This window comes from Adiantum capillus-veneris, chromosome 27 (genome assembly GCF_014529385.1).
Source record: "Adiantum capillus-veneris isolate H3 chromosome 27, ASM1452938v2, whole genome shotgun sequence".
NCBI classification, from domain to species: domain Eukaryota; kingdom Viridiplantae; phylum Streptophyta; class Polypodiopsida; order Polypodiales; family Pteridaceae; genus Adiantum; species Adiantum capillus-veneris.
Genome location: NC_140957.1, coordinates 83,931,508 through 84,003,596, shown reverse-complemented (window position 1 = coordinate 84,003,596; position 72,089 = coordinate 83,931,508). Strand labels below are relative to the sequence as shown.

Genomic DNA, 72,089 nt, shown 5'->3' with positions numbered 1-72,089 from the left:
TACGCGGGTGGATTTTTGACATCCAACCCCGACGCTAGCATTCTCGCGGACTACCATCTTTCCGCGGATGGTTGTGCTTGCCACGCACACGGGTGAGGTGCCTCTACCAAAGAGGAGTGACACCCAGCATTGGCACCGAGCACACCGATCACGCTCTACGGCACTTTTTTGACTCCGAGCAACTTTGACGGCTATTCGACTAGCACATTTTTGTTCAGCGGCAGAAATTGGTACATACCAACACTGACACACAGGTTACACGGGGCTTTTGAACCTGTTTATACACAATTTATTCAGGTTTCTAAACACATATAGACACAGCGCCTTTCAGGTGATTTTGTCAGTCATTTTGATAGCAGTTTCTCTGCAAACAGATACGTTAATAGATGCATGTTCTTTTGTGCACACCTAGCGTTATTGAGCTCTTTTGAAAGCAGATATCCCCGCAAGGATACTTTTTTAATGCATGCAGCAGTACTTGGCGCATGTTTGAGCGCGGTCACTCATGTATGTTGAGTTGCAAAGACTACCCATTGTACTTCATGTGGAGCAATTTATTTGGATATTTTGGCAGTTTTCTCAGCCGTTACTGAGACCCGAACCGGAAGAGCCGTTTATGAGACTGTGGCTAGTCGTTTTGTGTCTGCTTTAGCCTTTGGAGGTGTTAACCCTCACGGCTCACGGACACCCCATCACCTACGATGGACGCGTATTATGTATTTGGTAGAGTCAGGTACCGGGCTTGTCGGTCCAATAGGAAAAGGGTAAGAGTGATCGCCGATGAGAGGAGCACTCTAACTGGGACATTCAAGGGATTAGTTGGCTAAGCATGGGCGCCCAAGTGTGAATGGGGTGGGCTCATATAAAAGCCAACTAAACCTAATTTTTACTCATTCTCTCATTTGTGCAATAGAAGAGTGCTCTTGCTCCATCTCCATCTCCATCTTCTTCTTCTTCACCTCCTTGTGTGTGTGTGTGTGTGTGTGTGAGAGAGAGAGAGAGAGAGGGAGAGTGTGTGTGCGATCGAGCATTACGAAGGCACGACGGCGGCGAGGCGATTGAGCATGGCACGACTGCAGCTTCTTCTTCATCGTGGCGAGGAATCCACCACGAAGGCGAGCGTAGAGCGGTGAGTGACACACCCTTTGCTCTCTTGAGCTTGCTAGTTTAGGCTTGTTGTGTGCTTGGAGCCATTTGTGGCTCGCACACGGTGTATCGGCAAGTCCCTTGCTTCGACAGTGCGGCAAGGAGCGCACATTTTTGGCGCCGCTACCGGGGATATGCCCTACACTAAGCTCGGTTAGCACTTTACGCTTTCTTGTGGTGCAATCTCTATCATAGGAAAGGCAGGGAATGAGTGTGTGTAGTTGTGTGGAGATTTTTGTTTTTTGCGTTTTCTACGTTTTCTGGTTTGCACTGCACAGTTAGCATTTCTTGCGTTTTTGCATTTTCTGGGTCTGTCAAGTTTCAATTTCTGCATTTTCTGCGTTTAATTTTTTGTCAAGTTCCAATTTCTGCATTTTTTGTGCTTTTTCAATTTTCTGCATTTCTTGCGTTTTTTCAATTTCTGCAATTTTTGCATTTCTGCATTTTCAATTTTTGTATTTTCTGCATAAAAGGAAAAAAAACCTTTTTTTTGGGAAAAAAAAAATTCTGAAAAATCGGAAAATAAAAACGCGAGTGAGCGGGCGGTTAAATTTTTCGAAAATAAAAAACGTGACTCTTAAAACGGACGGGTTGGTTTGTATAAAAGATAGATCGGGATCAGGATCATTTCCCCAAGCCCAAGCCCAAGCTCAAGCCTCAGTCCTATGATATATACTAGACTCACTCTTATATATATACCCTACTCTCTCAAGAGAGAATGAGAACATGTGGGACAAGTCCTCCACTCTCCTCCCTTCTCTTCCCACTTGCACCCTTAGACTTTCTAGTTTGGGCCTAGTTCCCTACTGGAAATTGACAGTTTTAGGGATTCCGAGAGCATAGAGTGACCAAACGGAGGGCGGTAAAGCACGGCATGACCCTCTGACCGAGACGCTCGTTTTGAGCTATCATACGCTCTATTCTATAGCCGGGTCAGAAAAAAAGGACCAAAAAGTCAAATTAAGGAAAGACTTGGGTTGCAAAACACCCAAAAATACTAGGTGAGCAGCCTTCACGGGCACTCACTGACACTTCTAGGGGATCAAGTCATATGAACCTACGCTCTGGACGAGTGTTAGAGCACGATCACATTGGTAGTGCCTCTGTTCATACGGACACCCATTACCCATCCACGATAAGCTCTAGACCCTCAGCGGGGACACAAGGTAGCACCACCCAAGACCCTAAAATAGCCGCTAGTGATTCCTCCTCCGACTCAGAAATCATGGAAGCATACCCTACCCAAAACACTGAGAGAGAAGGCCATGCACCTCCCGAAGCTCCACAGCCTAGTACTAGTATGTTTAGCCGTTTCATGGAAACATTAGGTAGAGCTACTCGCTCGGAACCTGATGCAAATGAAGCACACGAAGGGGGTGGGGAAGTGGACTCTCCTTTCACATCGCACGTGGACCCCACACCCCCAAAGAGTGTCCATGTGGATATCCTGCCAACTTCTTACCAAGAAGGCCCTGTTGAGCTGCCTCCTTCAGAAGTTCCCTCTAGAGTACCACTGGTGACAAGTAAAACCAGGGGGAGCAACATTGCTTCTACCTCACAAGAAACCGTTAACATGTCGACTCTAGAAGGATTGTTCATTAATGATCATTGGACACACGACCTCCACACTGAGTGTTGACAGATCTACACTCTGGCCACGCCTACCATGTAGGATGGATAGAGATTGTACAATCACCTCTAGTGCCACGAACATCAAAGATCAACAGAAAAATGATCTGTAATGTTATCCATGGCATTATTCAATCAGAAAGGCAAAACCGAGGGGTAAATATACTCTCAACTGGCCCCATGAGATTTCTGGATATATGCAAGGCTCAACAGCCTACTCTATCACAAATGGAGACTCCTCTAATGAGTCCCATGGACCCATCTTACGTCATTTCACCTGGGGTCTCTATGCAATCTGAGCCTCCGAGCGACAACTTTAGCTTCCCTAACTTGGCTCAACCCTCTATTAAGGAAAACACAGTGCTCACTCCAGGGATAGGCCTGACAGAGAATGTACCGATGACATCTACGGTTAGCGCAGTGCCACTACCTAGTGTCGTAGTACCTAATATGGGGCCTCGACCGTATGTGCCTCTAGCCCCTTATGCACACATGGAAATCGAAGAGGATGGGTTGGACTCGTATGTGGAAATCGAAGAGGATGGGTTGGACTCTGACACACCTCTACGATACCCTATTGAGTTAAATAGTGCCTATGGAAAAGTGCTATATAACGCCTTATTGGACACGGGTGCTAAATATAATCTGCTATCCTATGGGGTGTGGTGTCAGTTAGGAAGCCACCTCTATCTGAGAGTATTATCCAAGTCAAGGGTGTCAACAAGAAAAAAACTACGGTTTTTGGAATCTGGCACACTTCTGTCAGTTATGACAATGGAATTGTAGCTCAAGACTTTTTGGTCATGCCTACTGGAACTATGGAGGGTAATATAAACCTAGGCCGCACGTGGATGATAGCCACCAAATGCACTATTGATTGGGGACTGGGGGTGTTACAACGCAAAAGCCAACTCTTAGCCCTACCACTCAAGCCATAGTCCCTGAGATATTGCCTAAGGAAATAAAACCCAAGACATTGCATGTCCAGGAGGTTGAACCATACGTCCCCATAGCCCAACTCTCTAGAGCTTCAACTGATGTAGTTGAAAGAAAGCTTGAGACACACAAGACTCATCCTAATGTCACGAAGAAAACATACAAGTGGGTCCCTAAAGCTTCTTTAGTAACCATAGCTAGTGCTAAAAAACAGAAGCCTTGTAAGAAATGTACCACTCGCTCCAAGAAAAGTAAGAAAATGTTGCGATGGATCCCTAAACGACTATTGGAAGCCCAAGCTACTATCAAGGAAATGATCAAATCTGGGTGCCAAAACGTAGATTGTGCTCTTACCTATCACCTGACCCAAGTGAGCCCAATCCCGTAGCTCCAAAACGAATCAATGATCGTGGAAAGAAAAAAATCACAGAATGCTACACACCCGCTCCCGAGCTAGTTTGGGTACCAAAGAAAGAACGTTTGTTCCACCTAGCTCAGGAAGGGGGAGTTCCATGAAGATTCTAGCTCATCATGTAATACACTCCATAGAGGTAAAAGCCTCTACACAGCCTCCATCTAAGTAGTGGACCTCCATGAAGCTACAAAAGAATCCACACCTCCCAGTGTTCAAGATCACGATGAACCACTTCAAGTTCAATTCCTGGAGAGTACCTTACCACCCTTGCAACTTGACGAGGCACCTAGGGTAATAGAAAAACTACTGGCAAAAATCCTCACCTATTACCAACTGGAACAATTGGTTTCAAAGGGTGACAAGCTCATTTCAAATGGTATGATCACCCCAAGGAAGGGGGGAGTGTTTGCTGACAGTCATCATTCACTTGCTTCCCTCTCAACCTTTCTCCCTGACCTCTTAATCTCCGATCTTAGGGAATGTACATATAAAGCTTTATACTCACCAAAAAAAAAAAAAAAGAGCAAGAGCAATTAGCAAACGAGTATGCACCTTAAAAGTCAAAACATTGACTCAGACCTACACATGTCACATCTGGTACAGTGAAACAGAAACCTATGCCATAAAACACCTTCGATCCTCATCACTTGAGTGATGGAGGGTAGGTAAGATTAGTACGATAGGAGTGTTTCTGTTTTAGAGTTGAGTGATTAGCGAAGTTCTCTTTTGCCACTAATGTGCCTCCTGGAGGTATTCCTTTTGTTTCCTAGTGTGTACAGGAGCGTGTTGCTATTGATAGGATTTGGACCTTCATGGAACCTTTCTCTCGTTCACACTTCAAATCAAGCGCAACCATCAACACAAACATGTGTTTTATGTCCATTAGCATTGCCCTTATCTTTTGGCATCTATGATTGTCTGCTTTGATTGTGATTGGTAGCATAATATTCAGCGCATTGGCTTAGTATCAAACATTTAATTCAATGTAATGTTTTGTCATAATCACTCGTCTAGGTTTAAAACTCAATCAGTCCAACTAAGCTAGTTTGACCAAGCTAGGTATTAGAAATCTTCTCTTAATACCATGGGGAATGCCTTCCTAATAAGCAATGGTTACTTAGGTTCTTAATCTGATTTAGGCAGCATTGTATGAAATGTACTAGGGCTTTCTAGTGGGCTTAACCCTATTGACCTTTAGCTTAAGTATTATAAAGGGAGTTTACTAATGTGATGAGCCTGGGGAGGGTAACAGTGTTATATGACCCCCCAAAGTTACAAAATTAAAATGCTGAAAATGAACAAACAAAAAATCAAAGTGCCACAATGTAAAATTTTAAGCTGGAAGAGAAATCTCAGCTTCATTTGGTACTTCACTCACATGTATTGCCTATGGTACTAGAGCCCTAGAGGTTCCCAGTGTGGGCGCTTTTCCTTGAAAAGCAAAAAACCCAAGGCATACAAAATAAGCACACACATCATAATTGAATCAATGTGAAAAGACTTTGGGGGGTCAAAGAAAAAGTAATCAGCCAGGCGATGATTTCATGAGAAATTCCTTTTATGGTAGCTTAACTACAAAGTCTTCTAGATATAGCCTCTAGTCAGCCCTCGAACATGAATACTTGGCTCTCGCGATTAAACAACTTAATTGACCACAGAAAATTAAGAAGCTTATCCATGGTATTAATATTCGATCTCTAGTGCCTTTCGACCGTCAAATTAGCGACCCCAGACTTGTCTAATTTTTTACCTTTACATCTGTTTATGCATTTGATTACATTGCAATTTAATGTTCATTGCTGACAAATTGTTTGAAATTCTTTTACCAATCAATTTGTCTACCTAAAACTGCACATGCTTTTTAATCACTTATGAAAATGCAATTACTGTGCCAATGTTGTTTGATTTTGCAGTGACTGAAGAAGGCTAAGGACATTCATCTCAAATGCTCTTCCACCTCGACGAACCAGCTTCAACTCAATAGCTTCCGAGGACGGAATCTACATCAGGAAGGGGGGCATGTTAACCCTCACGGCTCACGGACACCCCATCACCTACGATGGACGCGTATTATGTATTTGGTAGAGTCAGGTACCGGGCTTGTCGGTCCAATAGGAAAATGGTAAGAGTGATCGCCGATGAGAGGCGCACTCTAACTGGGACATTCAAGGGATTAGTTGGCTAAGCATGGGCGCCCAAGTGTGAATGGGGTGGGCTCATATAAAAGCCAACTAAACCTAATTTTTACTCATTCTCTCATTTGTGCAATAGAAGAGTGCTCTTGCTCCATCTCCATCTCCATCTTCTTCTTCTTCACCTCCTTGTGTGTGTGTGTGTGAGAGAGAGAGAGAGAGGGAGAGTGTGTGTGCGATCGAGCATTACGAAGGCACGACGGCGGCGAGGCGGTTGAGCGCGGCACGACTGCAGCTTCTTCTTCATCGCGGCAAGGAATCCACCACGAAGGCGAGCGTAGAGCGGTGAGTGACACACCCTTTGCTCTCTTGAGCTTGCTAGTTTAGGCTTGTTGTGTGCTTGGAGCCATTTGTGGCTCGCACACGGTGTATCGGCAAGTCCCTTGCTTCGACAGTGCGGCAAGGAGCGCACAGGAGGGTCCTTGCGTGAGGTTTTCTTTGAGCTAAGGTATTATCGAATGTTGAGATACCTTCGGTGATATAGGTAGTTGGAGTTCCCCTCTTACGGTACCCTCGCCATAGGATATGTATCTGGGCGGTTTTTTGTGCTTTTGACGTCAAGTTGGCGATCACACAGCAGTGGTTTTGAGAAGTTTATGCCCAGTAGTTGTTCTCAGCAGTTTATGCGCTTCCTTTTGGTCTGTCGGGTTTGAGATTTTGTTCCCCGTGCAGAGGAGACTTTGCCAGATTTTTCTCGTGAGTCCATTTTATGCGCTCTTGGTCCTTCTAGCTGTTCTTACATAGTGATTTTACTACTTTTGGTTTGAGTTTTCACTCCTATTCTAGGGGAAACTTTGTCGAAATTATCCCAAGCAATTTGCCATGAAGTTTTTGGCTACATTCTCTCGAGTCGTGGATGCGAGTAGCGCTTCCGAAAGAGAAGAGTACTACATCAAAAAGTTTGATGGTCAAACTTTGCCATTTGGCTGGCGGCAACATATGCAAGATGTTTTGATCAACAAAGGTTTGATAGTACCCTTCTGTGAAAGAAGAGAGAATGCGTACATTGATGATCCGTGGGATGACTTGAATGAGTGTGCTATGGTGACCATTCGCCTGCACCTTGGTGAATCCATTTACTTTACCATAATGGATAAGACCGATGCCAAAGATTTATGGGATGCTCTATGTCAGGCATGGGATGACAACAACACCTCGAACAAGGTTTTGTTGATGAAGAAATTGATGCACATGACCATGAAAGAAGGCAGTGATGTTAATTCTCACTTGAATGAGTTCAACAACGTGTATTGACAGCTTACTTCAAAAGGTCTCAATCTTGATGATGAAATGAAGGCCATTTTCTTGCTATGTTCGCTACCATCGTCATGGAATACCTTTATCACAGCCATAAGCAATTCTGCACCCAATGGCAAGCTAATTTTCAGTGATGTTGCTGGTGCGTTTCTCACTGAGGAGATTCGACGTCAGTCTCTTTATGGGAGAGGGCATGGTGATGTGTATGTGGCTAGTGGAAATCGTGACAAGCAAAGGAAGCATGGTCGTAGCTGCGATTGTTCTTAGGATTGCAGGCAAGGTCGTAGCAAGAGTCGTGGCAAAGACATGCGAAATGTTGAATGCTACTATTGCCTTAAAAAGGGACACTTGAAGAAAGATTGCCACACAATGCAGAGTGACAAGGGCAAAGAGAAAGCGATGTTTGACAAACTTAAAAGAAGAGTGAAAATTGAAGAGATCAATGTGGTTGAGTATCCAGACATTGAGAAAATTTCTAACGTGCCAAATGATGTGTTGATTTTCACATCGGATTTGAGTCATGATGCATTGTTAGCTCTTGACGAGTGTTATGCACAAAATTGGATTGTGGACTCAGGTGCTAGCTTTCACTTGAACTCCTCACAAGGAGTGGTTTTCTACATACACTGCCACACATGACACAATGAAGCTAGGCAACTCTTATGAGCTTGATATATGCAGTGTGGGAAGCATCAAGTTTTCTATGCGTAATGGCATTGAGTTTATGCTACATAATGTCAGACATGTACCCAAATTGACAAAGAGTTTGATGTCAGTTGGATGGCTGGATGATTTGGGTTACACTACCATATTTTCTCATGGTTCTTGGATTATCAAGAAGGAAAATTTGGTCATGCTTAAAGACAATTTGGCTCATTATACTCACTTTATGTCTCTTTTGTGAAAGAGAATTCTATTTGTGTAATCGAGCTGCCGTCTACAGAGTTGTGGCATAGCCGGCTAGGACATATCAAAAGGGAATGAAAATCTTGCAGCATTCTGGTTGTATCCCAGTGTTAGATTACTCTAACTTCTCTTTATGTGAGCATTGTATATATGGCAAACAGACTAGGTTGACATCAACGCCTTTGGACAAGGAGTTAGGGAGTCCTCTAGATCTCGTTCTTAGCGACTTGTGCAAACCTATGCCAGTCGAGTCTCTAGGGGGAGCATTATACTTCCTAACATTCATAGATGGCTCTACTAGAAAGGTGTGGGTTTATCTCTTGAAGCAAAAGAGCGACGCCTTTAGTGTTTTAAAAAAGTTCTTAGCATTGGTAGAGAACCAATCGGGTAGAAATCTTAAAGCTTTGCGCAATGACAATGGAGGCGAGTACATCTAATATGAGCTCACGGACTTTTGCAGTAAACGAGGCATTAGAAGATAGTTTACCATGCCTTACACACCCGCCCAAAATGGTGTGGTTGAGAGAATGAATAGAACCATTCAGGAACAAATCACTTCTATGTTGTCTACGACCAACTTACCTCAAGAATTTTGGGGAGAAGCTGTTACGACAGCTGCTTATTTGATCAATTGGTCACCTAGTACACCAATAAAGTACAAGGTTCTGTAGGAGATGTGGATGTGCAAAGAGCCCAATTATGACAGATTACGTGTATTTGGGTATGAGGCATTCTCACATGTACCAAAAGAGCTTAAACAAAAGCTAGATCCCAAATCACACAAGTGCATCTTCATTGGATATGGTGTTGATGGAGAGATGGGATATCGTCTCTGGCACCCAGAATCTAAGAAGGTTATATGCAGCTCACAAGTGATATTCAATGAGTCTAAGAAGCGAGTGAAAGACATTGAGTATTATAGAGTACGGTTTGAGGATGTTGCCTCACCACAAGTTACACGGAATGTTGGACATGCTAGTGATGCACCTTCCACTAGTACATTCACACATGTTGCTCCAGAGAGAGAGAGAGAAATCCAGTAGTCACGCACTTCGGAGATCTACTTATACATCTCGTGCACCGAAGCGTTTTGAACCAAGATTGGACTCCTTGCTAGTCACTGACTGCAGTGAACCCACTTGCTACAAAGAGGCCATTCAAATGGACGATAGCGTGAAGTGGGAAGAGGCTATGCAATCTGAGTATAACTCAATCTTAGCAAATGAAACTTGGAATTGACAGAGTTATTTGCGGGAAAACAAGCATTGCCATGCAAATGGGTGTACAAGAAGAAGTATATCACAGTTGATCCCGAGCCTAAGTATAAGGCAAGATTGGTTGCTAAAGGGTTCAAGCAAACGAAATGCGTGTATGTCGATGAAATATTTTCTCCACTGGTCAAGATGACTACATTGCATCTTGTGTTGGTCTAGTAGCCATCGAGGACATGGAATTGGTCCAAATGGATGTGAAGACAATGTTTCTTCATGGGGATCTTGAAGAGGATATGTACATGAAACAACCAGAAGGTTTTGCGATAAAGCTTGAGAAGCCAACACGGGCAGAACTGGTGTGTAGACTCAAGAAATATTTGTATGGATTAAAGCAAGGATCAAGGCAATGGTACATCAAGTTTGATAAGTCCATGCAGAAAGCATTAGGGAGCAGTGAAGCACATCTTGAGATACGTCAAGGACTCAGCTAGCAAGTGCTTACTCTTTGGGAACAGTGATGCATCCATAGCTGGATACACTGATTTGGATTATGCGGGTTGTGTGGACACTAAGCTATCCACGTCTGGTTATGTTTTCTTGTTCACTAAAATGGAATTTTTTTGGAGATCATGTATCCAGAATTGCACTTTGTCTTCCACCATTGAGGTAGCGTATGTTGCAGTTTCTATTTCCAGTAAGGAAGTTGTGTGATTATCTCGTCTAGTGGGAGACCTTGGTATACACCAAACTCCAGTGCTACATTGTGTCAATCAGAGTGTGATTGTGTTAGCAAAGAACCCTGTGTTTCACTCCAAGTCCAAACACATAGAATTCAGGTATCATGTGGTACGGGATATTTTCGCTAGCAAACGCATTGAGTTACTTAAAGTTCACACGGATGAAAACCCAACGAATGCTCTAACAAAGAGCTTAGCCTTAAAGCGGTTCACACATTGCGTAGAGATGATAGGCATAGGGTGAAGCTACAATCATGCTTCGCATTTTGTACATTTGTACATAATAGCCTCTACATTGTTTAGCCATATGGGCAACGTTGGCCTTCAAGTGGGAGATTGTTGGGTTTTAGGCCAAGTGGCCGCCAACAGGCAATGGCTGGTCGCCCATCTACATTGTTTTCTTATATAGAACAATAAGGAGAATAGAGTGTTTCCACTCTCTATAGCTCTACCCACAAGACCGTGTATCCTCATCATCCCCTTCCCTTCTCTCCTTCCCTCTCTTGCACTCCGCATCTTGCATCCATCACTCCTTTGCAATGGCCTTTCTCTTTTAGATCTTTGGACATGGTGGCTCTGGGAGGGTCATTACGTTCACTTCTCTTTGGACATGGCTGAGAAAGTTGACCTTGCTCCCCACACTTGAAACACTTGTTATGTTTACCAAAACGCTCAACCTCTTCAGGTGAAAATTTCTTTTTACCTTTGTAGCCTTTTTCCTTCGCCTTTCCTTTATTGTTGTTGTTGTTGTTGTTAGCCTTGGGAGAATTTTACATCGCATTATTCTTCCCCTTTGGCTCAAGTGGTTCCTTAGCTTCCGTTGGTTTTGATTCCTTTTTAATCCCTTGTTGGAAATGGATCCTTGAGGCAACCATAGAGTGATGTATGAACGTCGAGAGATTTTTAAGTCTTTGCAAGTTAACATACTCACTCATCTCCTCAAATAAACTAACACAAAACTGTTGCTTTTGTTTTGCAAAGTATTTCCCTCTTGTAGACTATGGATTTGAGATGTAACTCCCAAAACTCATCCACATACTTTTGAATAGACTCTTATGGGGCCATCCTCAACCATAGTATTTCCTCTTGTAGACTATGGTTTTGAGATGTAACTCCCAAAACTTATCCACATACTTTTGATATAGACTCATATGGGGCCATCCTTCAAGCTTCTCTGTGTGCTTTGCCGCATGTGTCGAGACTCACCGCTCAATGCTTCCGTTGTGAAGTATCTTGGGTGCTGCGAAGAAGAAGAAGCTGCCATCAATGCGCGCTCAACCGCCTCGCTGCTATCGATGCAACCGCAATGCTCTCTCTCTCTCTCTCTCTCTCTCTCTCTCTCTCTCTCAAGCATGCACACACAAGACACACATGAGCACATGAAGGAGAAGGAGACATATATGGAGCAAGAGCACTTCTTAGCTTACACCTTTTAGAATGAGGATTTTTAAGTCAAATGGACCTTTTATAAGAGTTTATTTACAAATGCCACTTGAGCACCTGAATTTACAAAGGCCTGTAGGGGTGCATCTGGCAGCTGCGGATGAAATTGGGGCCGTGGATCTTGAGCCCTGAATTAAAAAACCCATCGTAAATTTACAAATGCCGCTTGAGTACTTGAATTTACAAAGGCTTGCATTTACAAAACCATGCTGATTTCCATTGTGTAAGAAACACGCATGGTTGAAGTGGTTAGGGCATTGTTTTGCCAAGGGGGATGTCACAGGTTCAAGTTTCGGGAGGGGGCTTGGACCCTAATTGACATTTTGCCCCACATTGCCCCACCCTTGACCCCTCAATATTTGTGGCGTGTCATTTAGTGTACTTTTACTTTTAAATTTCAAATTTTTGCGCAGGTATCGGGCTGTGAGGGCGCCATCTAGGTTCGCTCTCACATGAGCAAATCGGATCGTTCAAGCTGAGGCTCACTCGCTCTCTCGCGCTTGCATGGGGTAGCTCCAAATTCATGGGTCCTGCTCAGTCAATCAAGTTATTTTTTGGCTCTAAACGTCTCCTCTCCACGGCTTGTTCTCAGGTTTTTCCGGCACCTAATATAACACACACACACACACACACACACACACACACACACACACACACATACACGCACGCCAGGACCTCTTTCACTGACACATCGAGGATCCTACACGGGTGGGCTGGCAGATTTACACACATACATACTCATTTACCTGCCATTTTTGGGTCAAATCTGCATGTATGCTCACACAGTTTATCTGCTACAAACAAGTGACATACAATCTGTGTGTCAGCCCACTTACGCCTCCATCATCATGTGCATGTGCACATTTTGATACATAGGTGTCATAGGGGTGTGTGCTCTTGCAATTTTTTATTGATGCACATGCATACTACATGAAATTGAGAGCTTTGTTCAATATTTTCAGAGAACTATATCAAGGGCTGTTTCTAGGTCAGGTTTCGGTCTTCATACAGGTACAATAGCCCATCTTACGCTCTTGCCTGCTGCTGCGGGTGAGGGAAGGTATTTTGTTCACCTTTCCAAACGTGGGAACTTGAGGGAAGAGGAAGTTCGAGTTCCTGCTTCAATACAATGTCTAAAAGAGACCAATCTGAGCACCTGCATTAGCCAGGGCAATGTCAAGATCCGAACAATTGAACATCTTCTTTCGGCTTTGGAAGGCATAGGTGTCCATAATTGCAGAATTGAGGTTCAAGGTGGAGATGAGGTATTGATCAGCTAAAACTATTCATTTCTTATTGTCAATGCAACATTTCTGTATGGTTTCTTCAATCATGCTGTTCCGTTAACCCTCAACTATAAAAGCATTGTAGTGTGTTTTGGCACGAGTTTCTACCCTATTTCTATAATATTTGGTTCTTATTGGAAGTCCTCTTCATTCGACGATATTTTAAACCTTTTTTTACTAAACTTTTGTAAACCATTTTAACTACAAAACTAAACACATTCTCTTGTCAAGATCTGAATAATGGTTGCCCCACCTCCTTGGACACTACATTATGGGAGAGCTTAACCAAATCAAAACATGTTTAGGTATTAGCATGCTCACCTTCCTCTTCTAATCACCTCCTTTGGGTAATGCACACTTGTTTTAAAAGGGGAAAGATCTTCTTTTTGATTCGACGCTCTCAATTGCTTGTGTTGTTGGAGGCTCACATATGCAGCTTGCTGAGACTTTTATTTAAACTTGTGACAATTGTCTTGCTTTCTGTGGTATGCAAGCCATCTTTGAACTGTAGCCCCTCGGTGTGCTAGCAATGACAAGTACATATGAGTCTTGTTTCTAATGTCTACGATCAAGTAACCTTGTCGTAATGACATGCATGGTTTCTAATTATCCTAGTGTGCTGCAGGCTCTGTAACCTCTTGGCTACTACCTTGGTGAAATTTTCCGGCCCATATAGGTAGGCTTAGACCCAGAGAGAGGCAGCCTTTCTTGAGCGCCCTAGGACAGCCCTAGAGGTGAGACCTTGGTGCTCATTTTGAAGCCATAGAGGGGCAGCTTCCTTCCGTTTTTGGAGTAATCGGCCTAGTGTTTTTTGGCAGCTTTCTTATCACCTTTGGGCAGCACCCTCAGGACTTGGGAATGCACTCTAGATATGAGGGGCATTGGCAAACACTTCCCTTCTGTAGATTATTGTCATAGCGGCCCTCCATCATGGTGATCTAGTCCAGTGGAGGCAGCCCTTTTGATGGTGCAACTGGTGTAGATCAGTGGACTTTCAGGCCTTTAGGCATGTTTTCTCTACTCTTAGTGTCACCTTGTTGCTTGTCACTTGCACATCTAATCCTATCTGCATGTGGACAAGCGGAAACTCCTACTTCTAGGGTTTAGGATAGCTTAGGAAGTGTTCTGGCACCTTTGTGAGCCTGTACGCAGGACGTGCATGTCCAGGTGCTTTAGATTAGTTGCATACCCTTTGATTGCACATGAGCACCGCCAGTGTCTGCTAGGTGTAGGCATTAGGGAGTGTTCCCATCATAAAACTTTGCATTAGTATTTGGCCTAGGTAATTTAGCATGTGAAGTACCTCTTATCGGCGAGTTCTTAAACTTTAAACTTATTAATAAGTGACATTATACCAGCATTTCATAAGTCGTGGGCATCCTTGGAGCTACTGCTCAAACCACTTGCATAAACCTGTATAAGTGGCCTTGGGGGCCACCCATTAGCATCATAACATCAGTACCATCTACCCAATGGGCAGCAGTCGAGCTTGGCGTTTTTGCCTAGCAGCAGCCCCTCAGTGTTTTCATTGCCCTCAAGCATCAGATACACCAGCGTTTTGCAGATCTGCAGCTCCTGCATCAAATCAGCCTGGTGCTTCCATTTTCAGCCCTCAAGCAATCAGCCCCTTAGCGTGTTTGTAGCAGATCAGCCTGCAGCAGATTTCAGCCCTCAGATCAACCAGACTCTCAGATTTTAGCCCGTAACCTCGTCAAGTTTGCAAGTCCAAGTCAAGTTCACTAGCGTTTTCCATTTTCAGCCCTTAGGTTCGTAGATCCAAGCATCTACCGCGGTTTGGGATCCCATTTGGTGTTCCCCCCGCCGCCCCCCCCCCCCCCCCCCCCCCCCCCCCCCCCCTCTCTCTCTCTCACACACATTAAAGTAAAAGGAACCTCATCTTGAGCTATCACCATCAATCTCTTTCATTGCACTTGACATTGGTATCGGAGCTTTGGACATGCGACGCTAGTGGGGATGTCGTGGTATGTAGTCAATACTATGCATGATGGAGCTGATGGTTATATTGTCTTGTGGGTGACTACCATGGGCCTATACCTTGCACTTTCCTTTAAGGGTACTGACGACGTTAGTGGGGATGTCGTGGTATGTAGTCAATACTATGCATGATGGAGCTGATGGTTATTTAATTGTCTTGTGGGTGACTACCATGGGCCTATACCTTGCACTTTCCTTTAAGGGTGAATCTGGGCTTATCCTGGATTCATCTAGGTATATTTTTTTGTCGTATTGCGGACATGCAGACTTCACATTGTGAAGTTTTCGTCCGAGTTACGACTAGTTGATATTGTGCTAATTCTTTCTATCTTTTGTGGTGCGTATGCCCTATCAACTACCTCATTTTTGTGCTAATTTTTTCGATTTAATGCTTCTTTTAGTGCTAGGCTTCATTACGGCTGAGTCTGCCCTTGATCTCCGGAGTCATGACAGAAACTAAGTACGCTGAACTTTGTGTTGATGTATGCTCATGTGTGTGTGTGCGTGTGGTGTGTGTTGTGTTTGGGAGCATATGTTAGTACCTAGTTCTACACCCACTATTGGGCACTGACGACGTTAGTGGGGATGTCGTGGTATGTAGTCAATACTATGCATGATGGAGTTGATGGTTATATTGTCTTGTGGGTGACTACCATGGGCCTATACCTTGCACTTTCCTTTAAGTGTGAATCTGGGCTTATCCTGGATTCATCTAGGTGTGTGTGTGTGTGTATATATATATATATATGCTTTGGCTTTACGAACTCAAGGGAAGAGAAGAATCAAGCACCCAAGGAACCTCACTCGGATTTTTTCTCACTATAGCAAAGAAGTTTCATGTCCGTGCTCGGACTAATATCTGTTGCCTATGGATATTAGCCACTTCCACCCATAGTCCATTGCGCATCCCGTCATCGCTATGTCTTAGATATCAGAGCTCTTTAGCAATGTTTGTTATATCACTCAAAAAGAGAACGTAAAGAATCACATAATTTCTTTTGCTTGTTAAGTTTTGGTTTGTAACCCAAGAAAACTTGGGCGTGTCGATCTCCCTAATCTATGCTTTTGAAGAGTGTGAAAGAAATTGACATGGCCGAAACTATAGTGAGCCGTTCATAGTATAGCTAGTGTGTTAATGATGAGATTAGGGAGAGAGATTAATACTAAGGCAAGTAGCAAAACATAAAGGTAGTTTGATAACAAACCAAATGCAAATGGTGGTTACAAACTGATTGGATGCGAAGTGTGTGGATAGGGATTCTTTTATAGGGGTAGAGAGAGAGCATCTAGTGACATAAGTGATGATGTTAGATGTAGGCTTCCAATGTAGAGGGGGTTTCCACTAGTTGGTGGTGCATATGTGGCATACACCCCAACAAGCCTCCTGGTGTGTATCAAAGTAACACCCAAAAGTACAAAGGATCCTCCGCAAGAGAATTTAATAGTAGGATGGAGGAATCAAACGTCTATCCTAAAGAATTTAACAATAGGAGTAGACCAAACAAAACACCTCCCTTAGAGAGGAGAAGTCAACTAGGTGGTAGGTCAAAATGGTGCTTTCAAAAGGGTTCCTCCAATGTTAGAGGTCAAAGGTGAATGCCTACTTCAGATCTTTAAATATTTTGTCGTCAATGTCGACTATAAAGTGTTGGATGCTTCTCCTCCCCTTGAAATTATGGTCAAAATCATCAAAGTGAGTGAACGGCATGGCATACAAATCAAAATGCCTATCTGCTTTGTCTGTGTCGTAGCTTGAGTCTTCTTCTTCTTGTTTTTGATGAGCTCGTGTGTGTGGCAAACTGTCACGTATGGTATTACATACAAACCAAGTAGAGCAATTAAGCTCATGTTCACAATGTCTTTTTGCCTATACATGAGGAAGGTCTCACCATTTAGTGTCATAGTGGCAATGTCTAATCCTCCATGTATCAAGCACACAAGATCGTCTCCAAAATGAAGAGCATACATTGCTTTGTTTCGTGATGCACGAGTGAAGTTATATATTGCTTAAGGTGCACCAAGCTTGGGTGACGTGCAAAAAAGAGCTTTAGGTAGGGCCCATGTGAGTTCAATGCCTAAGGACTTGTGGGAACTCGGTTTTTGTGGAGATTTGGCTTTGATGTTCACAAGACAATGGTATGAGACGAGCTGCTAACGGATTTGAAGTGGGTATAGGGTGGATTTAACAACCGTAGGCGGGTCCGTGGCTTGGTTGGACGGAGAATGTTTGAGCAAAGTCGGCATTTAGTGGTCGGAGCGTGACGCGTGGGCGGAGGACTTTGCCAGTCGAAAGGATATAGTGGGCGGTAGCGGGCTGGCGAGGTCCGTCAAATGGACCTCGCCAGCCCTATCGCGTTCGTTCACGAACGCGATAGGGCTTAGGAAAGGATTGAACACCTTTCTAAAGTCCGCCAGTGGCGGCCAATGGACAAGATGGAGCGCCCTCCTTTCTTAATGTGTGGCCCCTCAAAAAGTAAAAAGAAAACCCCTTGAAAAGGGGTGTTCCCATGTGCTTGTTGACAGGCTTGGGGACTTTTTTCGCCACAAACATGCTTTGAGTAATAAATGCTCTACAGCACACCCTCACACTTGTTGAGCTGCTACAGAAAAACCAAGAGTTTGGGGTGTAATGATCTTCAAAAGATGTCAATTTGATTGAGCAATTGAAATGGCAATCCTTGGTTGATTTGAGCTTGGAGAGGTGCTATGGGAAGCTCTCAACAAGAACTATGCACACACACACACACAAAATTTGGGAAGAACAAAGGTCGATGAAGCTTCCTTTTCCTTGATTTTCAAAAACGCCACCAAGAACTCGTCTGGGTCCTTTGAACGCTTTTAGCAATCCTCTCCATAGATCCTCCTCTTCATGCGGAGCTTCTCCCATGATCAATGAGCCAAGTGCTTTGATACCATGTCAAAATTGACGATGTGGAAGCGATGAACCAAGGAGTGAAGCACGAGAGAGAGAGAAATGAAATGATATATTAATGTCTTCAAAAGGCCAAAATGACCTATGAGACCATCAGATACAAAGTGGTGAATCTAATACAATGTCTGAAGTACAGGTACAAAAAATACTGAATGTAAAGATGAAAACTGAAAATGAAGTGTGAAATGTGAAATGTGAAAATGTAGAATAGGCCCTCAATGACAATCAGGGTGTCGTGCTAGAATGCCTTTGATCCTCTGCTCCTCTGCTGGAGTCTCCGTCGATGGAGGGTGCTCCTGTGTCTCGATCGTGGTCGTCTCGATCTCCCGAGCTCAATCGCCCTGCCAATGAGGGTGCCTCTGGTATGAATGCGGGTACAACCCTGTGCTGGTGGTTGGTCTCTTGGCTCCCTCGATCCAAAGAAGTCTGTGATCTGTCTCTGTGACTGTCGTACTCCATGTCTCCTTAGTAGACTATCTCTATGTCGGTGTAGCTCAAGTAGATATAAGCCAAGGCATCTCTAATCCTGATACCTCATGACTCTATCTAGGGGTCCAAAACCCTCCCTGCATAAGCAATGGAAGCGTCCTCGTATCTCATAATACACAGTGCAGTGGCATATGTAGTGTAGCTCTGTCTCTGGCTCTCTATCGCATAGTTGGCATATCCTAGACTCCGGTAGTATCCCTTTGAATCTACCTGTCTCAATCTCTAGCTGGTGTGAGGATGTGTGAATCTGACCAATAGCACATGGCAGACCATGAGACAAATGAGTGTCCATGTAGCTCGGATGAGTCACAAACCCATCTCCCGAAAGTTGGAGAAGATGCTCTTTGTAGAAAGCCATCTTCGTGCCCAACTCCTACATCGGCTCTACCCATGTCCTCCTGGTGTCCAACTGTATAAGATCCTGACGAATGAGTCTAGTGATCTCCGTCCGTGTGACTGGCAGGGAGGGTGCGAAATACTGAAAAGGAGGCAATCTATCCATGCTGAGACTGTTGCTAATTGGACTATTTTCTTATTTTTAATGATTAATCTCTTTTTTTATTATATTTTATTATGTGCACTAAGAACTGTTAAAAGATTGTAGCTACAGGAACTGCCATCAAGAACGGACAAACTCTGATGTGTCATTTGATGGGTGACGGTAAACATCGCGAAGGAGTTTTCGTAAGTTCGGTGGAAAGGGCCGGGTTACGAGTGCCCCTGATGCGTCACATGATGGGTGACGGGTGCATCAGTAAGGAGGCATCTCGTAGGCTAAGGAGGAAATCCGAACTAAGTAAGAAAATATGCGTAAGAACGCAAGCACAAGAATAAAGATGGGTTCAATGAAGCTTTTTACGAAAAGCAAGAACATTCGCGGGAGGGCAGATGTTTTCCCGCAAGAAGTTTGTGTCTGCATTGCATCTGTGTCGTGTCCTGCACCCGGGGACGCCTGAAATGTGTTCGTGTAGCACTGTTTTCACTAACTGAGTAAGTTTTTAAAGTTTGAACAGGTTCACACTTTATTTTATAAAGTGGCCGGTCACTTAAAAGTGACCAGCCCTTTTATTAATAAAAAAAGCAAGCAAGGCTCTTAAAAAAAAGCCAACGCTAAAACCTACGCAGGGGGATGAAATTTGCGATCTCTCTCTCTCTCTCTCTCTCTCTCTCTCTCTCTCTCTCCTCTCTCTAGGGAGCGCCCAGCTCTGCTTTTTCGACTCTATTCCCGCCGGGTGTCATATCCTATAAAAGGGTAAGCCAGCGTTCCAGTTTTGAGAAGTCGGGAGCAGTAGAAAGTGCTAGCGCTGGGATTCTGGAGTAGAGACTGGCGACGGAAATTGCAAGTGTTCGCGTGACGACTGAGTACGGAGGTCGATTCTCCGAGCAAGGAGCGACAGGTATAAGGTGTTGATACGCATTGAGAATTGTTGCTTTGTGTGGTTTGTTTTGCAGGAATCTCCTGTCTTACGGGAAGGCCCTTCACGGAAAGTACGGCTTCACGCCTAAGTCCCTTACGGGAAAGTACGGCTTCGCGCCTAAGTCCCTTACGGGAAGGAACGGCCTTGTGCCCAAGCCCTTTTACGGGAAAGCACGACCTTCGGGTCTAAGATTACAGAACGGAGGGGTTTCCTCGGGTTCTCGTGCTTGTATAAGAATACTCCCTGAATAAAAGAATACTCTTAACGGGGGGGGAGACCAGCCCATCTTCTGGTCCCCAATATTGTGTCGATCTTCTCCCTTCTCTCCCTTTTGCAAAGTATTTTATTTTTCAGATTTCTAAGTGCTCGTGTACGCTCCCGTTTTGTGACAGTGGTATTAGAGCTCGGACTCCTCTCTTTCTTTGCAAAGAAGGACGATTCTGGGAAGAACGGGAAGAACCATGTCGGGCCAAGGGAGAAGCGTTGAAGAGGAGCTTCAACAAGTGCAAGCTCAACTTGTAGATTTGCAACAAATCTTACTGTTGCCAGACGTCCAAAAGCTCCTGGGCGGAATGAAGAAAACGAATGGAACTGATGCAGCCAAGCATCCAGACAACACTGTTGGTGTGAGACCACAGGAGGAAAGAGAAGAAGAACGTGCCGAGGTGCACAAAGGATCTTCGGATCGGAATGAACGGCCTACTGCAAGGAAAGGCCAGGAAAAAGCTCTCTCTTTGCTAGACGAGAGCAAGGACATCTCTATCTCATCTCCATCTTACTCTCCTGATTATACTTCTACTTCTCGATCATCTCGTCAGAAGAAGGAAGCCGCTACTACTGCCACTACCCTACATCAACCTAAAGATAAGCCTCGATTCAAGAAGCATGGTCGCAAGTCTCAACATCGCATGAGAGTCTTCAAATCAGGCGACAAGGACATCAAGTTCGAAACCTACAACGGACGGAGAGACATCTCCAAAGCACTGTCCTTCATCAGACAGTTTGAAGTCGCCTTTACCAATGGGCACTTCACAGAAAGATCCAAATTACGCCATGTGGGGATGCACCTCAAGGAAACGGCAAGTAATTGGTGGTTAGCCAAGATTCTGGAAGGTTCTTAGGCCAGAACTTGGGAGAGCTTCAAATCTGAATTTTATGAACAATTTCTTCCGCCTGACTTCGAGCACGATATACGGAAGGAATGGGACTGGCTTGCCCAAAAGGAACATGAAAGAGTAACGACCTATGTGGACAAGTATTGGTCGGTTCTTCTAAAGGTAACTCCCTTCATGAAGATTGCCGACGAGGAAAAGAAACGAAAGTTCGAAGCGGGTCTCCAACCGCAGCTTCGAAAGAGTATGAAAGTGTATCCGCATGACACTCTTCAGAGGATGATGGAGTCAGCAATCATTGCTGAGGATTTGCACTCAACTGGGACGCCCAAAAAAATGGAGCATAGCACTTACCGTGCAAGACAAAGAGGGGTCTACGATGACCAAGGAGGCCAAGGAAGAAAACGTCCTCCATCTAGGGACGATGATCACTCTAAGAAGCCAGAGGGCAATGGCAAGCGAACTAAGTATCTTTCTCCTACTCAACTCCAAACTTTCAGAGAGGAAGGAAGATGCTTCTACTGTGGCGAGAAAGGACATATGAAACCGGATTGCCTGTTAAAGCAACAACGGCAAGAACAAGCCTCTGCGAGGCAAGAGAAAGCAAGGAAGGAACCCGCACCACCAAGCTCGAACTCAATTCCAGATGTTCAAGGAAACAAAGAAACGGAGAAAGGGAAGCGTCAACTTCTGAAGGGCTGGAGGTCTTTGAACAACCAGCGAGTACTGATTCTTTATGATCCAGGATCCACGGATAAGTTCATCTCCCTGGATACTGCGGAACGTTTGTGCCTCAAACCGGCTCAGCTTGGCACACCGGTTACATCGAGATTGGCATTCGAGGGGTTGACAACCAATGCAACTCCCGTGCAAGGACAGCTCAATCTTCGGATTGGCGAGTACAAGGACGGCGAATCATTTTTGATGGCACCCATCGAGGGATGTGATATCATCTTGGGTATGCCATGGCACTTCCACATGACACCTATTTCAGATTATGTGGAAAAGACCCTCACTTTTGATCATGGGGGTAAGAACATAAAGATTCATGCTGATATAGGAGATTGGCAGTTCCCAATTGTAAGCCATATCTCCATTAAGAAAGAAATGAAGAAGTGTGTTTCTGCTTACTTGATTTTTGCACGTGAAGGGGATAAAACTAGTAGGGACTCTCTCTCTAGTCTGGAAATTAAGCGTCTTCAATTTATTGAAAAGTACAAAGATTGTTTCACGGAAACACTTCTTGATGAACTCCCTCCGGTACGCCCGGAAGATCACTGCATAGATCTCATACCGGGTAGCTCGCCTCCCAATCAACCCCCTTATCGGGTGAGTCTTGCTCAGCAAGAGGAAATTCTGAAGCAAGTCAACGAGCTTCTAGAGAAAGGGTTAGTACGGCCAAGTGCTTCACCCTACTGCTCTCCAGTTCTACTGGTGCAGAAGAAAGATGGCACGTTTCGAATGTGCATAGACTATAGGTCTTTAAACAAGATCACGATCAAGAATCGCTTTCCGATCCCTCGGATTGATGATATACTTGATAAGTTGCAGGGTGCAAGTGTCTTTAGTCGCATAGACTTAAAGAGTGGGTATCATCAGATACGGATCGCCCCTGAGGATGTCCATAAGACTGCTTTCCGCACAACCTTTGGACTATATGAATTTTTGGTAATGCCTTTCGGCTTGACCAATGCTCCTGCGAAGTTCAATCGCATGATGGACCGCATTTTCAGCCCGTACCGAGCTTTTACGGGAGTATTCTTTGACGACATACTTATCTTCTCTAAGTCAGAAGAGGAACATCGGAAGCACTTGGACTTAGTGTTTCAAGAATTACGAAAGCATGAGTTGCACGTGAATGCAAAGAAGAGCGAGTTCTTTCTCTCAGAGATACACTATCTCGGCCATATAGTCTCTCACAATCAAGTGAGTATGGATCCTGCCAAGATCAGAGTGGTAGAAGATTGGCCTATGCCCACTACGGTACATGATGTACGTAGCTTTTTGGGATTATGTTTATATTATCGAAGATTTGTCCGAGGATTTGCTCATGTAGCAGGACCACTTCATGACTTGACAAAGAAGAAGATTCCTTTCAGATGGGGATCGAGACAACAAGGAGCTTTTGATCGGCTCAAGTACTTGCTAAGCCATGGACCTATTTTGATAGTGCCTGACTTAAGGAAACCATTTGAGGTTCACTGCGATGCTTCAGGCGATTGCATCGGAGCAGTGTTAAACCAAGAAGGCCATGCAATGGCATACGAAAGCAGATGGCTTAAGGATGCAGAGTTGCATGCATCAATCTACGAAAAGGAACTCACGGCTGTGATTCACGCCTTATCCAATTGGAAGCACTATCTTCTAGGAGCGGATTTTGTGATCAAGACTGATCACCAGAGTTTGCGGTATTTTCTTCCGCAAAGGAAACTATCTGAGAAGCAGATGAGATGGGCAAACTTTTTGTCTATGTTTCACTTCCAGATCCTTCACACGGCTGGGAGCAAGAATGTGGTCGCAGACGCATTGTCTAGGCGGCCAAGGGTGAACGCTATCACTTCGGTGTATCACCAAGAATTAGAAGCACTACCGGATTTGTATCCGAATGATCCAGACTTCTCCCCCATTTGGGGAAAGCTACATCGTGGAGAGAATGAGTTTCCCTATTCCATTCGGGATGGTTATCTCTACCACCATCAGGCCATATGTGTGGCGGAACCATTAAGAAAGAAGATCATGGATGAAGCACACGCTTCGCCTTATGCGGGTCATCGGGGTATTCTCCCTACGACCTTAGCAATGGAAAGATATTTCTTTTGGCCTAGCCTTAAAGCAGACATTGATAAGTATGTCAGGGAATGCTTGGTTTGCCAAAAAGTGAAGTATGATCGGCATAAGACGCCTGGGTTGCTACAACCTTTGCCTGTGCCTAATGAACCTTGGGAAAGTATTGCCATGGACTTCATCATGGACCTCCCTAGAACTCAGACTGGAAACGACGCAATCTAGACCATTGTGGACAGGTTTAGCAAGCAAGCACACTTTATACAAGTCAAGAAAACGATCAAAGCATATCATATGGCTAGGGCCTTTCTAGCACAGATCTTTAAGCATCATGGAATGCCTAAGTCTATTGTGAGTGATCGAGATCCTCGCATGACAGGAAATTTTTGGCATGCCTTGATGGATAATCTTTATACGAAGCTGAATTTTTCATATGCCTACCATCCTCAAACGGACGGGCAAAGTGAGATAACCAATTCCACAATATTGGATATGTTAAAAGCTTATGTGTCAGACCGGCAATCTGACTGGGAGAAATATTTGCCTCGGGTCGAGTATGTGTATAACAATACCATACACTCATCGACGGGGAAAGCACCTTTTGAGATTCTCTATGGTAAGCCTTTGCTTCCACCCATCCTTTTAACTAAGGATAAGATCTTTGCAGCAGATGAATTTGTCCGGGATTTGGACACAGCCTACGGGCAAGTTAGGAGAGCTATTCTACGCTCTCAAGAAAAGCATAAGAAAGCTGCAGACAAGCACAGGAGGAATCTCGACTTAACAGTCGGACAGTTAGTCTTACTCAAGTTTGAGAAGGCAAGACTTAAGAAACAAGCGTCTCATAAGGGGAAAGTGGTAAAACTTTCTACCCGTTATTATGGGCCGTTTAAGATCACTGAGCAAGTGAATAATGTCACCTTCCGATTAGAGCTACCGCCTAATTGGAAGATCCATAATGCTTTCCATGTCAGTTTACTCCGGCCGTATGTGGGACCGCCTCCAAGCCAGCCTAGTGCTGAGAAACCTCCTGAGGTTGAGGAAACAGAAGAAATACTCCAATCGGAGCAAATAGTAAGTCATCAGGAGCGGCCTCTCAAATCCGGAAAGATAACACGGAAGTATTTGGTTAAGTTTAAGAACTATTCGAATTTAGATGCTCAGTGGATGACGCAGGAGGAATTAGCAGCTTATCCCGAGATACTGGAAGTATATGTCCAAGCACTACAATTGAGGTCAACTGTTTAGAAGCCAGAGGGATGTTGCTAATTGGACTATTTTCTTATTTTTAATGATTAATCTCTTTTTTTATGATATTTTATTATGTGCACTAAGAACTGTTAAAAGATTGTAGCTACAGGAACTGCCATCAAGAACGGACAAACTCTGATGTGTCATTTGATGGGTGACGGTAAACATCGCGAAGGAGTTTCCGTAAGTTCGGTGGAAAGGGCCGGGTTACGAGTGCCCCTGATGCGTCACATGATGGGTGACGGGTGCATCAGTAAGGAGGCATCCCGTAGGCTAAGGAGGAAATCCGAACTGAGTAAGAAAATACGCGTAAGAACGCAAGCACAAGAATAAAGATGGGTTCAATGAAGCTTTTTACGAAAAGCAAGAACATTCGCGGGAGGGCAGATGTTTTTCCGCAAGAAGTCTGTGTCTGCATTGCATTTGTGTCGTGTCCTGCACCCGGGGACGCCTGGAATGTGTTCGTGTAGCATTGTTTTCACTAACTGAGTAAGTTTTTAAAGTTTGAACAGGTTCACACTTTATTTTATAAAGTGGCCGGTCACTTTTAAGTGACCAGCCCTTTTATTAATAAAAAAAGCAAGCAAGGCTCTTAAAAAAAAGCCAGCGCTAAAACCTACGTAGGGGGCTGAAATTTGCAATCTCTCTCTCTCTCCTCTCTCTAGGGAGCGCCCAGCTCTGCTTTTTCGACTCTATTCCTGCCGGGTGCCAGACCCTATAAAAGGGTAAGCCAGCGTTCCAGTTTTGAGAAGTCGGGAGCAGCAGAAAGTGCTAGCGTTGGGATTCTGGAGTAGAGACTGGCGACGGAAATTGCAAGTGTTCGCGTGACGACTGAGTACGAAGGTCGATTCTCCGAGCAAGGAGCGACAAATATGTTGGGGTATAAAGTCCAATGTGGTCGCCCAAGTAAGTGGGCGGGCCGCCAGGTATGTACACATATTCTTTTGTAAAAACCTAATAAGAACTCACTATGCTCTACACATTACAGTAGAGCGAGTTCACCATATCGTCGTGCTCTTCTTCTCGCACTCTCTCTCGCGTCGCACTTCCGCTCGTACTCCTTCAACTGGTATCAGAGCTCAGATCGAGGCTCGGGGCAGCACTGCAGGAGGCTAGAGTCACCAACTCAGATTGGAGTGAAATTCGATAGGCAAAGACACGCCCCCAAATCTCGTGGGTGAGGCCGAAGGGCTTGGTGTTGTCAGAATTTCATTCTTAGGTCATCTCGGCCACCGTTCGGCTTCGACAAAGGTCTGCGCAGGCCATTTTCGACTACGTGGTCTCAGCGGGTGCAGATCCGACTCTGCAAATTTGGGGTTTTCGGCCTACGACTGCAAGTGTTGAGGATATCGACACTCCCAGAGTGTTGATTTGTGGCTGTCTACACATCGAAGGACGGCTCACAGTTCTTGGAGGCGTGTTACATACGACACGGGCGTATCTACACACAGACTGTAGGCGACATCCACTAGTTCATCAGGTAGCTTGTGTTTGTTGCTTGATATTCAAGATTTCATCCTGACATTGCAGGTACTTCCACATGGGATGTATTGTCAGAGATGATGTATGTCTGTTGAGGGTTTGCTGGCTGTGAGTCACGCAGCAAACAACCGCCGCAGCGGTTACAACATACAGTGGGAAATTTGTGGATGTATGACTTTGTGGGAAGTCTATGTACTGTCAGATTTACTGCAGCCTTTGTTGAGGGTCGAGTGAGGTTTTATTGAGCTGTGGGATTCTCGAATGTTGAGATCCTTTTGGTGATACAGGTCTTGGAGCGATCCCTCGAGCACCCTTAGATAGGCAGCTAGGATGTATTGACTGTGAGTTAGACAGTTGGGATTGCATCTTTGCTTTACTGCCGTTGAGGCATTGTTGCAGTCTATGCTTACAGGACAGTGACAGGACAGTCAGAGATAGTGCAGGTGCAGGACAGGTTTACCCAATGCTTACAGTGTTAGAGAGACAGTGTTTTTTGAGTTGTTTTTTGGTCTGTTTTTTAGTACACCAGAGCCATTTTACAAAGGAGATTCTGCCGAAATTTATGCAGAATCTGAAGCTTTCTTGGTTCATTTGACAGGTTGATATTGGTTCAGAGGTCAGTTTACAGGGGAAACTTTGCAGAATTTTTCCCAGGAAAGTAAACTACTGTGAAGCGTAGCTATGGCTGGATCACAGGACACTGCTCTTTACAATATCAAGAAGCTGGATGGAACCAATTTCCCATTGTGGAAGCAGCAGATTTGGCATGTGTTGGTACAAAAGAAGCAGATAAAACCTATAAAGCTCAAGGGGATAAAACCAGAAGATACGGACGAAGATGAATGGAGCGAAATGGATGAATTGGCACTTTCTACCATTATGCTGACTTTGGCAGAAAGCGTTTACTTCAATGTAGCAGACGAGATGTCGGCTTATCAAGCATGGTTAAAGCTGAGCGATCTTTATGAGAAGTAGAGTGCAGCTTCACAGGTATACTGGCTTAAGAAGCTTGTTGACTTGAAGATGAAAGAAGGGACACCTATGTCCAATCATCTGAATGAATTCAACACAATCTATAGTCAGTTGTCAGCTCAAGGTGTCAAGTTTGATGAACCTGTTAGAGCTATGTTCCTGTTGATCACATTGCTGGAAAGTTGGAACACTTTTCGCACAGCTTTGAGTAATTCTGCACCTCCAGATGGTTTGAACATAGCAGGTGTAGAAGGAAGTCTGTTTATTGAAGAAACCAATAGAAAGACAATGGACAAAGGCAATGGAACAGCCTTAGTTGTCAGGGGAACAACCAAAGAAAAGTACAAAGGTGGAAAGAGGAATCAGTCTCGTAGCAAGTCCCGCAGTGCTAAAGGCAAGAGTGACATAGAATGCTACCATTGTGGCAAGAAGGGTCACATGAAAAGAGACTGCAGGGAATGGAAAGCAGAAAAAGGCAAAGAGAAAGCTGAAGACTATGGTGAGAAGAACAAGTCCTCAGTGAAGATTCAAGAAATAAATGTGACAAACACTGTTGCAGAGGATGACAGTCTAGTGTCAGGAGACATCTACTTCTTGAAGAATACAATGGACTCAGCTCTTCTTACATCATCTGATGGAAATGCACTGAGTGACTGGATTATAGACTCAGGGGCATCACTTCATGTGTCTCCAAACAAGGAGTGGTTTACCTCTTATGTGACCACTAAAGATCATGTTCGGCTAGGCAATGGGCAGACATGTGAGATCTTAGGTGTTGGAGATGTTCAATTGAAGTTTCCGAATGGCTCTTCTTTCACGCTGAAGAATGTGAGACATGTTCCCGCAATTACAAAGAGCTTGATCAGCACAGGTTTACTTGATGATGCTGGCTACGTCACCACTTTTGGACAGAACATGTGGAAGATATCCAAGGGTTCTATGACAGTAGCACATGGAGTAAAGTCTGGAGGACTTTACATGATTTATGTATCAAATGTCTCTAAAAATGTAATCAATGTAACCGAGCAGCCGAACGTTTCTTTGTGGCATAGCCGGTTAGGACATATGTCCAAGAAGGGAATGGAAATCTTGTCTCGTTCTGGTTACTTGCTTGGCTTTTCATTTAATGATTTTGAATTCTGTGAACATTGTCTGTATGGTAAGCAAACACAGCAGCCACATAAGCATAGAAGCAGTAGAAGAGATACACAGTTGGCACTTGTTCATAGTGATTTGTGTGGACCTATGCCTAACCTATCTCTAGGGGGAGCTTCTTACTTTATGACATTTATAGATGATTACTCGAGGAAAGTATGGGTTTACTTTCTCAAGCACAAGGATGAAGCGTTTAGTGTTTTCAAAACGTTTGTGACACTTGTGGAGAATCAGAGTGGCAAGAAGCTTAAATGCTTGCACACTGACAATGGTGGAGAGTATGTTTCAAAGGCCTTTCAGGACTTTTGTGATTCAAAAGGTATAAAACGTGAACTTACTGCTCCTTACAATCCTCCTCAAAATGGTGTTGCTGAGAGGATGAATAGGACCATACAAGAGAAGGTCAGAAGTATGTTGTCTAATGCACAGCTGCTAAATGGGTTTTGGGCTGAAGCTGTATCAACAACTGTTCATCTTGTAAATAGATCTCCTAGCAAGGTTTTGCAGAAGGATTCAGTGCCAGAGATGGTATGGTCAGGCAAAATGCCCTCATACAAGCATCTCAGAGTCTTTGGTTGTGAGGCATATACTCACGTTCCAAAGGAATTTAGGAACAAACTTGAGCCAAAGAGTAGAAAGTGCATCTTTCTAGGCTATGGTAATTCTGGTGAGATGGGGTACAGACTTTGGGATCCCGAATCCAGAAAGGTTGTCCGCAGCAATGATGTTCACTTTAATGTATCCAAATATCATTCTAAACCAGAGAGGGTTGAGGAGATTAGAAGAGTTGTCTTCCAAGAAGATGGACCTGCATGTGCAAGACAAAATGTCAGGGCTGAAGAGGAGCAAGGGCAGGATAGAGTGGAACCACAGGTTGTGGCTGAGCCTGAGCCACCTATTGTGCGTAGATCTGGACGTGTCACGCAACCTCCTGATAGGTTTGTTCCATCTATGAACTATGTCATGTTGACTGATTGCAATGAGCCTTCATGTTACAAGGAAGCAGTGCAAATGAAGGACTCCGGGAATTGGCAATTGGCCATGCAGTCAGAGATGACAGCTCTGCATAAAAACCAGACATGGAAGCTAGTTAAATTACCACGGGGCAAAAAGGCTCTACCTTGTAAATGGGTTTACAGGTATAAGATCACCGCTCATGATAGTCAGCCAAAGTACAAAGCAAGACTTGTTGCCAAGGGCTTTAAGCAAGAACAAGGCATTGACTTTGAGGAAGTCTTCTCTCCGGTGGTCAAGATGACTACATTGAGATGCTTTCTTGCATTGGTTGCCATATTAGATTTGGTGTTGCACCAAATGGATGTCAAGACAGCGTTCTTGCATGGTGATTTAGATGTGGAAATTTACATGCAGCAGCCAGAAGGGTTTGTTGAGAAAGGCAAGGAAGATTGGGTATGCCAGTTGTTAAAGAGTCTTTATGGCTTAAAACAATCACCGAGGGCATGGTACCATAAATTCCACAAGTTTATGCTTTCTCAAGGCTACAAACGTAGTGAGTTCGATCACTGTCTATATACAAAGAAGGCTAAGGATGGTAGTTGGCTGATCTTTATTTTGTATGTGGATGACATGTTGATTGTTGGCAAGCACTTGGAAGAAATTTCAGCTTTGAAGTCAAAGATGGCAAAATCGTTTGACATGAAAGACATGGGTGAGGCAAGTCATATCCTTGGTATGCGCATTGAGAGAGACAGATCAAAGAAGTTGATTTGGTTATCTCAAACAGAGTATATTGACAAGGTTTTGCAACGTTTCAATATGGAGAAGGGAAAGGCACTGAGTGCTCCATTGCCACCATATGTGAAACTTAGCAAACAAGATTGTCCTGTGTCTGAGGAAGAGCAGGCTGAAATGGATAAGATTCCATATGCGTCTGCAGTGGGTAGTTTGATGTATGCAATGATTGCTACTCGTCCAGACATTGCATTTGCAGTGGGAGTAGTAAGTCGATACATGTCAAACCCAGGCAAGAAACATTGGGAGGCAGTGAAAGGAATATTGAGATACCTGAAAGCTACAAAGAGTATGCGTATATGCTATGGGAGTCAGGAGCTAAGTGTAAAGGGTTTTACAGACTTAGATTATGCAGGTGACTTAGACAACCGAAGGTCTACGTCAGGGTATGTCTTTCCATTGGCTGGTGGAGCAGTATCATGGCGTTCTAGATTACAAGATTGTGTTACTCAGTCTACTACAGAGGCTGAATATGTTGCAGCATCAGAGGCATGCAAAGAATCAATTTGGCTTAATCGACTAGTAACAGATTTGGGAATCAAAGAAGAGATGCCTGTGTTATATTGCGATAGTCAAAGTGCTATACAATTGGCTCGCAATCCAGTTTATCACTCAAAGACAAAGCATGTGGATGTGAAGTATCATTTCATCAGGGAAATGCTCGAGGATAAGCAACTTCAGCTTGTCAAAGTTCACACCACAGAAACTCCTGCTGATCTACTTACAAAAGGACTTCCCTCAGAGAGCTTTGCGCATTTTCGCAAGCAGTTAGGTGTAGGGTAGTACATCACTTCTCTACATCTCTTGTATATTAGCTTGTATAGTAGCTTCTCTCACACTTAAAGTACCACATTGGACTTTAAGTGGGAGGTTGTTGGGGTATAAAGCCCAATGTGGTCGCCCAGGTAAGTGGGCGGGCTGCCAGGTATGTACACATATTCTTTTATAAAAACCTAATAAGAACTCACTATGCTCTACACATTACAGTAGAGCGAGTTCATCATATCGTCGTGCTCTTCTTCTCGCACTCTTTCTCGCGTCGCACTTCCGCTCGTACTCCTTCAAGGTATAAGGTGTTGATACGCATTGAGAATTGTTGCTTTGTGTGGTTTGTTTTGCAGGAATCTCCTGTCTTACGAGAAGGCCCTTCACGGGAAGTACGACTTCACGCCTAAGTCCCTTACGGGAAAGTACGGCTTCGCGCCTAAGTCCCTTACGGGAAGGAACGGCCTTGTGTCCAAGCCCTTTTACGGGAAAGCACGACCTTCTGGTCTAAGATTACAGAACGGAGGGGTTTCCTCGGGTTCTCGTGCTTGTATAAGAATTCTCCCTGAATAAAAGAATACTCTTAACGGGGGGGGGGGGGGAGACCAGCCCATCTTCTGGTCCCCGATACTGTGTCGATCTTCTCCCTTCTCTCCCTTTTGCAAAGTATTTTATTTTTCAAATTTCTAAGTGCTCGTGTACGCTCCCGTTTTGTGACAGAGACCATGCCTCTGAAACCATGAGGCCATCCGTGCATACCATCATGATGCGTCTCCTTGCATTGCTAACTGTCTAGAGGACACAAGAGCCAGTCTAGTATATCTGCCTCTATGTGTATCCCATAGACTGTGCATAAAGGACACTGATCTGGTAAGAGCCTCAATCTCTATAGGAGGGCCGGCTATCTCTGCTCGAATAATCGCATGTGGTACGGAGGCCTTGGCTCTAATCATCCGGGGTATCATAAATACCAAGGGTCTCTCCATGTTCCTCCAACTGTCATGATTCACAGATGGTCCCCAAACCTGGACCCCATAAAGCATAGCTGAAGCAACCAAAGTATCAAAGAACCATAGCTTTGTTCGTGGTTCTTGAAATTGAACCTGCGAACACATCCTCTCTAGCCCTCCCAATGCCACATAGGCTCTGGACAGTCTAGTCTTTGCTGCTCTCCTCAGAGTAAACCTCGGTCCCGTGAATACCACCCCCAGATATGTATATTCATCTGTGTACTCCACAGTGTCCTGACCATATACGAGTGTAGGTACCGATCTCTTGACCCCTGTGGTGTGGTGTTAAACACCATAACCTTGGTTTTACCAAGGTTCACAGACAGTCCATTATCCTCTGCAAAGCTATGCAATGCATCCAACTGTCTTTGCATGCCCTCTGGCGACTCTGATATCAACACAATATCATCAGCATATAATAATAAAGGGATCCATGTCCTTGCTAGCTGAGCGCCTCTGTCACCCTCTCTGTCAATGTAGTCAGAGACCTCATCTACATACATACCAAAAAGTGTAGGGGACAAAGGACACCCCTGTTTCACTCCAATAGTGGAATGAACAATGTCAGAAATCCCCTCAAGAGTGCGTACCCGGCCAGTCATTGAGCTGTATAAAGCCATGATCCCCCATATGATCTCTGTGGGTACTCCCAACTTCAATAGCCTGTGCATCAATCTGGCCCTCGGCATTGTGTCAAATGATTTGCGGAAGTCCACAAAGCAACAATACATCCGTCTCCCATGTGCCCGACCCTCCTCAATAATGGCTCTGAGTGTAAGAATATGGTCCAAAGTGGAGAAACCCCTCCTGAATCCAGCCTGTCCTGTTGCTCGTATGCCCCACTTTTTGCCCTTTTACTCAGTTGCTGTTCAAGAATGGATGCATACAACCGTGCCAATGTGTGCCCTATCATAAGTATGGTAGTTCCCTGGCACCGTGGGGTTCCCTGCCTTGAAGAGAGGTACAATAGTAGATAATCTCCAGGACTCGGGTAGTCCCTCACACATGACACGGTTAAACAAAACGCCCCAGTCACTTCTCTCATGGCTGCAGCGAAGGAGGAGGAGCAACGTCTCCGACGGGGCGTTGCTTCCTTGCAAAGGATGCAGGAGCAACACCTAGGCAGTCCTTGGTTGGAGGAGCAATTGCAGCAGGCTCGCCACGAGCTTGCGAGCATAGAGGAGAGGTGCCATGAGTTTTCTTTCCATCGACAAGCGTCTCAGTAGACCCAGGTGGGTGACACCGTAGACTCTCGGAGAAAGAAGCAACTAAGCTGAGAAAGTCCAGAGGCCACTCTGTCAGTAGGGGAGTCCTGTGTGTCCAAGCCCTCTGTTGAAAGAGCCACCACTCGCTCTTTGAGCTCTGAGTCCAACAAGATCCTCTCATGGATGCGTAGCATCATGCTCCCCCTCCTCTGTCTATCTGTCATAGTGAGGATCACTCGTGCATGTTCCGAAAAAGATGTCCCAGCCAAAATGCAAACTGACCTACCCAAGTCACAGATGTGGTCACAGGCGTAGAATCGATCTATCCGAGATAGATTCACTCCTCCCACTCTGCGGTCCGAGCGAGAGAAGGCCAAGCTGTTTGGGAGCCTCACAAAGCTAGAGTGCTGCCAAACATCTGAAACCCTCGAAGTCATACATAGCCTCTCCCAAGCTGCCAACTCAGCCCCGTGCAGAGTTGCATGGCTATCTCCAATCTTGTCAGAGGGGTCCTCCGGCATGTTGAAGTCACCCCCAATGCACCATTACTTTGCATGTGGCAGAGACTCTACAATGTGAGACCAAAACTTTGCACGTGCACTTGCCACATTGGGCGCATAGATGTTCAGGAAGCCCAAGAGGCAGCCCTGAACCTGCATAGTAACCCACTGAGCCCTGCCAGACACAATAATACCTCTACCCGCAATGGCCTGCTCTGCCAAGAGTCCGCAATAGTCATACATACCCCTCCTTGAATACCACCAGGTCCAAATGCAGCTGACCAAAATGTCTCATATCGACCATGCAAAAGCTGATCACATCGTCTAATGCGGCTCTCACAAAGATGATGCTCCTGCAACATAAGAAGATCAATCTCTCCGCCCACAAGGCATCGTTGAAGCTCTTGACGCAATCGACCCCGCTGGCGTTGAAACTGGGGCCCACCTAATCTCTGCACGTTCCATGAGACAATCCTCATGGAGAACGAGAAAGAACCGATGCTGCAAGTGCAGCCAACCGCGCTATCTTTGAGGCTGGCTTGGATGGGGAATAATCTGCATCCGAGCATCCCCGAGATAGGCGTGACTGCAAAGAATGTCTAGCCCAGGCCCAAGAAGAGTGTGTCGTATGCAGGGCAACCTCCTCTGTCCAAGAGTCCTCATGTATGTATACATAGCATGGTGGGCTTTGCGTGTCAGCAAAGAAGTGTACCACAATGTGTCTACATCCTACCGAGTCTGGAGGTGTCACCGAGGACTTGGCAAACGGCCACAAAGTCTGTACCAGGTCTGTAACCCCCAGGTCTCTGGTGTGGTGAGAGAACTCGAGGACTTGTGCCTAAAGCCACTCCATCACTGAGTCCAGAGTCCACTCAGACTTGTTCCTGCCAGGGAAAAGAGAAGCTATGTCGAGGGCCTCTATCCCTCTAGCTGCAAGAAACAGTACATGAACTCTGAAACAGACTGCCTCAAAGTCTGGTGAAGGGTCACCGAGAAACCGTGTGAAGTTGTAGGCGAAGAAGTCCCACCTACGACGAATGTCGATAAAAGTCTGTTCAGTCTGTTCTTTTCTATTGGCACGTGGTGCCCGTCTTGTGACACTGTCTCGAAAGCTATCCTCAGGTGCCTGGGTTGGATGTGTGGGTATGCCTCTACTGCTGCATCATGTAAAGTCTGTCAATCTCTGGGTAAGCTCCTCTAATGGGCCTCCCGGCTCCTCTGTGGCGAGAAACTACTATCCATGTAGATAGAGTTAGTCTCCGATGTAGAAGTGTATCTAGTATGTGTAGATGCCTCGGCCAAAGAGGCTTACTAAACTGGAGTGAAACTGTAATGGTGAGGAGGGCGTGATCTACTGCTACCCCAACAGGCTTGGGGCCGATTATAAAATCCTGAATAGATGGTATAAAACTGGCCTGAGCCATAACGTAGTCCACCGGCTAGCCCCATGTCTGTGAGGAAAACAAGTGAATCCATTTGTTGCTGGAAATCTCTATAGGCCGTTCAGGGTGGCCAGTCCATGTGCAAGTCAATTACCTCGCATACTCACATCCTGTGAGCACCTGGCCAATCCCAGATCACTGACATCAAGCTCTCTTAACATCTCCTTTGATGTATCATAGATAGAAGGCTGTTTGAGAGTGGCATGTCCTGGCATTGAAGTCCCCTAGGAGGATGACATCCCCATCCCTAGAGAACTCCCATATGTCCTCATCTAAAATCATGTATGGTGACTGCCCCTTGGTGATGCATAGAGAGATGTGCTCGGGGGGGAATAGTATATTGCAATATAAAGTGGCCTCCCCATCTCTGCTCTCTCCCTGACCCACATATATCTAGCATGCTCATCTATCTGAACTATACAAATGAGAGGGTGCAACTCTTCCTTGAATAAAACTGCCACACCTCCTGACCCATGTCCTCTATGCTTTGATCTCACCTCTTGTCTACAAGTGGTCTCCTGTAGGCTGTCACTCTAGGAAGTGTGACACGGGGAGCTTGATGTGTCTCAGAGAAAATCCTCAAATGCATCAACATCTAGCTTCGTTGATCCATTACAGTTCCATATTGCCATTTAAAAACTGGCCCCATAGGTTTTGCACTGTCATGTAGTGCGTCTTTCCAAGGTCACTACTCTCTCCCCTCTATAGAAAAGCAATTTTCCCCTTCTCCCTTTTAGCCTTGATTTCTGGCATCAGCTCTTGCATGTGTGCAATTTGCGCAAAAGTGAGGTCATCGCCTAGAAATATCCCAGTTTGTTTAAGAGTTGGTTTCTTCTTCAAGAACTCTCCTAGTTTCCACAATAGGGAAACGTAAAATAAGTGCTCTTTTCTTACAACTTCCTTTCCCACCATTTCCTTTCTTCCCCACTCTCCATGCACGTGTGTGTGTGGCTTGAAAAATGCCTATGCGTTTCAAGAGTTCTTTCACTTCTTCCACATTTCCAATGTCTATAAGGCCTGTGACATGCACCTGAAGCGCTCGAGTCTTCATCTTCGGCTCTTCCTCAATGGTCATATTGATGATGGTGACTGTCGGTGTAGCTTCAGCTGAAACCGGCCTGTTCAATCCAAAAAGGGCGGTAGACTTTACTTTAAACCTTGATTTAGCTTTCATCCATTATTAGTCGTCTATTTTACCTGTACTTTCAAGACACAACAAAGGGGAGAGGGATACAGGCTGCTAGATTGCACCTGTATGAGTAGACGGACACCAGATTGGCCCCTAACTTAGGCGCCCCTTTCGGTATTTCTTTATTGTTCTAAAGAGGGAATAAAAGCTGTGGTTCCCTACAAGCTGCCCCGCACAAACTCGGCTGAATTTCCACTGTTCCAGCCCGATTTCGGCAGCATAACTGTACTAGAACCCTTCACAGTCAGTATTCCCACGCATTGAATGACTTTCCCGACGCATACGGGCACTTTGCAAAACCTGGCGAGAATCTGCAGCACGTTGAATTCTCTGTTTTCAGCCCTGAAAATGCGCCAGATCACCTGTACAGCGGTCCCCTTGCGTCCCCGAACCTCCTGGGGGTATTAGGGTCCGTTTAGGGCCAAAACCCTAAACCTGCAAAAATACACAGCAGGCTGTAATTCACTGTTTCGGGCTCCGTTTCGCGTGCCGGTCGCATCCGTAGTAAGTCCTCGAGCTCCCGCACCTGTAGGGCTACTTGCCCTTTGAATCGGACGAGATTTCTGGCGTGAAACCTCTCCGAATTCACCTGTACCTGCGGGGGATTAGCCGCTAGCTAATCCAGTACCTGTGCAAGAGGCTCTTGCCTCGGCAATCGCGCATGAACCCACACAACTGTACATTGGTCAAATGAAGAGCCCACTAGAGGGGCATAACATACTGCCAAAGGGGAGAGAGAGGGCAGTGCGTAGCGTGCAGGGCATCACTCCTGGCACCGCACTGTGCATAAGAGGGAAAGCAAGCACTCCATAGCTCTTAACCTGTGACAAATTCTGAAAATGAGCCTCTCCTAGCTTAAAATTCAGCGCCACTTCCTTCTTGCATTGGAAACTGCACCAGAATGTGCCACTTGGCACATTTACAAGCATTTTCCCGTTTCGGGGTTGCCGCCTAAAAATCTCCCAACCGGTTGCCCAGCTGACTTCACGGCAGAGTAAGAAAATGTTCCCCTTGTCATTCCGGAGGTAATGACGCCAACACATTTTTAGGTCCCAAAATAGCAGTTCCCTAAATTTTAGGAGATGCTGCCATTGTATCTTTCTAGGTCATCCGACCCTCTTTGTACACTGCGGCCACATCCAGAACTGAAATGTAGCCTCTGTAGCAAAGGATTCCACTTTGGCTAGTCAATGACCCCACTTTGGCTAACCATAGTCCTTGTCCAACCTTAGTGCTCTCTTGCCCTCAGGCCTAGACTCCCTCTGGACAGTTCCACACTAGCTATGCAATGCAGGGTAGTTAGATTTCCCGAGGGGTGTTTCCAAAAAGTGAAAGTAAATAGATAATAAGAAAGAAATCAACAAAAAGGATAGATAGTAGTCACACGCTGGTGACATACCCCCCTCTTGAAATCTCAAACGTCCTCGTTTGCATCTATGTCGTACAAGCTCCTAGTCAACATTGATGTATTCAACACCTGTCGACACATGTACGACACATACATGCTCATTGTCAACCCTGGTGTATTCAACACCTCGTCGACTCATATATTGCCTGCGTGTGAAACCTGTCCCAATGACATAGTGGTAGCTGCGCACTCTGCCATTGCTTTGAGTCACTAACTTTCCAATGACGAAATGGTAGCTGCACATTTTGCCACTGTCTTATAGTACACGTTGGATCCCGTAACACTTTCGAGCATACCCAAACCGACAGTTTAAGAATGCAGTTACACATGTACTCTTTAATAGAAGCAATCACTGTATCCTTGACAAACTGACAAGAAATACTCACTTCTATAGCACTAACCAAACTTTTGGTTTTTCCATAAGAGCAATTGCCAAACTGACAATCTGTACAGGTCTAACATTCATGTAACAGGTATTTCATTTGAGCTCACTTTAAATACCATGTACATCATTTGTTTCAGAAGCCATTGTCACACTGACAATCCATGTAGCTCTGAAACTCATGGGGTCAAGGTAGGTTGCAAATCGAAGGCTTCAAGGTAAAGTGATAACACAGTTGGTGATTCTGCAAGTTCACCTTCTTCCATCCACTTAGCATCCATTGGTGGATAGTTTCTGAACTTTACTAAGTAACGCCTATCAACCTTGCCTTTCACTTTCCTTTCTTTGTGTGCCAAAATCTGTTCAGGGACCAAGATCTCGTCAAGTTCCTCGACTTCCGGCTGATCTTGAGCTGGCATATCTTCTGGCACATCACCCACATAGGGTCTGAGAAGACTCACATGAAACGCATTGTGAATCTTCCAACTGTCAGGCAATTTCAGCCTATATGCAACATCACTGATTATGTCGCATACTTGAAAAGGCCCATAGTAACGCATGCTGAGCTTTGGAAACAGTCTTTCCTTGCCCTTCATCTTCTTTAACCTTGCCTTTTCAAAGCGTAAAAGCACCCAATCACCAAGTGAATATACCACTTCACGACGGTGACAATCGGCTGCTTTCTTTTGCTTTGCCTGAGTCTTTTCCAAGGCCACTTTGACCTTCTTGTGCATTTTATCCATGTCCAGAACATACTTATCTGCTTCAAATATCTTGTCCTTTGTATGCAGTATGGGAGGAACTTTCTTGCCACCTTCAACTATCTCAAAAGGTGCCTTGCCAGTTGATGAATGCACTGTATTATTGTATGCATACTCCACCAATGGCAAATACTGCTCCCACTTTCCTTTATGCTCTGACACATAACACTTCAGCAGATCTAGGACAGTAGAATTTGCCTCTTCTGACTGCCCATGTGTTTGAGGATGAAATACCGAAGAGAATTTGAGCATTGTGCCCATATTCTCTAACAAGCCTCTCCAGAACAAACTTGTCATGCGTGGATCACGGTCGCTAACAATCGACTGTGGCATGCCATGATACTTGAAAATATTGCTCATAAACAAGCGTGCCATCTGATCTGGTTTTATCTTCTTCCTGACAGGAATAAAATGAGCCTGCTTGCTAAATCTGCAAATAATGGTCCAAATACCATCGTTTCCTGTCTGCGTTCTCGGAAGATCAAAGATAAAATCCATAGCAATACTTTCCCATGGTTTATCTGGAATAGGTAGTGGCTGCAATAATCCTGGTGCCTTTTGCCTGTCAAACTTGACCTTCTGGCAAATTAGGCATTCTCGCACAAAGGCATCCACATCCCTTCTCAATGTAGGCCAATAGAAGAATGTCTCAACCGCTTTAACTATAGCATCGATACCACGATGCCCTGCATACGGTGGGACATGACTCTCTTCCATAACTTTGCGTCGCAATGGCTTTGTGACACACAATTTGCCATGCATCATCATGAACCCGTCTTTAAGAAGATAGTGTTCATGACGTTGTCCATCCATTAGTTGCTCGAAGACCCTTGCAAAATCTTCATCATTTGCATATTGTTCTCTCATATCATCAAGTTCATGATGATAAGGAATCGACACAGCTGAAATTTGTGGCTTCCTTGACAAGGCATCAGCCACAACGTTCTTCTTGCCTTCCACATGCACAATCTGAAAATGGAACATGGACAAAATATTTGCCCATCGCATATGCTTCTCAGATAACTTTGTTTGTGTCAAGAAGTATCGCAAGGTCTGATGGTCCGTTTGGACAACGAAATCTGCACCGAGCAGGTAGTGTTTCCAACTTAAGAGCGCATGAATCACAGCCAGTAACTCTTTCTCATAGACCTGCATGGTCATCTCTGGCCCTTGCAAAATTCTGCTCTCATAGGCTACTACCCTGCCATCTTGCATTAGCACTGCACCAATGCTACTACCGCAGGCATCACACTGGACCACAAATGACTTCCTAAGATCTGGCAACACAATGACTGGATCTGAAGTCATCTTTTCTTTTAAGAGATTAAAGGCTGAAATCTCTTTTTGTGTCCATCTAAAGGTGACTGCCTTCTTTTGAAGAGCATGTAAAGGTGAAGCAATCTCAGCGAAATTTCGGATAAACCTTCTGTAATAGGAGCATAGTCCCAAGAAGCTTCGGACATCATGCACCGTCTTCAAATTTGGCCATGACTTGATCGCTTCAACTTTTGCAGGATCCATTCTGACACCATCCTTTGAGACAATGTGTCCCAGAAAGTGAATCTCTTCCAGAAAAAACTCACTTTTCTTTGCATTGATGAGCAACCTATGACTGCGTAGCTCATTGAACACAATGGCCAAGTGATGCCTATGCTCCTCTTCATTCTTTGAGTAGACTATCATGTCATCAAAGAATGTACCAACAAACTGCTGGTGTGGACGGAAAATTTTGTCCATCATCCTATTGAACGTAGCAGGAGCATTTGTGAGACCAAAGGGCATCACTAAAAATTCGTAAAGGCCAAACGTTGTTCTAAAAGCAGTCTTGTGCACATCCTCTGATCTAATGCGGATCTGATGGTACCCACTCTTTAGATCTATCCTGCTAAACATAGCTGCTCCTTCTAATTTGTCCATAATATCATCAATTCTAGGTATAGGGAACCTATTCTTGATGGTATTCTTGTTCAGTGCACGGTAGTCGATGCACATACGCCATGAGCCATCCTTTTTCTGCACCAACAACACTGGAGAGCAGAATGGAGATGAACTGGGCTGAATCAGCCCCTTTTCTAACAACTCCTGTACTTGGCCCATTATCTCTTTCTGTTGAGCCGCACTAACCCTGTACGGAGGCTTATTTGGTGGGCTACTGCCTGGCACCAAATCTATCGCATGGTCCTCGGGTCTTTCTGGCGGTAATTGAGACGGTAATGAATCGAAAAAGCAGTCACTATACTGTTGTAAAAACATTGACCTTTCTTTATCTAGCACAGATAAATTTGATTCATCACAATCTGACACTTCACGTGCAAAAACCAAGTACGCAGAAAGATGCTTTTTCATTACAGAAGTAATAGCAGAAGCTGATACAGTAGGAATAGACTCCCCTTTAAGCTTTACATCCAGAATGTGAGTCTTTCCCCTGCTCTGTACAGTGATCTTTTTGTTGTAGGCATCCAGGATTCCCTGTACACGAAACAACCAAGGAATACCTAACAACACATCACATCCATCCAGTGGCATGATGTAAAATTCTTTAGCATCTACATAGGACTGGATATGTAGACGCAACTTTCCAATGATGGGTGTCACAGTCTCTGTATGGCCAGGACATGCCAAACCTGCCTCTGCTGTATACCTCATCTCTTCAGGTCTGATTCCCAACTTTGAAGCCAATTCTGGGGAAATAAAGTTGGCTTTAGCACCTGGATCAAAGAAGATAAGCACTGTTTGATCCCTGATCTTTCCCCATGCTCTGCAAAGCTCACTTGCATCTGAATTTGGCTTGCCGCCCACCATATCTGGCACTAGACCAGCCATGGGCTTCTTTCCTTTCCTGTCCTCCTTGTCTTCAGAATCAGCTGGCCTTTTCTTTGTAGGACAATTGTAAGCAATGTGGCCAGGCTGCTCACATATAAAGCATTTGTTCTCTGTCCTCAGGACCTTCTTTTGCTCTTCTGACTTGCGAGGAAAACGTCTTTTCCATTTCTTCGCTGGTCCCTTTTCTGATTCAGTCGAAGCTTTGCCTTTCCCTGTGTTGGCCAACTCCTGAGTCCCTTTAGGAGCCTCATTGGGAACGTGCTTCTTGGCTGAATTTTTCTTGCCTGATCCTGCCTTGACGCCAGTGTTAAATTCACAATCTTCTCCCTTGAGCAAACCATTGCCAGTGTTTGCTACCTCGATGAGCTGCGTCAAAGTAGTGACTTTTGTCTTTGTGCAGTATTTTCTCAATCCTTTGGGTAGGCCACAACAGTATTTTTCAATCTGTTCTGTCAATGGCACAAACCTATAGGAAGTTACTGGAAGTAGAGCTTTCCAAAACTTTCGATTGTAATCATCCAGATTTCTGCAAGTGGCAGCATTAAGCTGATGCCATTCTGTCATGACATCTGCTTCAAAGTCATCAGATAACCATGCTGCTGCAAAAATCTGCTTAAAGTAAATCCATGTGGACGGAGCTTGCCCTTGAAGCAATAAAGTTGTCCACCATTGTTCCGCATTCCCTGTCAAGAAAGTGGCTGCCTTGCGGACCTTTGAAGCCTCTGTAAAGTTTCCCCTTGCATAGGCCTTGTCAAACTGCTGGAGGAATGAGAGAGCCTTCTTCCTGTCATCAAACCCTGTAAAGGTCGTGAAAGACACACCTTTGCCACCTTCTTTGTACGGAGTTGGCCTCTCCAGCGGCGTTAAATTGTCATATGGAAGTGACTGAAACATGGGAACACTATTATGGTTCATCTGTGTTCCTTGGCCGCTATTAACTTGACTTGGAAACGCCATATTTGGCTGCTGATTTGTAATTCCAGCCATACCAAAATTTGCTTGTGGCATCCCAAATTGGCCCTGAGTGCTTTGAAATCCTGGTTGCATACCCATGACACTGTACATGGGGTTAGGCATCATCGTTTGAGCACCCCTGAACACTGTTCCTGGCGTGTAAAACTGATTTCCAGGTGCATGACCAGCCATGCTCTGGAATACCGATCCACCTCCAAAATAGCCAGGGTGTACTGAAGGTGGTGGGAAGACCTGTTGCATAGCCTGTAGGTTGCTTCCCTGCCCATTAGAACCAGCTATAGGCTGCTGAAAGGTGGCGGGCTGAACTGGTACAGCTTGAAAGACTGGCATCTCAGCCACCTGTTCTTGCACCTTAGGCACAGGTTGTGGAGACTGCATGTTCTCCGTCAAGTGTACATGTGTTTCCATTGACTGTGCGGTATGAATCACCTGTGCTCGAGCCTTAACAGGCTTTTGAATATGATCCAGTGACCCAACTTGCTGAGACGGAACAGGAGGTTGCAGAAAGGCTAAAAACCTCGGGTTCTGCATTACTTGTGTGAACATAGCCACAACAGTAGCCAACTGGGTCCTGAATATATCGTCATCTGTCTGTGGTGGTCTTGAGGACTCACCCACTTCATGTGTCTGTTGACCCTGTGAAGAGGAAACCTCTTCAGTCACATCATCTGTCTGGTCTGTCAGCCATAATTGCAATTCCCTGTGTCTGGTCTATGATCCCCTGTGTCTTCAAGCCCAAAACTGACCAAGGCTCACTTCTATGGGAAAAAGTGATTTAATCCCGTTGATGGAACCATGAAACCGGCCTGTTCAATCCAAAAAGGGCGGTAGACTTTACTTTAAACCTTGATTTAGCTTTCACCCATTATTAGTCGTCTATTTTACCTGTACTTTCAAGACACAACAAAGGGGAGAGGGATACAGGCTGCTAGATTGCACTTGTATGAGTAGACGGACACCAGATTGGCCCCTAACTTAGGCGCCCCTTTCGGTATTTCTTTATTGTTCTAAAGAGGGAATAAACGTTGTGGTTCCCTACAAGCTGCCCCGCACAAACTCGGCTGAATTTCCACTGTTCCAGCTCGATTTCGGCAGCATAACTGTACTAGAACCCTTCACAGTCAGTATTCCCACGCATTGAATGACTTTCCCGACGCATACGGGCACTTTGCAAAACCTGGCGAGAATCTGCAGCACGCTGAATTCTCTGTTTTCAGCCCTGAAAATGCGCCAGATCACCTGTACGGCGGTCCCCTTGCGTCCCCGAACCTCCTGGGGCTATTAGGGTCCGTTTAGGGCCAAAACCCTAAACCTGCAAAAATACACAGCAGGCTGTAATTCACTGTTTCGGGCTCCGTTTCGCGTGCCGGTCGCATCCGTAGCAAGTCCTCGAGCTCCCGCACCTGTAGGGCTACTTGCCCTTTGAATCGGACGAGATTTCTGGCGTGAAACCTCTCCGAATTCACCTGTACTTGCGGGGGATTAGCCGCTAGCTAATCCAATACCTGTGCAAGAGGCTCTTGCCTCGGCAATCGCGCATGAACCCACACAACTGTACATTGGTCAAATGAAGAGCCCACTAGAGGGGCATAACATACTGCCAAAGGGGAGAGAGAGGGCAGTGCGTAGCGTGAGGGCATCACTCCTGGCACCGCACTGTGCATAAGAGGGAAAGCAAGCACTCCATAGCTCTTAACCTGTGACAAATTCTGAAAATGAGCCTCTCCCAGCTTAAAATTCAGCGCCACTTCCTTCTTGCATTGGAAACTGCACCAGAATGTGCCACTTGGCACATTTACAAGCATTTTCCCGTTTCGGGGTTGCCGCCTAAAAATCTCCCAACCGGTTGCCCAGCTGACTTCACGGCAGAGTAAGAAAATGTTCCCTTGTCATTCCGGAGGTAATGACGCCAACACATTTTCAGGTCCCAAAATAGCAGTTCCCTAAATTTTAGGAGATGCTGCCATTGTATCTTTCTAGGTCATCCGACCCTCTTTGTACACTGCGGCCACATCCAGAACTGAAATGTAGCCTCTGTAGCAAAGGATTCCACTTTGGCTAGTCAATGACCCTACTTTGGCTAACCATAGTCCTTGTCCAACCTTAGTGCTCTCTTGCCCTCAGGCCTGGACTCCCTCTGGACAGTTCCACACTAGCTATGCAATGCAGGGCAGTTAGATTTCCCGAGGGGTGTTTCCAAAAAGTGAAAGTAAATAGATAATAAGAAAGAAATCAACAAAAAGGATAGATAGTAGTCACACGCTGGTGACATCAGCCATCTTGGGTTTCCACTTCTTTGCAACTTACTCTTCAGCTTCAGCAACCTTCTTTCGCATTTTGGTGAGGACATCGGCCCATGAAGTGGTTGTTCCCGACTTCTGCTCTTCCTCTTCCCGGAGGGTTTTCACTTGTTCTTTGATCTTCTCGAGCTCCTTAATCATTGAGGGCCGAATTTCTCCCTCCTTTCCAAGAATACTTTTACTCCTAGAAGCTACCAGTTCTCCCTTAAGTTCTTCAATCAATGTGTCTTTTGCACTTTGCGTTTTTCCATATTTGATTTCTAGGACTCACTCACAAAACAATAGTATCATCTAACCTTTTTTGCATCACAGCTTCCATTACCTACACCTCTACCCTCACAATAGCTTGCATCACCCCTTTCAGTGCCATATACATCTCATCACGCTTACCGAGCATCTCTTTGTCCATCTCTTTCCTCATATATGCATACATAGCATTTCTATAATTCTCCATAGCTGCATACATTTCTTTCTCAATGTCTCCCCTCATAACTTCAACTCTGTCTTAATCATCACATGTACCTTCTCAAATATTAGGTCATCCTTCACCTTGGATACTTTCCCTGTTCTGAGAGAACCGGGCAACAATGTGTTGTCCCGACTTAATGTAACCTTTGATATAGGCGGGGTTTGATATGCATCTGGATCTTCGGTATCATCTCAAGGGCAGCCTTGCCGAGAAGCAAGTTGAGACCACTAGAGTATGTAATGCCGACACGAAATTCCGTCGGCCGTGAAGTTGTGAAGGTAAGCACTAGCCACTGCAACAACAACCATGCTTGCAAGGGAGGCAATGGTTGCAGGGTAGTGACTAACGAAGTTGGCTGAGCAGCTGGCAATTGTAACAACCCTAGCAGGCGGGAGCAAGTGGGCACGTAGGGGAGAACCCGCAGCAACACAACAAGGTACATGCTTGTGTTTACCTTGCAACGTAAAATCCAACCAACCTTGGCAATGAATTGATGAGAATACAATGGGGGCTAGGTGTGCTTATATACTCACCTTAGCAAATTTCCCTACCCAAGAGTTGACAAATAGGTAAAATAAATACCTAAAGCCAAAATAAATATTGGGATCACATTGGGCCATTCACTTGAGACGCTATAAACTTTAATAGAGGTACCCCATATTTTGTTTGCCCAACAACGTGTGAAGAGGTACTCGCGAAGAGGTGTGATGAAAATTCATGCGTGAAGAGGCACTTGCAAGGAGGTGCAACGAAAGGTCACGTGTGAAGAGGCACTCGCAAAAATGAGAAAAAGATAGTGCACTCTTGGAAATGAACGATGAGCAGAGAGAGGTAGCTTCACTCAATGGTTGTGGGTAGATATTGTGCTCTTTTTGAGAGATTGAAAATGCTAGTTCTTTTTTATTCCCCCATTTGGTTTTTGTTACTTGATTTGTCAGCATGTTGATTTTTTCCCCCTTTTGGTTATTTGTTACCTGATTCGTCAGCATGTTGATTTTGGAACACGATTTTGTATGTTAAGATATGCCAAACTGGATTTTATTACCAGGTTCCAATTCTTGATGGCTCTGCAAGATTGTGGGTGGAGGCAATACATGCAGCAGGTCTTGAATTTGCATTGGACAAGGAGGGAAACAAAGTTGAACACACTACTTTCTCTTTGATGAACCCCATTCATGTCACAAAAGCAGATTCTTTCATTGCTGCATTCCCATCACCAGACCTGAGAATCACTTATGGTATAGAGTTTAAGGAGGTATACTTTTAAAATGATATTCTTGTCAGCTTTGGAAGCTTTTATGCCTGACAGAGATTTAAGTCGAAGAAGATAATTAATGCCTTTTTTGCTTATTTCCAAATGAATATATTTAACTGTGTCACTGATTCCTATTTGCTAAGGTCTCATCCCGCCCTGCCCACACACCTCTCTCTCTCTCTCTCTCTCTCTCTCTCTCTCTCTCTCTCTCTGTCTCTCACTGATTCTTTTATTCCTGTTTGTGAGATCTCCTCTTGCTCATTGCTTTGTTCATTGATGGTTGTAGGGCTTACAGAGAAATTGGTATCTTTGGGTGGGTGATTGCAAGGACTTAGAAGCACATGTGGTATCCCTTTGAGTAGGCTCTTGTAGCAGGCTACAGTGTCACTTTCACAGGACACACAATTAGTACAGTTGGTTTGGTCTGGTTCACACTGGACGGACTCTTTCGGCTGGGCAGTGACACGTGGTAGGGATACAGATGGTGGCCTAGTGGACATTGTGGCTAGGTCATCACCTCCACTCAGTCTGGAGATAGACTTAGATGGCTGACATTTATGAGCCGTTGGTGGCTCTTTATGGTGGTACATGTGAGTAGTAGCTGTTGGGTCAGGATTGTCATCTTCGTCTTCATATATGGTCCAGTGTCGTCTAGAGGAGCGAGTCTATACACAGCACGTCTACACCATCCCTCCACATCTGAGCCTCGACACCCCCATTGTACCCGTGAGTTCTGGGCTGGAGCTAAGTGTGTTGCCACGCGTGAGTCTGTACCGATTCTTTGAGATAGTCGAGTCATATGTTTTGGTCTGCTGTTGTGCCTCTGTGGGATCAATTATTATCTATTGTTTCCTTTGTTTTCCGTCTGTTTTGAGTGAGATTGTCACGCACTTTGCACTGAGGAGCACCCATTGTAGAGAGCACGACACATTTTCCGCGCTAGAGGTGCTCTCATTTTTGGCACTCCCGGTGGGACCTCAACTGAAGTCTCACTCTCTGTTGAGGTACAAATCGAGGAGCTAGCTGGTTTTTACCTAGCTTCGCCTACTTTGCCTTGCACTGTGCAGCCTGCTGGTCTGGTCCTCTCTCGCCCTGGTCCAACCAGCTCTCGTCCTCGTCTAGGCCTTCCTCGTCCCTGGTCTAGTCCTTCCTCATCCCTGGTCTAGTCCCTCCTCGTCCCTGGTCTAGCCTGGTGGTCAGTCACTTGCCCTGGTCTAGTAGAGTCTAGACTTGCGTTCAGCCAGTTAAAGGTCTTCTTGCCCAAAGCTTGGTTGGGTTTGTGGTCGCTGCATGACACATACAAGGTGGTCATTAGAGCGTCAAAGCGCACTACTGAGTCCTCTGAAGTACTACAACAGAAGACGACCCTTGGTACCTAGTAGAAGTCCATCAACCTCATCACCCATACCTCCACATATGGCATCACCCATTCCTCCATCCGGTTCCACATCTTCCAGGTCACCTTCCCCAGTACAGGTGTCTCCTATTTTGTTACAGTAAGCTATTGAGCAACGAGCTCTTGAGCAAGAGGCCATGGAGGCGTTGACCAGTGTTTTGGCCAAGGTAAATATCAAGTTCCCTACCTTCAAGGGACTCTCCTCAGAAGATGCAGACGACCATGCAAGGAGGTTTGTATCTCTCTGTAGAGGTCGTGGTCTTAATAGGGAAGATGCTTATTTGGTACTCTTTCCATCTACCTTGGATGGCTTAGCAGATAAATGGTACAGTCAGTTTGCAGAGAACCATTTTGCAACTTGGGCAGCTTTAAGACAACAGTTTTGTGCAGCATTCATGCCAGGTGACTACCAAGAAAAGGTTTTGGATGAGTTGGCCAATATGGTGCTCCAGCCAGAGGAGACTTTTGCAGAACTCATGACTAAAACCAAGTCTCCGGTTGCCAAGCTTCCTTAGCAACCAGGGGAGTTTATGGTTAAGAAGTGGGTGGAGAAGGCTCTTCCTAAAACTTCTCAGCAAAAACTCCGAGAGAGTCTCCAACTTGACGCCACTCTGGAGGAGTTTGTTGCGGCTGCTACTAGGATAGAGGGAGCTAGGAAGCTGTTCACCAACTCTCCTCAGGTAGAGACCCCCTCATTGTTTTTGGAAAGTCCTTCTGATCCTTTAACTTCTTTACGCAGGGAACTGGAAGCCCTTAAGGTACAGCAAGCTCTTCAAGAGGAGAGGTCCTTCTCTCTCAGACAGCTCATGTCGGTCTCCAGGACACCCTCCACATGAATGCCCCCTTCGGGTGTACTGCCACTTTTGTGAAAAGTCTGGACATGAGAACAAGGACTGCTACTACCTCAAGGGATTGGGACAAATACAGCAAAGTCTTGGTCCTACTCTTCAACAAGAGCCAGCATCTGCATCCAACATGGTTTCTCCCTGTGGCCATCCACACCATATGCCACCTTTTCTGACAGCCCCTCCTATGCAAGGTATGCAAAGTACTTTTCCGTCTCAGAGCTTTTATCATACCCATGCTCCCTCACCACCTCACAGCTTCTATGTTAGGTGCAGTGGAATGAATGTTTGCGCTTTGCTCAAGATGAGTGCTCCGAACTGTGCTCAAGGTTCCTTTTAGTTCTTATGGAAGGGAGAGCCTTCCGTTCTTAATGAGAGAATGCTATGATCACAAACAAAGTGAATGGACACTGTGTGTGCAAGTGTATGAGACTGAGAGATAGAGAGATACGACACCAGAGACGTTGTAAAATCCTCCTCCGAAGGCTCCACTCTCGTCGGCGAGAGTGGTCTACTTATGATTGCACAATCTGGTATAAACGGTATGCATGAGACTGATGCAAGTCTAGGCTATGTCGACGATGACGACGGTGATGACGAAGTCGACCTAAGGGCTGAAATCTGCAATCTTTCTACTGTTGTCCAAAATCGCTATGGATTGAAATCTGCTAATCTTCTATCTGCTGAATTCTGACTCTATGTCGGTGACGATGTCGATGACGACGATGCACTGAAAACGCAGATGCTGAAATCTGCGTTTTCCGGGCTGAAACTGTAAACCTGGCGGAAACTAACCGTGCGGCGAGGAACTGTTGCGGGAAGGTGAGATCTGCGAGGTTCAGGACTTTATCTGTGGGTGCTAACTGCTGAAAACTGAAAACGCTGATGTTCCTTGCTGTTCCGTCGCGGTGAAGCTGCAAAACGCCGCGGTTGATCTGCAACCAAAAACGCCAGGGCTGAATTTCTGCTGCTGTCGCCAGTTGCTCTGCAAAATGCAAAACGCTAGGCTGCTCTAAGGTTCTGCGGTCGCCGGAATCTGCAAAAGCAAATCGCTGGCTGATCTGTGATGAAAACGCTAGGGTGATGGCTCTGCTCCAGAAACGCTAGGTCTCCCGGGGGGGTTTCTGCTGAGAAGGTGCCTGTTGAGCGTGGAGCTCCTGCTGCCTCTTCTGCCAATTAGTGCTAGTCTAGGTTTGCTTATATACAAACTGACTCAATTTGCCCTACCTACTTTCCAACAAAAGTCACTTAAAAATAATAAGTATATGTATATGATGCCTCAACTATCAGAGAGCTCCATTGTATCAGCTCACCCTTTGTATTCCCTTTGTATCAGCTTTCACCCCACCCCCACCCACTATTTTCTTTTCAGTTCTTTGTACTTTTTGAACCCAGACCTCGTATTACATTCACCACATGTAACCTTTTGGTCTCATAGGTCATTTTGGCCTTTTGAAGATGTTAATATTACATTTCATTTCATTTCATTTCTCTCTCTCTCTCTCTCTCTCTCTCTCTCTCTCTCTCTCAGCAAGCTCTTTGGTGAAGCCATAAAAAAGCTCGCTCCGTGGACAAAAAACTCATTTAAAAAACTCGCTAAGCTCGCTATTTTTGTGAAGCCGTAGAAAGAAGCTCGTTCTGTACCCTTCCCCAAGCTAGGGAGGTAATTTGGACTCATGTACAACTCATTTGGATGCTAGTACACCTCATACACATTACATGGAAGTCAATGACAAGCTGCTGACTAGGATAGCGACTAAACTAGGGAAGGTGCATATGCGCAACAAACCCAAAACTCACGCACATACACGAGCCATCACAAAAATTGAGATAGTGCAAAGAGGGTGGAACTACTCATAACTAGTTCTTTGGGGGACTGAAAAATTAAGGGTAGCTACTCGCACTCGGACTTTGCAACATGTAATGAAATTGTCTCATGATCGTTACATCAAGGGCAGGAGATAATGGTTCTTCCTTGACATTTGCACAATGTAAAGCAGATTCTACAAGATGTCATTTTGTTGGACTAGAGTATGACTCTCTATAGTGACTCGTACCTAACAATGCTCTCTCATCACTCATTGATTCTGTATTCAGAGCACATTTGTTTTCCTTTTTGTGCTCGATAACCTGTCATTTATTCGGGATTCTCTTTCTTACAAAGGAAAACTGTCTATATGAGTAAGCTTGCCCTGTAACCAGTTTATCTCTAGGTATGTTTCTTTTATCTAGCTTTGCTTTTGGCACCACTCCTTCATTCTTGATGCTTGTGCAGGTTTCAGCAATCGGCACTCAAGTTCTCTGTTCGTCTAGATAAGAGCCCTACTTATGAACAGGAGGTTGCGCCTGCTCGAACATTTTGCATTGCTGAACAGGTGGCTCTAAAGTAAAGGAAGTTGTAAGTTCAATAGTTGTTTTTGTTTGTTAGTTTGATTATCAAACGTTGGAACATATAATGTCCCTTGGCAAGATCCTCAACATTAACTAAGTAATGTTGAACACAACTTGGAATTAAACATGGGTCCCAGATGGTTCTGGAAATATCAATTCCCAGAGATAAAAGAACGTTGGAGATGTCTAAAATGCCTTCATATCATCCAAATTCAACTTTGGTCACACAGTGTTTGCATGTCATAAAACCAAGTTTGATGCATAAACAACTATTATTCTCTCAAAGTTGGAGAGAATATTTTCAAACTAAACTTTAAATAGACAATGCATCAAGAGGGAGTGGAAATACTAAGCTTTCATTTGAGAGTCATGCAATAACTTTCTAGGGATTCCGACATGATTTTTCAAGATTGAAATATAGTGAAAATGACCTCTAGACGGTAATTTCCATGGTCAAAATTGTGAAATATAGTGGTGGATGGGCTAATCATTACTCAAACATCACCAAAGAGAGGAGTCAACCAATAACCTGAGAAGCTCTCAAGGGGCTTGGAAAAATATGCCATCCCTAGGGCTCTTTCAATAAAATGGACATGCTCACAAAGGTGTTGGGACATGATAGGCCAAGATCCTCTGTGAGATTAGATAAGGCTTGATTCAAGACATTGTGAGTGATTGTCTGTGGGGGACTGAAATGCAGAACTTCTGCCTAGTATGTTTTACTGTCTTGGTTGTGCTTATGCTTTTGAGGATTGTAAAGAACTGCCAAGTCTGTTTCTTTGGGGCAGTTGTTTATGTGGCCCCCAATGTGTTAGTTTGTGCAGCTGTTATCTTCAGTGGACTCTGCAAAGCATATTCAACTTTTAAGTCTAGCGAGTTTGGAATTTATGTAACTGATCGCATGCTTGATGAGCACAGTTTATATCTAACGATCCATGGTATGGGCCACTATGTCAATGCTTGATTGAGGATTGTTGTCATTACCACAGCATGTGTGTGAAGACCAGGGAAAATTACCAAAATGCCCCTTAAATTTGTACAAATTTCCAAAATACCCCTCAAATTTTCAAAAATTCCTAAAATACCCCTGATATTTGGAAAATTGTCAAAAATGCCCAAAATCCCAAAATACCCCTTGTCCACGAGGGATTTTATTTCTCACAAGGCATTTTATTTTGCTACTTTTTGTAGGAATATTGGTTTGGCCCCGATGGCAGATAGTAGAACCAGCTTTTTTGATGGTACTATCAGATGGAACAATTCATAATTTGCAGGCACAAATGCCACTATTTCTGAGCTCCCTGGTAGAAATTTTTGTTTGAGGCACCTAAAGATAGATCTGTATTATCAAAAAACAGTGAACTATGTGAAAACTGCAGTAATCTATCCAAACTTGGTACAAGGGTACTTAAAGAATTATCAGGGGTATTTTGGAAATTTCCATAAGATATCACATTATTGTGGTAATTTCCCCCTAAGAATATGTAATTGTTTCTGGTTGGGAGATGTTTCGTAAATCAGGTTCTTAAAATCGTCTGAGCGAAATGCATGTTGATGAATAACTGTATGAATTTAGTAACTCAAACTTGCATTGTCTGTGTAGATTGCAAGCATGCGAGCTGCTGGCCTTATTAAGGGAGGTTCTGTGGAGAACGCCCTTATTTGTAGGTGGGTTTAAATCTATCCAACTGACTTGGTTTTCTTTTTGCTGTTAAGTATCATTGAAACTGCCATATAGTGCAAGAAATGAAGAGTTTACTTGGTCACTTTTGCAGCACGAATGATGGGTGGTTAAACCCTCCTCTTCGATTCTCAGATGAGCCTTGCAGGCATAAACTGCTTGACCTCATTGGGGATCTTGCTCTTTGTGCTGAAAATGGAAATTCTGGTCTACCAAATGCTCATATTGTTGCATTTAAGGTTAGAGCGCGCGCGCACACACACACACAGGTATAGGTAAATTTATGCCACCTCTTGGTTCTTTGGATTGACACTTTTGACCTCTGCAGGCAGGCCATCTACTTCATACAAAGTTTAGTTATGCTTTACTAGAAGCAAAAGAGCATCAGAGGAGAAAAGGTTGAGCCCATTATGCTATTTTCTTTTATCTGCACAATTCTGATATAAATTTTTCTGAATGAGGCATCCTTCGATTTTGGATCAGCTATACAAACCACATCAGAGAGATGTAATGCATACATGCAGCAAGTCGGATAGCAGATTGTTTGGTGTACAGTTTTACTCTGGTTATAAGCAGATTGTTTGGTGTACAGTTTTAATCTGGTTGTTGAGTATGGCCTTAGCTTATCGTATCCTCATGTACATCAAGAGAATTATCTGAAATCACTGCAAAACAGTTGCTATGGAGTTATGAAACATTCTACATGAAATGGGTTGTAAATGCTTTGAAATGATTTCATACAAGTTTCAAGCACTCTTCATCTCATTAGAAAAGGTGATGCTTTCTTCTGGCATCCGTAGTACTGGATTGTGTGGATGGATTCTTGATGCCCTTCTTTTTGGGGCTGAGCAGCTTAATGTTCTTCTTTATTCCATACCATTCCTTCTTATGAGCAGGTTAATATATTACACCGCTGGGGTGGGCATCAAGGGAGATTTGACCTCTCCAAGGTAAGGAGATGGTTTAAATAGTCTGGTTATGAGTTAAGAGGTTGCAGGGAGCATCGCCGTTTATTGTTGAACTGTGCTGAGTGTGTCAACATGCGGGGTGTGTGGGGTAATTTGCAAAGAAGGGTGAATAAAGTAGATAATCTAATGAATGACAATGGGCAATGTATTTCATCATTGCTCAACATCGTTTTGATTCAGGTACTAATTTCCTGTTTTTTAGGCATCAAATCTGTGATTGGCTTTGACCCTCTACCGGTTGTTCAATGTTTGGTATCTTTTTGAGGTTTATTTTTTATGGATTTCAGCTCAGCACATAATATTGGAAAGCTATCTTGTTGTTATGGAGCATGTGATACCTTGTTGGAGTGCTTTTAGTAGCCTTGTGCTTGCAAAACACAAAATTCCAAATTGTGATGGCCATTTGTCTACATTTAGCGGAGACTCATGCACATTTGCTTTGACTGTGTCCTTGGGCATTGCTTTTGTGCATTTCTACTTGCCTTCGTGTCAGATTCCATTCTTTGCTTTGGGAAGTGGTTTTGGATGTTTGGTGTGCTATCTTACCATTCTATGGCTGCTACCAGCTTCTTCACTTGGGTTGGTTTTTAGCCCTAGTGGTCTATTTGGATTTTTAGGAATGATCTTGTGTTCCTCCAACCTCTAAGAGCTCCTTTTCACTTCTTTCAGATGTCTCTTTGATAGTCGTCACTGGTATCATGTAGCATTCAAGACATCTCTCAACATACCCTATAGTTTTTTGATGTCTTCTAGTTGCTCACTGCCTTCGCCCTCTCCATGCTTTGAGTAGAGGATTCTACTTTGTACATTACCTTCTTTGTGGGTTTTCCCTCATCTTGAGCTTTTGTGCGAGTAAATTAAGGATTGCCCAAAAAATGTATGTGTGCGCGCACGTGTGAGCTCTGGGATTGTTGCATTACTATAGTTTTTCTTTGCTTATTAGCTTGTATGCGGTTCTGTCTCCCCTCTATGGTCTTCCACAAGGCTTTTGGCATTCTCACCTTCCTTACAACAATTTGCGGTCTTCTTGATGTGGGTCAGATATTGGGCTTATTCTGCCCTGTGAAATGGTTGTATGTTCTACCGCTCTGATGCAGATCCTTTTCCCTTTTTCAAGCTTTCCCTTAGGCAATCTTTACCTTTAGGTGATATCACCCGAGAGTTACATCAGCTTTCTTATGAATGCTTTTAACCCTTTCACAGCCAAACACTTTTGTGTTCTTTCTTTTGTATATGATCTTTTCTATGGGTTTTCCTTGCCTTGAGGTCTCCACTTGTCAATTAATCCCAAAGATTTACAAAAAAGAAAGTGTGAGAGCGTTTTCTTTATAGTTAGCAACGCCCGAATTTAAATTGCAATCTAATCAAATTTTGATATCGTTTTATATCTTTCAAGCAAGTGTCCAATGGTCTAGTAGACATTTTAGGTGCATATCTTGTAGGATACAAATTTACACTAATATTCTTGCACAGTGAGGCCAAGCTTGGGAAAGGAAAATAAATGGTTCATCTTGATGACTTCATGAGTGCGTGGGAGTTACCATTCCACTCAATATCTTCTCATGATAAAGGATTTTTGTTGACAATCTTATTCTTGTAATATTGGTTCCACTAGAGCCTAGCATCATCAATAACTCAAGAAAATCATAATATGAGAAATGATTCGTAGTAATGGTATGATGAGTGGGTGGGAGCTATCACTTTGCCCAATGTCTTCTCATGTTTGAGAAATCTTGTTGACAAGCTTATTGCTATAATATTTGCTCCACTAGAACCTAACATCTCAAATAACTGAAGACAATCATAACATGAGTTTATTATGGTACTAGTGTGATGGCCATCCATAGCTGCTAGCCATACTTTTGCTTTTGCTTTGTGTTCAATGTCAAGGCATTCTTCCTTACAAGAGTGTGTTGACATGCTTAAGGAGTTTCTTTTTTGTAAGGGATGAGTAAACTTGGTTGGAAGCATTGTATGTGATTAGTTTAACAAATTCTTGTTTAACTCCTTCCTTCTCCATAGGATTAAACTCAAGCTTAAGGTAAACATCATTTTTATACAAGAAAAAGCATCATATCAAACTTATTTATATGTAGAATTGTAAAAGATGGCCATGTAAGTATGCACTATTATATACAATAGATTTTTGATAAGATTTTGCACAAAACATAGGCCTTACCACTTTCTAAATGGGCACTAAGAACAACCATATTTCTTCTCTTCGAAGGAGACACGAATCGGCCCTCTATTATCCTCTCAAATAGAGGGAAAATAGCCCCTCATTGGCTTGCTAATTGAGCGCAAAATTAGCCCTCCTCCTTTGACTTGATTAGTCTCTGTAACTTTTCTGACACAAGGCAATACCACCATCACATTGCTTAACTTGTATGCCCAAGTAATGATGCAACAACCCCAAATCTTTCATCTTGAAAGTAGCATTCAAATCAGCCTAAACTCAGCAATGTGTGCGTCATTGGGACCATTGATCAGCAAATCATCCACATAAAGAACAACAATGAGAAATACATCGCCTTCGCGCTTGACATACAATGTGCTTTCTGTTGGACTATTACCAAAGCCTCGTTTGACCAAATGAGTGTCAGCTTTCTCATACCAAGCACGAGGAAATTGCTTCAACCCATACAAAGCCTTCTTACATCTGCACACTTTGTCCTCTTGTCCTTTCTTAACAAAACTGCGAGGCTACGTTACATAGACTTCCTAAAAAATGTCACCATTCAAGAAAGCAGTAACAATATCAGATTGATCAACCAAAATGAGCTGCCAATGCATATAGAAAACGAACAATAGTCATATGGCAAGTGGGAGCAAAAGTTTCTTCATCATCTTTGACTTTTTGTTGCGCATAGCCTTTGCAACAAGTCGAGCCTTATGGCGATCAACTTCACCATCCAGCGGTGTTTCAACTTGTAAACCCACTTTGTGCCAATGGCCTTTTTGCCAATAGGCAAACCACATAAAGTCCATGTGTCATTTTCTATAAGTGCATCATATTCTGATTGCATGGCAGCCATCTTATATTCTGATAGACACAGGTTCCTCAAGTACATCCTATAAGCTAGACACAACCAAAACATAACAATCTGATGCATAAGAGACATGGCGAAAACCTGAACGAGTACGACTAGACAAAGGTGCATCCAATTTATTGTCACACAAAGTGTGCACCAACCATTTTGTCATATCTCTAGTCTGTTCATTTTCAGCCCTTTCCTCATCAAGTACATCATGTACATCTGCATCAATAATAGGTTGATCTGTAACATTTTCAGAAACCCCCATAGGCTGTACATTTGCCTCATTGGAATTTACATTCGTACTTCCACCATTGAAAAGAGGCAACAAAGTGTCATAAATGTCCTGTGAGCTTACATTATTGTCTCTAGTACATGACAACAAAGGTTGAACAAAATCTTCCACAAACACAACATCATGTGAGACCAAAATACGCTTTGTTTGCGTATGGTACAACCTGTAACCTTTGCTTTCAGCACTATAACCAACAAAAATACATTTGAAAGTCTTATCATCCAATTTTTTGCGCTGCACTTGTGGCACTAAACCATAAGCCAAACAGCCAAAAACACGCATGTGCTCAATAGATGGCTTTCTATCATGCTATGCTTCATATGGAGTCATAGACTACAACACTTTCGTAGGACACCTATTGAGTACATAAGTGGGACACATGACAGCCTCGAGCCAAAGTGAATGTGGTAAAGCTTGACTCTTGACCATACATCTTGCCATTTTTCTAAGAGACCTGTTTTTCCTCTTAGCAACACCATTTTGCTGAGGCGTATACGGCACTGTACATTGGTGTTTTAACCCACGATTAGCCAGAAATGCATTAAATTCATGAGACATATACTCTCCCCCTCGATTAGAACGGAGGGTGCTGATAGTACATTTGGAGACGTTTTCAACCATAGCAAGAAATTGCTTGAAGCACATGAACACTTGAACTTATCTTTCAATGGATATACCCATGCATTCTTGGAGTAGTCATCAATGAAAGTCACGAAGTACAAGTAATTTTCCAAGGACGGAGTTTGCATAGGCCCACAAACATCACTATGCACAAGTTGCAACCTGCATGTAGCATGAACTGACCTATCCTTTGAAAACTTAGCACGTTGCATTTTACCCAAAATACAGCCTTCACAAACATGTTTGACAGGCGCTTCAAGAGGCGGCAAAGAAGCAACCATATTAGATTTCTACAAGCGCAACAAACTGGCAAAATTCAAATGCCCATAACGTGCATGCCACAGTTTTGCATCTGAAACAACTCTTGAATCTGCAACTGCATTTGCAAAATTTTGTCCACACTTGTCATACAAAGTGAGCTTATACAACCCACGACACAAAAGACCAGATGCACTAATTTCATCACCCAAATTGAGATCATGAATTGTACATCTGTCATTCACAAATTTGACTACAAGTCCAAGTCTAGCAAGTGCAGATACAAAAAAAAGATTCTTCTTGATTCCAGGTACATAAAGTGCACCGACCAGTATAAAAGAACTGCCATTTGCAGCAGTCAGCACAATCTTACCAACTCCCTGAACCGGATAAGAGGCATTATTGGCACAAGTGACTGAATTCCCATGAGGGATAGACTCGAGAGAGGTGAACAATTCACGATGTGAGGTAATGTGCTTTGTAGCACCATTATCGAAATACCACGCATGTGAATCTGCAGCAACTGACATGCATGCATCATGGACATCAGGATTGTAAGTGCACTCTGCACTAAAAGCCCATTCTGCATCAACATCAGCATCACAGTCTCCTTTCACAGAAGACTCAACAATGGCTGCATTTGTAGTAGAACCAACATTTGCAGTGGAGCCACCCTCTCATTTCTTAGCCTCTTTGGCCTTCAACTTAGGACATTGCTTGATCAAGTGATCATTAGCTTTACAATAATGGCAACGCATCTTCTTTTCTCCCTTATCACCAAAATTTCCAGACAAATTGTTGCTAGCATAAGCATTAGGAACATGTGATTGTCCACTCGCAGAAGAACCATAAGAAGTGGCTGCATTGCTATTACCACCCTTTCTTTGAGAAGCAATAAAAGCTTGTTCAACTGCACACTGTCTAGTCCTGTTTTTTCTGGAAAGTGACTCTTGCAACAACAATGTGCACAATGCATCAAACTTGACAACTTCAAGATTTCCTTGGGTCATAAGTCTCTAAGTACTAGCAAAGTCTGGTAAGAATCTGGTAAGGCATCAAGAATAGTCTGCACAAGGGAGCTGTCTGAAATGACTTCACCTGTAGAAATAATTTGCTCATTGATATCCTTGACACCAGCAAGGAAAATGTCCATATCATCTGCCTCATGCATAATCTTCGACTCTAGCTCTTTACGCAACAATGCAATTTTTGCCTCATTGCGGCTTGCATAAAGGCCAGTCAGAATATCCCAAGCTTGTTTTGCAGATTTCGTTGAATGAATGTGAGGAGTAATGGTACGCTTTACAGACAACGCAATCAACACATGAGCCTGCACATCATTTACATCCCAACGAGCTTGTTCTGTCGTAGGCAAAACAAATTTAACAACACCAATCCTTGCAGCAAGATGACCTGCCATATCCTCAGTATCGCCTACATCCTCAGAACCAGGACGTACATCGATGCGCTGCACAATATTCTAGACGCTCTTTGACACAAGAACATGTTGCATCATGTAAGCCCACATAGGGTAATTGTCCCCATCCAATCTTTCCTCAGCAGCAAACATCTTGAAAACATTGTGTTGTTGTCAGCCATGGAAAATGCATGCACCTGATGTGAAAACTGCCCGAAATGAGGAGAAACTGAGTGAGACCAGCACGTGCTATATATCACAACCCGCAGTAGAGTGTATGGAACCTGTTATACAGTAATTGGCGCTGATAAAAATTCTACACAAAATGAAGAAATTGCTTGTGCAGACCTGGCTGCAGTGGAAATGTGGTCGAAATGAGCCCGAATAAAAAATTTGAGCAACCTGAGCTCTACGAGTTCACCCAAAGTTTTTGTTCACTTGCGAACGCTGGCCAAAGCTCACTGAAATCGGAGAAAGTGAGCAGGCGTGTGCTGGAGCAGCTGGCGACTAAGCCCAAGAGGACGCAACCTGCTCTGATACCAATCGTTGAAATTAGGGTTGTAGGAAATCACACACATCTTGGAGAAGACGAAGGAAGCTCAAGGCACACAACAGAGAGTGTATTACTTAGTGTGCAATGGAAAGATAGATAGCCCTATAGTGATGGGCGTATATACAATGCACGGGCGAAAAACCTCCTAAAGAGGAAAAAAAATGCCACGGCGGTCCTAAGTGTTCACACACATCACTACCACATGTATATGGTAACAAAAAGTAAGTCATTCCCTTGCAAGTCAAGACCTTTTAATTCAATCAAACCTCAAATGCCGATGTAGAATTTGTTTCATGCTTGGATTATTTTAAAGAACTTACTCCGAAACAGAAGGAGTGCCTCATTTCACAAATCAACAGTATGGAATACATTTGCAATTTATTAGTTCATGACCTTATGGCCATGTTTTAACTTGCACAAAACATTTTAAGGTTCTCAAAACTGTCAATTGTTAACTTGGAAGGATAATTATGGCTCCTATCCATGGATTGACAATTTGACTGTCAACTAATTTTGGGTATTCTAGATATAACTATGGTGCCAAATATAACAATGAATCTCCTGACGCTACCTAAACATGGATCGATTATTTTTATAGAGGAGCAATCTATTGGTCTATGAAATTAAGAGCCGATTTTCACAGTAAAAATATTGGAATTAGCCACCACAAGCTCTCAGTTAGCTTGCTTATTGACAATATAAAAAATGTTCTTCCTAATGATGATTGCACTGCCATAGCATTTGATCGGTGAAGATTAAAACTTGTTTACACACTATACACATTGCAGACACACCTAAATATTTATTATAACCCTAATCTTATCAAGCTCTAGATATATATCATATTGTGCATGAGTTGGATAGTCCCCTTGATGGACACGTGGCGGGTGGCATGGCCAGTTCGATCTATTTGCCGCTTTTCTCCCTGGAGATTAAACACCAAAGTGCTCAACCAAAAGGGATGATCAATCATGAGGTGATTGATCAAACACTATGGACTGTTTAAACACGCAGCACTATCGATGGCCACGAGGATCGAGAGCGCGCGCGGTGAGAGGCTCATGCCAATCCACTAGCATATGTTGTGCTGGTTAAAAAAAGTAGCTTTTTAAATGATAATAATATTCAAGGAAAATTACGAAAATAACCTTCTAATTTGTGGAATTTCCCAAAATACCCTTGTATCTATTTTTGTTGGGTTGTTCAAGATTTTCTAATCTTTAGTGCTTGTCACAAATTACCTAGCAAAAAAGTTAATTATGTCTAAAAATAATGAAGCAATTCATCTCCAAAACCTATATAACCAACTCAAATTCTACTTTTAGCATCTTGTAGTGATAGACAATCATTCTTCTTATGAAGAGCCACAACTTGTTTTATTTTTAAAAATATTTAATCTCACAACCAGGGGTACTTTGGGAATTTTTGAAAATTTGAAGGGCATTTTGGGAATTATTGACAAAATAATGGGGGAATTTTTGAAATTTGAGGGGTATATTGAGAATTTCCACAAATTGGAGGGGTAATTTGGTAATTTTTCCTAATATTTTAAAAAATGGGGGGAGCAGTACCTTTTAAAGTGGGCAACCGGTTGCCGATTGCGCCACATCAGCTGATTTTTATCGAAAGCCATCTTATCACTACTATTCCTAATCTTCTGGCACATACAATGGGTCTTCTATTTCAATTTTTATTAGGTGGAATCTTAGCAGCTTTTATTTTGCTCCACAACCCACCCTTCTAAATGCATATTCAAGAATCTTTAGGCAAGTTTCAAACTCACATGGATGTGACATTGGTTTTACTCTTGTTGAGCTAACCAACTCACTCAGTGACTTTGGCTGCCTGTGAACATTTCTTTTTTTATTAAAAAAGAGTCAATCTCAGTTCGTCTCTCCACTTCGCACTACCTACCATGCACATGCCCTTTTCCTCTCTAACTTTCCACAACAGCTGCCAAGATTTGCCTCAAGACGTTTTTCTCATAATTTGACAATTTCTACTCCGATAGCAGCGCTTGGCTCTTGAACACCTTCCCACCCACAAAAAGATTGTTCTTGAAGAAACTTATCTTCCACGTCTTCTGTACCCGCTTGTTCAGAGGGGGAAACCAATCCTTCGAGACCATAGGGAGTTGTAAAAATCCTTGGTTTGCTGTTTAAGGAAGTTTCTATCCGTGGGCCACCACCATACCTTCCACTCGAACTTGGACTCAGAGGAGGGTAGCCACCATGTGTCAAGCCGTTCTAAAGCTCTAATGGCCAGCAGTCTCTCAGTCCCACAGGGGTGCAATCGGGAGGCCAGACCCTTTCTTTTTTCTGCCCTTGCTGTCCCAAAACTAGCCTAGCCATCAAAGCCCTTTGTTATTGATCTTTTTGGTAACTTCCCTCCAAAATGGGTTCAACTGGACCCTACCTACCTTAGATAGCCATGGGGACTAGTGAGTTATAAAGTTATGGAAGTATCGTGTTGTCTCTCCCCATTCCAAGGCCTCTGTTGCTTTGTTGCACTTGCTAACTAGCTTGCCCGTTGTGCCCCCAAGTTTCAGGTTGGACCACTGAGGGTGAGCAACTTGTCGTGCATCTCTAGCCCTTTCCACTGTCCACCTTGTGTGTATAGTTTGGCATTGTCGATCTCGACCTTTGTCATAATAGCCTAAGCCTGGTCTTGCTTCGTGATTGATACCACAACATGGCACACTGGGCCTCTGCATGAGTACTTGGGTTAGGGACCCCGATCCTGCCTTGCTCTACAAGACTTGCAATGGAATCTCAACCCGCCCATTGCCAGGTCGTCGAGTCTTTAGTGTTGTTCTTCTATAAGAATCTTTTCATTGGTTTTCGAAACTCTTTCCAATTGCACTTGGCTAACTTTAGCAGTCGACCGTTGAAGGAAACGCAAGGGAGCATAAATGAATTGACCCCAGGGGATTCACTCTATATACAAAACGGGACGCCACTTGCGAGCGAACAACTTTGATAAAACCCCTATATACGACTCGTATTAGGGAATATGACCCCCCTTTCTACGCTAATACGATAATAATGCATAAAACTATCATACCCCTATCTTACATATGAAATTTAGGTCTCACATGATCTAAGTAAAACTAGTCAAAGAGTGTGTAGCATAGTGACTGGCAACACACTATGGAACCACTTATGTTGATAACTAGATGTACCCTCAATGTGTCTTAGTTTGACTTTCAAATTATGTGCTCGTCAGTCTGCACTCTAGCTACTCTTCCAATTTTGACCCATCTAAAGTACTAAAAAAACATGGTTATAAAGTTGTGTTAGGTTCTCCGTGTAAATTTGCATCTATACAAACTCTTGATAGCTTTCATCCCTCAACAAATGAACTATAATCACAAAACAAGCAATTGATACAAAGCAATTTATTAGTTCTTGCATGTGTCTTTGTAGCTATTGACTCACACATTCGAGGGCAGACTCTTTTGGGAAGCCATGATTTTGAAACACAAAAACTTCCTCTCATTTTCTCCTTATCTCACCCCCCCCCCCAACCCCCCCAAAATATGATACCCCCTCCATTATTTTTAAGCTTGGGAGATAAATTATTGAGGGCCTACCCCTAACTTATACGCTTATGTAACTTGTAAAAAAACCCCCCTCCCCTGCACTTACGTTGTGCGGTAATTTTTCCATGGTGAATTCCCCGGAGAATTGACCAATTTCACTCTGCTCGGACAAGGAAGAAGTACATACTCCCACCTTCACATCTTCCTCCTTACGTTATCCAAGACCCATAGGAATCTTTGCCTGTGGGTTATGTCCACCCCCAAAGGGGTCCTTAGTTGTCGGATTATCTTCCCTTTTGACCCCATCTCCCCTTGTGGGTGCAATAACTTATTTGATATGTATTTATTCCTCATGCTCTTTGTGTTTGTCTCTCAAGTTGCACTGGTTAACAATTTCTTGTTTAAAGTGAATAGCTACACAACATGGCAAAATTGTAAGTGGAGTTTTGATTTAATATTACTTTATGTATATTATAAAAAGAATTTGATAAGGTGGTCATGGGCAGCAGCCTCGTCGGTGAACCTCCCATGTTGGCAAATCCCATTTTTGAAGATCTGAGAAAAGGAAGCCGAGGAAAAGGAGCCCCTCCCGCCTCCTAGGGGACGACAAAGGGCTTACGGTGTTTCTTGTAGTTCTGTTGCTTCTATTGGGTTGCATGCTGTGAAGCGCTTGTCTATCTGGACCGTGTTGCTGGCATTCAGTGGAGTGCATGTCTATCTGGACTTTGTTGTTGGCGTGCGTGTGGTGCCTGGGTTTTTGCAGCCTGGTGTGATCCAGATCCTGCTTCTCTTTTTTTGAGTTTGGGCATCTCGGAGGACATTCATGGGTAGTGTGGCAAATACTTCTTAAAATGATTGATATCCTCCGGGAAGTGGTTTGAATCCACCCACTTTCCTTCTAGATTGCTCTTCTACAATAGATCGCATACTTCTCTGAAATGTTGGTTCTTGGGCTTTCCATATGCTCCTACGGTCAAGTCATCATCTCCATTTCATATGATGTAAGAGCATTCGAGGTCTTGGTGTCAGCATCATGTAGAGTACGCCTGCTCTTGTCAATTTGGATCTGACCAATTTGATGCGCTGTGGATCCAACCCTCTGGTAATGGCTAGTTTGACTTGATCCATGCTTCAAACGATACGTAAGCCATTTTCATAAATTGGGACTCTGATGTTGCTTTATTCGTCGGCTCCTTTTTTGTAATCTTGGAAGCTTCAACTAACAGTTGAAGGAGCTCATTAGTACATCAAATCAATGTTTGGATTTGATCCACCACTAATTCATCATCCCATGAAAATTATGGAGATCTTCCTTTAGTTCAAACATATTAGAGGTTTGCTCAATGTCATTCAAGGCATTCTTCCAAGCTACCCACATAGCTTTACTATCTCATACCACTCTCTCAACTGATCCAAAATCAATTAAATACCTTTGTTGATCACCTGGCTCATTGTGTGGAGCGTGGATAATGTGTCGTGCTCTTTACAGTGGGTGCTCCTCAGTGCAATGTGCGTGACATCTCACTCAAACAGACTGAAAACAAATGAACAATAGATAACAACTGATAGAGACACAATAGTAGACCAGAACATAGGGCTCAACTATCTCAAAGAGCCGATACAGACTTTGGCATGGCAGCACACTCAGCTCCAGCCTAGGACTCACAGGTACAATGGGGGTGTCGAGGCTCAGATGTGCAAGAATGTGCAGACGTGTTGTGTGACTCTACTGGCTACTCTAGACGACAACGTGAAGAAGATAAGTCATGACCCTACCGCTACTACTCATATGTACAACCATAAAGAGTCACCAACGGTTCATAAATGTCAGCATCTAAGTCTATCTCCACTTAGTGGAGATATACTTAGATGTACAACCATGACCTAACCGCTACTACTCATATGTACAACCATAAAGAGCCACCAACGGCTCATAAATGTCAGCATCTAAGTCTATCTCCACTAAGTGGTGGTGGTGACCTGGCCACGATGTCCACCAGACCACCGTATCCCTGCCTCACTGTCCAGCGAGTCCGTCCAGTGTGAACCAGACTAGACCAAAGACCAATTGTACTAACTGTTCTGTGAAAGTGACACTGTAGCCTGCTACAGGTTGCCCGCCTCAAGACTGCTCCATGTCCCAGAGAGTGAAAACTAAAAAACTGAAGTATCTGTAACCAGGTCTACTATTGGTGAAAACTCCAAATGGTGATATCTACTAGTGGTCGGATGATGGAAGGGGAGGGGGAGGCTGGTAGAAAGGTGGGTAAGGAGATGGAGGCCAGGTGTATGGTGGAGGGTAGTGGCCATGAGGAGGGTACATTGGATATGGAGTGGCCACCCCATGAGCAGCAGCAGACTGAGCAGGGTGAGTAGGTGGGACAGGTGGAAACCTAGGAAAAGACTGAGTAGGCCGAGAAGGTGGGACAGTTGGTGGGAATCAAGGGAAGCTGTTGTAGAAGGGAGGAGGGAAAGAGGTGGACTGGGAGGGAGAGGCCATAGAGGGTCCATGAAACTATGAGGAAGCCGATCCTGCTGGCTTAGACTCCATAGTAAGACGTGTTTTCTCAGCTGCTTGAGAATCCCCTGAATGAGCTTTGGAAACGTCTATCTGTAGTGCCATAGCAGGAATTTGCATAGAACTTGGAGCTGTAGCTGTTTGTGAAATGGCTATATATTGATATTTAGCAGATGAAGGACACACTGAATTTACCACAGGAAAAAGTTCCTGAATTGCGGCCATACCATTTATCTCTTTTAACTGTATTTGTTGAGTGCGGACTATATGTTTGAGGTCCTGTACCTGTTGAGTGAGAACCCTTATGCGATCTTGAGCCTGAGAAATTAACATATCCCTATCCATCGATCGTTGAAGGTGGCTGCACACTTCCCTTTGCATACCGTCATAAACAGCGCGATGCAGACGTTAGTACCTTGCAATGAGATGGCTGCATCTATAATCGTTGAAATTGCTCTTTTGTGTGCATCTAGAAGTCTGTCGGCTTGAGGCGCAAAATTGGCAAACATGTCAGGTTGCACAGAGCTAGGTGTCCTTGAGCTAGATGCCCCTGCAGTACCCCTGCACTAGGAGTAGTAGTAGGTGGTACTGCCGACATCACTGGAGAGTGTGTTTGGGTGTCTGCAACACTACTAACAAGAGGTGGTGTAAAAGTAGAGGTGGCCATAGAAGTAGTCATGCTCACTCTTGGGCTCGCGGTATTGACGTCAGAGATTTTAACCTGTGATTCAGAGAAGGGTAGTGTTGCTAGCTCTTTACACTACTAGCTCTTTCGTTGAATCCTTTTGTACTTTAGCCTTCTTGCGTAAAGTGCCTTTCCCTTTGGCCATTTTGGAACGGCCTTGTTCTTTGACATCATCCTTAGCATCATCTTGCAGAGTGAGAACAAGAGTTGCATCTGCTTTTTGCTGCATAATTTGCACTACCCAATACATAATAGGGACTGCATAGCAATTGAACCTCTCTGCATTTCCTTTACATTGAGTCCAAAATTGCTTTGCCCTGTCCTGTAGCGCCTTAAAGAGCAAATGGTGAAACGAATACGGTAGACAGTGGTAGAGACAAAAAAAGCATCGCATATTCCTGGAGAGGATGGAACCACTGCTCTTTTAGGTGCGCGCGGTAAAAAATAATATTGTAAAATTGAGTATAGCTACTGATTCCTGTCATAGTACCCATGTGCAGTGTCTTTAGGGGAGAGATTGGAGAAGGTTTTTGTGGTGAGCAAAGGTGCCGGCACGTTCAGTATCCCCATCGCATGTCCAATATCCTCCACCGTAAGAGTAATTCAATTTAGTTTTGGAAAAGTAAGTTGTTAACCCTCACGGATCACGGACACCCTATCACCTACGAGACGGACGTTGTAACCTACGGAGGAAATTGTATTATTTATTTGGTAGAGTCAGGTACCGGGCTTGTCGGTCCAATAGGAAAAGGGTAAGAGTGATCGCCAATGAGAGGCGCACTCTAACTGGAACATTCAAGGGATTAGTTGGCTAAGCATGGGCGCCCAAGTGTGAATGGGGCGAGCTCATATAAAAGTCAACTAAACCTAAAATTCACTCATTCTCTCATTTGTGCAATTGAAGAGTGCTCTTGCTCCATCTCCATCTTCTTCTTCTTCATCTCCTTGTGTGTGTGTGAGAGAGAGTGAGAGAGGGAGTGTGTGTGCGATCGAGAATTACGAAGGCACGATGACGGTGAAGCGGTTGAGCGCAGCGTAGTGGCGTCTCCTTCTTCTTCGCGGCGAGGAATCCTCCACGAAGCAAGCGTAGAGCGGTGAGTGACACACCATCTCCTTCTTTGAGCTTACTAGTTTAGGCTTGTTGTGTGCTTGGAGCCATTTGTGGCTCGCACACGGTGTATCGGCAAGTTCCTTGCATTGACACGTGCGACATACGCGCACATTTTTGGCGCCGCTGCCGAGGAATGCCATACACCAAGCTCGAGTAGCACTCTGTGCTTCTCCATGGTGCAATTTCTATTGTAGGAAAGGTAAGGAAGGAGTGTGTGTGTGTTGAGAAGAGGGATTTGGTGTTATACTGTGTGTTTTTTATTATTAATGGAGTTTTCAAAGGTTCTGTGTTTATTCTCTGTGTATTAAGGTAGTTAGTTTTCTTTGTTAATAGAGATTTCAAAGGTTCTGTGTTTATTCTCTGTGTATTAAGGTAGTTAGTTTTCTGTGTATAGTAAGTAGGAAGTAGATTAGTGAGAGTTAATAGAGTGTGTTAGTGTGTAAGAGTAGGTGTATTAGTTAGAAGTAGGTAGAGAGAGTGTGTGTGTGCTCTTGCGCAGGCCGCGGCGGCCTTATCCTTGAAAAAAAGAAAAGAAAAGAAAAAAACCTAAAAAATAAAAAATAAAAACTAAAATAATTTAAAGGTAGGACCGGGATTGGAAATATCTCCCAGACCCAAGCCCAGACCCAAACCCAAGCTCACGCTCAGGCCCTAAGCCTCAGTCGCCTTTTAAAAAAACGAATTTTAGCATTACACGTAGCTAAAAATTGATTTTTTTAGGACCAACGGAACGTCAGATGCCCAAAAATTGTGCTATAAAGCACACAGCGACCCTTTAAGTGATACGCTCGTTTCGAGCTATCACACACTTCAATAAAAAAAAGCAAACATTAAAAAAACAAGTAGAAAACGGGGTGCAAAACACCCACAAAACAAAGCAAGTAACCTTTGAGGGTACTTGCCGACACTTGTAGGGCACCCAAAGCACATGTATCTACGCTCTGGTCGTGTGCTAGAGTCCGAACAACTAGCTAGTGCTTCGATTTACGACGGCACTCATTATCCTTCCACGCTAGGGTCTACGCCCTCGGCGGGGACCCAAGGTAGTGCAACCCAAGACCCAAATATAGCGGCTAACGACTCTTCCTCTGACTACGATATTATGGAAGAGCATCTTACACAAAGCCCCGGGGGAACAAATGAAACCGTACCTAGCTGGGCCCAACAACCTGGAACTAGTGTTTTTAGCCGTTTGATGGAAACTTTTAGTAGAGCTATGCGCTCTGAACCTACGGCTAGTGAAGTAAACGAAGGGGGTGGGGAAGTAGAATCACCATTCACATCTCCTGTAGACCCCACACTCCCTCAGAGTGTCCACGTTGACATTCTACCTACCTCATTTAATGAGGGCCCTACCGAGCTACCACCTTCCAAAGTCGCCTCTAAGGTAGCGGTGACTAAAAGTCAAAACACGGGAAGCAACAGTGCATCCACCTCACGACAACCCTCTAGTACACCAAGTTTGGACGGGGTATTTCTCAATGAAAATTGGGAATATGACCTACCAACGGAGACTTTGACCGACCTATACATGGGCTACACATACCATGTGGGTTGGTTAGAAGTTGTACAATCCACATCTAGTGCCACTAGTCTAGAGGAACAACAACACATGATCTGCAATGTCATCCATAGGATTATCCAGTCCGAGAGGCAAAATCGAGGAATAAACATACCTTCGACGGGTCCTATGCGATTTTTAGACACGGGAAAAGGGAAACAACTCACTCTATCACAAATGGAGACTCCTCTAGTGAGTCCCATCGATCCCCCATATGTTGTTTCGCCAAGGGTGTCAATGCAATCTAAGCCCACAAGTGATAGCTTTACGTTTCCAAGTCTAGCTCATCTTTCCCTTGATGACACCACGGCTACCATGCCTACCCTAATGATGGGCATGCCAAGAAACACGCCATGGACCTCGTTTGTTAGTAAAGCACCGCTACATGGTAGCTCAATGCCTGCAATAGTACCTACAAGTGCGAACCAATCGTATGCACCTATGGGTCCACGTACTCATGTAGTCCCTACCCCTCCCATTGTTTCAACTACCTATGCTCCACAACCACAATACACAAGTTCTTATTTCCATGGGACTATACCGGCTAGCATTAGCATGTCACATCCGACGTCTGCTATGCCTAGGGCCACTCATATGAACTCTGGACCACCACATGGCACAACATCGTACCCAACGTGGAACCGAAGGGCTTCCTATGCGACAAGCCCAATGCCAATACCTACTCCACATGTAGTCTCTGGAGCACCTTCACCCACGGTGCCTGCTCACTTAGGTGACTTGGCAACATTTGCTCAAGCTATTAGTCAATCTATTGCTGAGAATATGCGTAACGCTCCTGATAGAGAGCTTAGAAGTAAGGCAGTACAAATAGCCAAGCTCACACAAAAATTTAGTGGAGACGGGGATGTGAGAAAGCATATCGAAGTGTTTGAACAAATATGCGATTCTCTAGGAGAACACAATGACCTACATAAGAGCAATGCTTTAAGCCTAACCTTAAGTGGAAAGGTTGGGGATTGGTATAGAACCCTAAGGGTGGAAGAAAAAACGATTTACCCTACTCTTAGGAGAGTGTTCTTAAAAGAGTACTTACGAGAGGGAGTGCTTTGGGGTGTAGCCTCTCAGCTCCAGAAAGCCCAACGAGAGGAAGGAGAGTCGGTGAGAGACTTTATAAGTCGCTTGAAGCATTTGAATTCTCGTTGTAATCCAAATGAGCGCTTCAACAATAACCAATTGCTTGATAGATTCATTAGGGGATTACGGCATGAGGATATCTACAATGGCCTAGTCATTAGAGGTATCACCACTTGGGAAGCAGTCACCACCAATGCGATCCAATTGGAGGATAATTTAATGATTCAAGGAGAAAGAGTGTCTGTTGAGTCTAAATCTATTAGCTCGCAAGCATCAGGGCATCAGCCAATGACCCTAAAGCCTATTGCTAAGGAGCCAAAGATATCTGAGATGACTTTAGCAGATCTCACCAAGGCTATTCAAGAGAGTCTTAGAGACAATCGTGCTCCACAAAACAATCATATGTATCCAAGAAGGGAACAGCAATGGTGCTCAGTATGCTATGGACCGCATAGTACCAGTGAATGCCCTACTTTTAGAGTAAAATTCAATGGGAACTGCAATGCATGTGGGAGGTATGGTCATCAAGCTAAGGATTGCATAGTATTTAAGTGTGCGATGGCCAATAGACCAACCTTAGCATGGACAGACACACCTCGAGTGTCTGCCTTGATGACGGCCCCACCTCTTGAACAAACTGCACAACACATGGTCCCTAGGGTCGAGAATGTTTCAAACAACACCCTTACCACCTCCAGTGCTAGGACCGCAACCACCACATCCGAGAATCACTTCTGTGAATCAAGTGGGTTGTGAGTCATCTATTTCTTGTTTGGAAGGCTATGAGGAAGATATAGATCCTAATATTGCCTATGATATGGATGTGCTTGAAGAAATTCCACAATACTACATGGAGGACTATTGGGGACTAGTCAAACCTGTATATCAAGTATCTGCTCTTGCGGCAAGAGGCCAAAATATCAATTACACCGCTAAGAGACCACCTCTTCAATGCTATGAGTGTGGAGGTCCACATCGTGTAGCTGAGTGTCCTATTAGGCTACAAAAGAACGCCACACTGATGCAAACCAATCAAGCGAGCACGTCTACAATGCCGATACTCATGTGTAATCGATGTGGCATAGATCATTTGATTGCCCAATGTCCAAATAATCCAAATGCACCGAAGAT

The 72,089-nt window shown here is 44.1% G+C and overlaps 1 protein-coding gene across 1 annotated transcript; it reads left to right on the top strand.

The window, feature by feature from the left end:
• The first annotated feature begins 12,175 nt into the window (after positions 1–12,175).
• On the top strand, positions 12,176–54,053 carry LOC147422292 (putative UDP-3-O-acyl-N-acetylglucosamine deacetylase 1, mitochondrial). The gene is made up of 9 exons (XM_086503210.1): positions 12,176–12,467; positions 12,838–13,140; positions 46,781–46,987; positions 51,504–51,531; positions 51,604–51,626; positions 53,223–53,287; positions 53,395–53,539; positions 53,629–53,698; positions 53,784–54,053. The coding sequence occupies exons 1-9, from the start codon at positions 12,399–12,401 to the stop codon at positions 53,834–53,836; spliced, it is 963 nt and encodes a 320-aa protein (XP_086359336.1). The 5' UTR covers positions 12,176–12,398; the 3' UTR covers positions 53,837–54,053.
• Positions 54,054–72,089: the final 18,036 nt, after the last annotated feature.

What these genes read in the sequence shown, in the direction of transcription:
- LOC147422292 (XM_086503210.1), top strand. Translation starts at nt 12,399, where the DNA reads ATGGGTCCTGCTCAGTCAATCAAGTTATTTTTTGGCTCTAAACGTCTC. An exon ending in AGGTTCAAGGTGGAGATGAG is followed by an intron (nt 13,141 to 46,780) that starts GTATTGATCAGC and finishes TTTTATTACCAG; the next exon opens with GTTCCAATTCTTGATGGCTC. An exon ending in GCTCTAAAGTAAAGGAAGTT is followed by an intron (nt 51,627 to 53,222) that starts GTAAGTTCAATA and finishes TTGTCTGTGTAG; the next exon opens with ATTGCAAGCATGCGAGCTGC.